Raw genomic sequence first — 52,190 nt, forward strand, 5'->3', positions numbered from 1 at the left:
CTACCTACCTACCTACCTACCTACCTACCTACCTACCTACCTACCTACCTACCTACCTACCTACCTACCTACCTACCTACCTACTACCTACCTACCTACCTACCTACCTACCTACCTACCTACCTACCTACCTACCTACCTACCTACCTACCTACCTACCTACCTACCTACCTACCTACCTACCTACCTACCTACCTACCTACCTACCTACTACCTACCTACCTACTACCTACCTACCTACCTACCTACCTACCTACCTACCTACCTACCTACCTACCTACCTACCTACCTACCTACCTACCTACCTACCTACCTACCTACCTACCTACCTACCTACCTACTACCTACCTACCTACCTACCTACCTACCTACCTACCTACCTACCTACCTACCCTACCTACCTACCTACCTACCTACCTACCTACCTACCTACCCTACCTACCTACCTACCTACCTACCTACCTACCTACCTACCTACCTACCTACCTACCTACCTACCTACCTACCTACCTACCTACCTACCTACCTACCTACCTACCTACCTACCTACCTACCTACCCTACCTACCTACCTACCTACCTACCTACCTACCTACCTACCTACCTACCTACCTACCTACCTACCTACCTACCTACCTACCTACCTACCTACCTACCTACCTACCTACTACCTACCTACCTACTACCTACCTACCTACCTACCTACCTACCTACTACCTACCTACCTACCTACCTACCTACCTACCTACCTACCTACCTACCTACCTACCTACCTACCTACCTACCTACCTACCTACCTACCTACCTACCTACCTACCTACCTACCTACCTACCTACCTACCTACCTACCTACCTACCTACCTACCTACCTACCTACCTACCTACCTACCTACCTACCTACCTACCTACCTACCTACCTACCTACCTACCTACCTACCTACCTACCTACCTACCTACCTACCTACCTACCTACCTACCTACCTACCTACCTACCTACCTACCTACCTACCTACCTACCTACCTACCTACCTACCTACCTACCTACCTACCTACCTACCTACCTACCTACCTACCTACCTACCTACCTACCTACCTACCTACCTACCTACCTACCTACCTACCTACCTACCTACCTACCTACCTACCTACCTACCTACCTACCTACCTACCTACCTACCTACCTACCTACCTACCTACCTACCTACCTACCTACCTACCTACCTACCTACCTACTACCTACCTACCTACCTACCTACCTACCTACCTACCTACCTACCTACCTACCTACCTACCTACCTACCTACCTACCTACCTACCTACCTACCTACCTACCTACCTACCTACCTACCTACCTACCTACCTACCTACCTACCTACCTACCTACACCTACCTACCTACCTACCTACCTACCTACCTACCTACCTACCTACCTACCTACCTACCTACCTACCTACCTACCTACCTACCTACCTACCTACCTACCTACCTACCTACCTACCTACCTACCTACCTACCTACCTACCTACCTACCTACCTACCTACCTACCTACCTACCTACCTACCTACCTACCTACCTACCTACCTACCTACCTACCTACCTACCTACCTACCTACCTACCTACCTACCTACCTACCTACCTACCTACCTACCTACCTACCTACCTACCTACCTACCTACCTACTACCTACCTACCTACCTACCTACCTACCTACCTACCTACCTACCTACCTACCTACCTACCTACCTACCTACCTACCTACCTACCTACCTACCTACCTACCTACCTACCTACCTACTACCTACCTACCTACCTACCTACCTACCTACCTACCTACCTACCTACCTACCTACCTACCTACCTACCTACCTACCTACCTACCTACCTACTACCTACCTACCTACCTACCTACCTACCTACCTACCTACCTACCTACCTACCTACCTACCTACCTACCTACCTACCTACCTACCTACCTACCTACCTACCTACCTACCTACCTACCTACCTACCTACCTACCTACCTACCTACCTACCTACCTACCTACCTACCTACCTACCTACCTACCTACCTACCTACCTACCTACCTACCTACCTACCTACCTACCTACCTACCTACCTACCTACCTACCTACCTACCTACCTACCTACCTACCTACCTACCTACCTACCTACCTACCTACCTACCTACCTACCTACCTACCTACCTACCTACCTACCTACCTACCTACCTACCTACCTACCTACCTACCTACCTACCTACCTACCTACCTACCTACCTACCTACCTACCTACCTACCTACCTACCTACCTACCTACCTACCTACCTACCTACCTACCTACCTACCTACCTACCTACCTACCTACCTACCTACCTACCTACCTACCTACCTACCTACCTACCTACCTACCTACCTACCTACCTACCTACCTACCTACCTACCTACCTACCTACCTACCTACCTACCTACCTACCTACCTACCTACCTACCTACCTACCTACCTACCTACCTACCTACCTACCTACCTACCTACCTACCTACCTACCTACTACCTACCTACCTACCTACCTACCTACCTACCTACCTACCTACCTACCTACCTACCTACCTACCTACCTACCTACTACCTACCTACCTACCTACCTACCTACCTACCTACCTACCTACCTACCTACCTACCTACCTACCTACCTACCTACCTACCTACCTACCTACCTACCTACCTACCTACCTACCTACCTACTACCTACCTACCTACCTACCTACCTACCTACCTACCTACCTACCTACCTACCTACCTACCTACCTACCTACCTACCTACCTACCTACCTACCTACCTACCTACCTACCTACCTACCTACCTACCTACCTACCTACCTACCTACCTACCTACCTACCTACCTACCTACCTACCTACCTACCTACCTACCTACCTACCTACCTACCTACCTACCTACCTACTACTACCTACCTACCTACCTACCTACCTACCTACCTACCTACCTACCTACCTACCTACCTACCTACCTACCTACCTACCTACCTACCTACCTACCTACCTACCTACCTACCTACCTACCTACCTACCTACCTACCTACCTACCTACCTACCTACCTACCTACCTACCTACCTACCTACCTACCTACCTACCTACCTACCTACCTACCTACCTACCTACCTACCTACCTACCTACCTACCTACCTACCTACCTACCTACCTACCTACCTACCTACCTACCTACCTACCTACCTACCTACCTACCTACCTACCTACCTACCTACCTACCTACCTACCTACCTACCTACCTACCTACCTACCTACCTACCTACCTACCTACCTACCTACCTACCTACCTACCTACCTACCTACCTACCTACCTACCTACCTACCTACCTACCTACCTACCTACCTACCTACCTACCTACCTACCTACCTACCTACCTACCTACCTACCTACCTACTACCTACCTACCTACCTACCTACCTACCTACCTACCTACCTACCTACCTACCTACCTACCTACCTACCTACCTACCTACCTACCTACCTACCTACCTACCTACCTACCTACCTACCTACCTACCTACCTACCTACCTACCTACCTACCTACCTACCTACCTACCTACCTACCTACCTACCTACCTACCTACCTACCTACCTACCTACCTACCTACCTACCTACCTACCTACCTACCTACCTACCTACCTACCTACCTACCTACCTACCTACCTACCTACTACCTACCTACCTACCTACCTACCTACCTACCTACCTACCTACCTACCTACCTACCTACCTACCTACCTACCTACCTACCTACCTACCTACCTACCTACCTACCTACCTACCTACCTACCTACCTACCTACCTACCTACCTACCTACCTACCTACCTACCTACCTACCTACCTACCTACCTACCTACCTACCTACCTACCTACCTACCTACCTACCTACCTACCTACCTACCTACCTACCTACCTACCTACCTACCTACCTACCTACCTACCTACCTACCTACCTACCTACCTACCTACCTACCTACCTACCTACCTACCTACCTACCTACCTACCTACCTACCTACCTACCTACCTACCTACCTACCTACCTACCTACCTACCTACCTACCTACCTACCTACCTACCTACCTACCTACCTACCTACCTACCTACCTACCTACCTACCTACCTACCTACCTACCTACCTACCTACCTACCTACCTACCTACCTACCTACCTACCTACCTACCTACCTACCTACCTACCTACCTACCTACCTACCTACCTACCTACCTACTACCTACCTACCTACCTACCTACCTACCTACCTAAAAATACAAGCCATACAAATAATAACTGGTGGAGGAAGCCATATTTATCTGAAGACTGTTTCAATTCCCTTCGCAAAGCATACGATTAAGCGGCAAAAGATTAAGTTAGGCTGGGTCAATTGTAGAATAAGAGCTACTTTACGGTCTATAAAATGCTTTAGATGCTGGCACTATGGTCACGTTGCAAACAAATGCAGCATCAAAAATAACAGATCGAAGAGCTGCATCATATGTAAAGAAATAGGCCACAAAGCCAAAGAGTGCGGTAAGGAAGCCCGATATGTCCTCTGTGTTTACATTGGGAATACTAAAGACTGCTCACATTGCAGGCTGTGGTTATTGCCCTGTATTTAAAAAAGCACTTCTGATGTTAAGACAGCCTCAAAATGATCAAGGTACTACAAATTCATCTTAATCATTGTGGGGTTGCCCAAGACCTACTCATGCAGACTGTACAAGAGCTAAAATTAGACATAGTACTGATTTCGGAACCCTATAAGCACATTAGTAGCCTAAACTGGATCACCGATAAGGAAGGAAAAGCTGTCATCTGGGCATGTGGCACTTAACCTCTTCAGGGTAACCAAAATAATGGTTCTGGGTTTGTAAGAGCCATATTTAATGGAATATATTCTACAGTTGCTATGCACCGCCTAGCCTAACACACGAAAAGTTTGCTGAGTTGAATTAGAAGAGGATTCCACTAATTTGGCCAGAATGCTTTAGCTCGAATGTGCTCCCCTGTAGCAATAGCTGGAGATTTTAACGCTTGGGCAGTGGACTGGGGTAGTAAAGCTACTAACACTGAAGGTTGCCAGCTTCTGGAAACGATGTTACTGTTGGACGTCGCCTTACTTAACACAGGCGATAAACCCACGTTCACAAGAGGTAAGGCGAGCTCAATTGTGGATCTCACTTTCGTCAGCAGTACACTAGCAAGAGGAAATAGCAGTTGAGAGATCTCGGACACTTACACCGCTAGCGACCACTGTGCCATATACTGGGAAGTATCATGTAAGCCAAATACAAATAGAGTACCACACACAAGAACTGGTTCAATGGGTTGGAGGACTAGCATGTATGATCCCGGCCTGTTCAAGATAGCACTGGAGGATCGACCACTGCTTTACAAAAGTGCCAGTGAAAGGCGGTTGAAATCATAAGGAGGCTGACTGAAGCATTGCCAAGGCGTCGCAACTACAACCGAACCTCTCCGGTGTACTGGTGGAATGATAACATAGTTGAGCTTAGGAAAATATGTGTTAAGGCGCGTGATATGTGTTAAACAACTGATACATGATATTACAACGCCCACTTGTCCTATTCTACTAGAAAGAATTGTAAGTGCTCTGTTCCCCACGAAACCAAAATCCTTCTTTCAACTAGGGATTGTTGATCCGAATGAGATCCCCCCTATTACCGAGAAGGAGATATTGGTAGTATGCGGTAGGGTTGGAAACAACAAAGCTCCGGGACCAGATGGGATCCCCAACGTAGCTCATAAGCAAGCTATAGTAGCAACACAAGGAGTCTTCTTGGAGGACTACAATAGCTGCTTACTGGAAGGCACTTTTCCTAGCGCGTGGAATCAACAGAGACTGGTTCTTCTTCCTAAAGGTAAGAAGCCACCAGACGAGCCATCGTCATACCGGCCCCTCTGTATGCTGGATGCTGCTATAATATAATATATAATCACCCTGTGGATGAAGTCAGTCAGACTAGAACTGGCTGAGCAGAAGACGGAAGCAGTGCACATTACCGGCAGGAGAGTTGCGGAGACCATCACACTAAATGTCGGCAGCTGTGAAATCGTAACTCAGCCAGCTATTCGGTACCTTGGAGTAATGATCGACCAAAGGCTAAACTTCTAAGATCAGACTGAGAGAGCAGCAACGAAAGCGTCTCTGGTGACAGATAAACTCTGCAGACTCATGCCTAATATCGGAGGTCCCAAGCAAAACAGAAGAAAGTTATTAGCGTCGGTGACTACGTCAGTGCTTATGTACGGGGTGCCCATATGGTCTGACGCACTGAGCAAACTGGAGTCCCATCGGAAAATCGTTTCTGTTTACAGAGTCAGCAATCTTCGGGTAGCTAGCGCCTTTCGTACAGTATCGGAAGATGCGGCATGCGTGATAGTGGGTATGGTTACTGTTGCGCTTCTTGAAGACGAAATGACGAAACTGTACCGAAGCAAAGTAGCAATCGTCCTGGGATAAGTCGACGAAAGGAAAGTGGACGCGTAAGCTAATACCAGACCTAGAGCCATTGGTAAACCGGGATCATGGAACTACTACCTAACACAGATGATATCCAGCCACGGCTGTTACCGAACGTACCTCCATAGGTTCAAATACGAAAACTCCCCTAACTGTCCTAATGGTGTGAAAAACTCGTAAAAAATGTTTATTTGGAGTTAAAGCCAAATGTCGAATAGGCGCCCATAGAGCGCTCGCGTTTTATAATTGCCGCCCATGCACTGGTTAGCCGCATCTATACGTTCAACTCGACAAATGAGGTATATTTCGAGTTGAAACGAAATGTTAAAAAACGCGTCAATATGGCGTGAGCGTTTTATAACTGCCGCCACTGTGCTTTCTGGCCGCATCTAAACCTAAAGTACGTAAATAGTGTAATTCGAGATGAAACAAAATGTTCGCAAAAGAAGCCACCCATGGGCCGCTCGCGATTAATAACTGTCGCCACTGTGCTGTCTGGCCGCATCTAAACCTCAAGTACGTAAATAGTGTAATTCGAGATGAAACAAAATGTTCGCAAAAGATGCCGCCCATGGGCCGCTTGCGTTTAATAACTGCCGCCCCTGCACTGGCTGGCCGCTTCTAGACCTTAAATGTGTGAATTAGGTTTATTCGAGATTAAACAAAACGTTCCTGAAAAAAGTTGTCCATAGGACAATTTTTTCAGGAACATGCATTTGCTTAATAAGCTTGTTATTGTTTTGTAAAACGCTGTTATTATCACATTGATTAAAACAAAATGTTGTAATTGATAGCGTTTTCGTTTTACTAAATAATTATTTATTTATTTTATTTCAGGAACAAGCAGTCGTTCAACTATAGTTTTTCTATGAGAAGCTTCATTACAGAGTTTTAGTTCCCTTAAATATAAATTTAAACCTTAACAATATAACAAAATAACTGCTACACGATGTAATACGCTCGCATCATCATAAGCAGTGTATTATAAGTGCAGTTCAAATTCGTAAAACATGATCTATAATAATAATTACGATCAAAACTTATCATTTTGACTTTTTATTTACTTTACAATTCCTAGATATTCCTCATACGATGGTATATTGAATGTTATATTGAACAGTAGATTTGATGATTTGAATTTACTGTTTTACTGTTTTTATAAATTTACACAGACGATAGTCACAGAACTTGAGTCTTATTTTTGGATGATAATCTACTTTGGCTCTAAAGTATGCCCACCGAGTTTTTGGTGATGTTTTTTAGATATTGTGAACCAAAAAGATTTGTGTCGTTGAGTTTTACCAGCAAGCGGGGTCGGTTCGCACGGGTTTTTTATAACATTTTTTCATCAGCTCGGATGTACACAAATCGTAGTTTATAAGAGAAATGTTATGTAAGAAAAAGGAGATTTTTCACACTATTTTGAATGTGAATTTATTATTTTCTTTTGTCTCAATGGACTCTGGCAAGTGTATAGGCTTTTGGGAGATGAGCAGGTGCACGCGTGCTGCTGAGCACCCCGCACACAGAGCAACCTAAATTAAGTTAATAAAAATAAGGTATAGGAATAAAGAAAAAACATAGAAAACAATTAAAATGTAAATAAATATGAAAATATAAATTTAAGGATAGTGGCGAAAAATGAGAGATGACGAAAGAAATGAATAAGCTGAATGAGAAAGAGTGATAGAATTTGTAACGTACTTTCTACTACTTCCTAGAGGGAGCGAAAGATCATGCGAAAAATTAAAGAAAAAATATATGGAGCAAAGCTGAAAAACTCGGGGCGTACGAGAGGCCGGAGAAGGGAGCCAAAAAAACTCTACCTAACGATCGCAAGTCTCACTCCTGCTCGGCAAGGCTGTCACTGCTCACTGATCTTGTGCGTCGTTTGCTCTGTGTACATAAGAAATGTAGTTTCGAATTGGTCTGGAGCTTTTAGGTACCTATCTTGTTCATCTGTGTTAAACTGACTGGTCGCTTGTGGGTTAATAATATTTTGTAAAATATAATGTAATATACGTTTTTTTATATACGCTATAAGTGGACTATATTTTCGGGGCGCTTGTGCAAATTACGCGGTATAAAATATTATGTAGTCTTCAGTTTGTTACAACAGGAAAGAGAATAGTAAGATAGGAAAACAAGGGCCAAGGTACTCACCATATCAGCATTAATTCTTTATTCTCAGTGTCCTGAGACCGGCGCAGAACACGATTCTCGTTCTAGCACTAAATGTCTGTTTTACAGTAAAAAACACACGCGGCGTGGATGCGGTTAGTATTAAGGTTTGCGAAACAATAATGGTGGGCGGAAGAAAGTTTTGTCACGGTGTTTTACCTATGCGTCAATGTTGCCACTTCACAGCACAGCGTGTTCCCTCGGCGTATTGACGCGTGAGTGGGAAATGGATGGTAACATAGGAAATGACAAACTGACAGCTACATAATTATTTAATAAATTTCGAGTGTGAAATATGAACGCGAAAAAGTAAATGTATTGATAATTAGAATAATTGTACATATAATACATATCACGGAGTAAACACTGACTTTATATATTAGGCGCAGGATTGTTGCTGTCTTGAATGGATGTTTCATTTGCTCTCCTCTGTACGAATTTATATATTTTCTTTTATTTTACATTAATGTTGCCTAGAGACCTCTAAAAAATATTTGCCGGACTCAATTTCGATTTCCGCATTGCGTTAATTATATTACAGAAAATTCACTAGACGGTGCTTACTACGAAATTGGATAGAACTGCATACAGTTGCGAGCGACACATCTGGATGGCGTTATCCTCAACACGCGTTGTGCGGAAGAGACAACGATATTTCTCTGTCTTTGATTGGCTGCAATTTTGTGTTATTTTTTGGTTAAATATTGTATTCATAGTAAATCCCACAAAGTAGTATCGATATTGAACAAAATCGGACACATCGATGCCGGATGTATAATGGTGTTCTCCGTGATTAAAACATAAGAGTACGTTTAATCTTTTCTATTTCCCTACCGGTCGTGTGGAAGCGCACCGACTGACGACTCGACTGGAGTTTTAGTTCCAGTAAGTAAAATAACAAGTAACATAAGAAACAAGTCAGTTAATAGCAAGCAATCCGGAACCAAGAGAGTCATAAAGAAACGAAACAAAGGAAGAAATTGCACAAATAAGTTCCTTGAAGAATAGAAAAAGTCCCACGGGCTGCGTTGTTTCATTTGACACCTGTTAGGACCACCCGTACTCATACTGCGCGGCGTGCACAGTCGTTATTGTTGTTATTTATAGCGTACTCGTTAGGAGCTAAAAATAAATACAAGATATTTACACTATTTGTTCCTTACACGTACACACATAAACTTCAACAGTAATATGAACACAAACACCAAAAATGAATAAGGACTCCCGCGCGGCGAGGTAGCCTCGTTGCACCCGCGGCACTTGCTCGCGCGACTTCAACTTTGTTGTTGTTCTTCTTTTCAGCCGATGGGACGCCCACTGCAGGGCCTAGGCCGCCCCCAAAGACCGCCGCGTTCATCGGTCCTGCGCTGCTCGCATCGACTACCCGCGCCCTTAACTTTGTCGTCGCTCCGCCTAGCGGAGGCGGCCGCGCTGCGTCCGCCGGCTCGTGGTCGCCACTTGAGAATCTTTCGACCCACATGGCCGTCGGTTTTTCTTTACGTATAACATAGTTACGATTTCGTCCCGTATGTTTAACCTTTCAGTGCTCACCACATGTATACGGAACCGTTGCATAGTAGCAGTGCCTACCACTCGGACCCGAGCAGGCGTCCCGTTCATTATGTATTAGTAAAAAAATCCAGCATTTGTTGCGAGTGAGCATTGTTTTAACTACTCTGATAATATGGTTGACTTTTGAAAAATAGTGTTGGATTTATTCTTAAAATGTAATAAAGATTTGCATCCACCTTTAAAGCTTCGTTGTGTCACTACGGAGGCGACAGAGTTCCACCGTGAGGCTTTCCACTTTCGCCGGAAAGCTGGAAAGCTGCGAACGCAATTCTGCGTTCTCTTGCTCCAGCCTCTCGACGGTGGAGTCGCCAGCCGTCCTGGGCGACATCTCCTCCAATAGCTTCCTTGTCGTTCCGCGCCGCAAGCCTCAGGCGACGCACGTATGTGCCCTTGAGTTTGCTGTACCGGTCCGTCACCTTCTCAATCGTCAGGAGGATGGCCTCTGCGTGTTGCCGGGGATCGGCACACGCTCGCATTACGCGAGCCAACTGCTCCTGACTCGGGAGCCCTTTCTTCGACCTCGAGGGATGAGTAATTTTGTTGATGAGATTGCGGTCCGAGACGAAAAGGAACAACGTACACGTCGTACGTTGTTCCTTTGGGTAGTCGGCGTAGACTTCGATGACTAATTCATTGAAAAACTCTTCGTAGGTTCAAGTCCAGCTCGAATAACTTGTTCCCTTATGCTGATAATTTGATGTTGTGAACCGCATATAAGTTGAACGATAACGGGCGCACATCCTTCTTTTTTCTTCGGTACCACGATGATATTTGCGCCCGTGTCGACTAAAAAAAATAGGCGGTGTGTAGCTTCATGAACGTCGGATCCCGCCGTCTGTTTTAGTTTTCTGAATTATATTCTTCTTTATTGAATATACACGGCTGATTGCAGCGTCTTTCATTTTACCCAAGTCGTTGGAGATCGTAACACGTGGTAGAGCATGGCGACACGTGATGAGCGGTGACATTTCGATTTGAGGTCGGTTCAAAATGTACTTTTGTAATTTCTTCCAGATACTATTTTTGACGACAACGGCGCTGTGGTAGATGACCATTTAACACGAACGGCTATTACTGCGACTTCTCGTGTGTGCTTGTCGGCGATAGGAGCGAGTTTGTCTAGTGCGGCAGTCTTGGAAATAGTATCGCTGAAGGCTATGATGGCTCGAACTTGCGGTATTATGATGTTTAACCACATCATGCTGCAGGTATATATAACAGTACATGTTAATACGTACGCTCCCAATTCTGCAGCGTGCAGTAATCTATGCAGCCAGTTGATGTCGCCATAAATCGAATAATGTCATAACAAGATCTAAAAGAAATATTTTTGTAAGTAATAATAAAATTATTAGATGCCTGTTGGAAAAAAAGTCTTTCCAAAAGTAAGGACTATTTTTGTCCTACAGCCTCTTTTATAATGGTCGAATGGCAAAAAGTATTCTTTCATTGCCGATACCGTAATGTCAAAGTCAAATTGTCAATTTGCGTCGAATGAAATGACTGTCAATGCACCGTACACCAACTTAAATTATCACTGTTAATGTTTTTATTAGTTACGTAAATACGAAAAGTAGTAATTGATTCGCTCGATACGATAACTAATTAATTCGCTTCTTACTATCTTATAAAAGAAATCGCTTACGAATCATTGGTAAGTAACAACATCAACGAGTACCGACACCGCGCACTTTATAGTTGACTCGCAAATCTTGTAATGTTAGTTTATGTTGTATGTATGAGACATATCATCTCATTAATTTCCATAAACGCGCTTTTTTAAATTATAACAATAAAGTATTTCTTCCTTACTACTAATTACTATGAAAGGTCACTACACTAGTGGTACCCATTCACTGACATTCATAAAAGATAAAACAATCATCATTGAGACCGATGATTGAATACGTTATTTTTATGTTATCACCCTCTGTAAATAATGTGTCATAAGGACACAGAGCAAAAGTTTTGCAAAGCAAGCGCTACAGTAATTTTAATTTACTTCGTCATCACCACATGATTTTATTTATGCTATTTTATTAATTTTCTAGATAGTAGCTAGTGCGATGGCAACAGAGGGCACAGAAGAGACGGAGTGCGCGGAGGCACTGAGCGCGGCGCAGCGCGCTCGCATCGAGCGTAACCGGCTGCGGGCGCGCACGCTTAAGGAGGCGCGCCTAGTCACACGCCGCCCGTACATATTCACTTTACATAATCAGCTTTGTTTCTAAGCCTATATAGGGTAACAAAATTACTGGTACACCACTGTTGTTGGTGATAGACACATGTTCCGTAAAATATGAGACTAAACTACTCAGTGAAACTGCACATATAATAATGCTCACTTGTATTTTCACATTCTTATTCTGTGCTGAAAGTCATTGAACAGAAGTCTTTCAGAATTAACTCATCAGAAGAAGTAAGAGAGATCTCTGTTGGTAAAATGCGTGCTCTGGATACGGGTGGAGGCTTTTTGGTCGAAGAAGAAACAGCAGCAGTGGTACCGACGCCATTAACTGCCCGCCCTGCACCGCTTGTGCACCCTACACAGCAGCCCCAATGCCTGGAATGCGAACGCCTCTTCCCCCAATCGTACCTGTTTGATACCTTCGACTACAGTGTGTGTGATGATTGCAGGTAGGTTTATTACTTATTATTCCACTCCCATACAATGTTTATGGTAAGTAATGAAACAGCAGATTTATTGCAGCAACAACAGCAGATAATTTGGTGACATCCCATGACTAGTGAAGTGGCTGCTAAACACTTGCATTTTATTCTCTCACAACTATAGCCAGAGTTTGCAATGTTTGAAACAAATTTGCTTTTGTTTAGAATGTGGTATACTCACTATAGGATACATGAAAAAAGGTGCGAAAAATCAGGCAATAAATGTCCAACTATAAAATGTGATGTCTTTTCAGCCCATAGACACCCACTGCAAGAATGGTCTTCACCAAAAGATATGATATGGGGTTATACCACCATGCTTGCAGGCTAATATGTGCAAAAGTTCAGGGATGTCCAAGATGTATCTTTGAACAAAACCACCAAAAAAGAAATGTTTGCAGGGATGACAACGAAGCTCATTCGCTCGTGACCCGCACGGAAGCCAAAAGCGAGTTCTTACTCAAGGATTGCGACCTGGACTCGCGGCCGCCGCCACTGCGCTGCGTCCGGCGACGTAACCCTCACAAGGCGCGCTTTGCCGAAATGCGTCTGTACCTGCGTGCGCAGGTCGAGGAGCGCGCGCGCCTTGTGTGGGGCTCCGAGCAACGACTGCTGGAGGAGCGAGCGGCGCGAGAGGAACGCCGCGAGCGGGCGCTAGCCACTGCGTCTCGGCGGCGCCTCACCGCGCTTCGCATGGCCGTTCGCTCCAGCCTCTATGATGGCACTCACGTACAACACGAGCACACATTTGGAGAAGAGATCTACAATGCAGACAACGATGAGTACTCGCGGACTTGCACTGAATGTGGACACATGCAGACCTATGAGAAGATGTAGCAGGTCCTTTGGTTCTGGACACTTCTCATAGCTGTAAAGACATGTGAAGTGGACATACTTAAAGGAACCAAAAACAATAACATACTTCTTCTGTACCACAAAACAGTATTAATAGATAACACGCTTGGTCAACATAGTAATAGGTTGCATGTGTAAATACAAGAATAGACAGGTTTTTATAAGACGTGGCAAGATCTTTAAGAACAAAAAAATTTTATCTACACTTTTTTAGGCTCGTGTTACTGAATAATGTTATAAAGATGGAAAATCATAGAAAGTGTGTTTATTAATAAACTTGTGCTGTGGAATTCTTACTTGAGGTACATAGAGAATTTTTACTTTTTGTGCAATTTTGATGAGATACCACTGTTATTTCAAGCAATTAAAAGCAAGTATTTATACAAACATTGTTTATATTCAAATGTAATCTCAGTGCAAGAGTGTGCGCCTGCGCCGTGGTCAACTGCAGTTTGTTCCTTTTTGCAAGTGACAAGATGTTAGCACTGAATACACTGTTTTAATGAGAAATACATGTTAAACAAATGCAAGATGTGGTCATTTTTACAATCCTTGAATTAAATAAGAGAATAAAACTAAATAAATTTTAACAATGTTAGATGGATTTCAAATCTTCCGGTAGATCATTCTTGGGATGTTTATTTTCAAAATGCTGCTTGTAGGTCTTAGGATCTGGCATCTGCGCCTGAAAAACAAATGAATATTTCTCTCAGTATAGTACTAACAATATTTATACTTGTAAGTACAATGCTCTTCTTCAAATTTTTTGTTGTCTTGAATGTTCATCAACACAGGAATGGTCAATGCTCAATGTTGGTCTCCCTGTAGTGAACATGGCTGTTATGTGTAAGGCCACCGCTTGAAACATTACTGGGCTGGTATATGTTAGCCCAGTAATGTTTCCAGCTGATCGGCAGACTTGGTTTCAATCAAAACACAACATAATGAAATCTTGTACAGCAATAGACTGCCATAGCGACATTTTGTGCTTTATGAAAATGGGCATTCTTTCATTATCTGAATACTTTCACATGAATCCCTGCATCTAGATATAAATATTAAAAATAAAATGTGTACTTCAATATTAAATATGTAGGTAATAAGTAAACAAGTAATAACTGGAGCTAATACTAGACACATACCTTGCAGATGACACACACATGCACCAGAGCTTTTTGTGCAGCTTTCTTCTGATCAGTGGCACTGTGCCCTTGTTGTTTTTTCATCTTGGACTGCTTCTCAGCAGCCTTCGCTTGAGACTGGATTTTTTGCTGTCCCCGAGCCATTCTGTGAACAATAATATGACAATATACACCACTGTTTATATAGTAATTTTAATTAAACTCAGAGATTGTAATAAGTGGGAATAACTATTGACAAATGTAGATTTAATTTGTTTACTAGGCAATACCGATAAAGGACCCAGTACTAAATTAAATCACGGATAAGAAATGTTTCATTAATGACAATTGGTTGATTGTTATCTTTTAAAAAATGTTATCGTAGTTTTATATCAATTCCATTATTAATACACAGTATTTATACCTGTATCCCCGTTTCTGTTAATTGAAAAATGTGTTTTCACTTAAATCTAAATTCTTTGTGAAAAAGTCCAGGCGCTATAAAAACACTTGCGAAGCCGACGCAAACGGTGACAATATTTTCTTTCTGTTATCGGAGTCGGCGGAAAATAAAGAAAACGTGAACAAATGAATCAAATCACATCCCTGTGTTGTCGCCTAAACTTTCTAATCTGTGGTGACAGCGAATCACTAGTTCAGAAACCTATGAAAAAGATTAAAAAAATAGGTTATTTTTGTTGTTGTTATAAAACAACAAATACTTGTAATTTTTAATCATTAATGTAAGTATTCCGTTTATGTTTACGTATTGAAGTAACTTTTACATACATTGAGTAATACGTTAATATTGATATGAAATTTAGGTTTACCAGAGCTAATAGCTAATTTTGCTAACAATCTCTATCAAATCTAGGGCATGCTTATCACTATCGCATATTGATTTTTAAATCTGCGATGGTAATTATGATTGACTTACACAATATTATTAAACGTATAATAACTATCTTTTAATAATAATATTTTCTGTTTATTTTCTCAAAGTATGATTTACGTTTTCTTCGGATTTTATATCTATTCAGTTTTGGTTCTCTTCTTAGAAGGAAAGCTAATTGAAGATAAACATTCTACTAGATGTTTTTAAATACCTTACGTATAAAAATATTGAAGTTGACATGTATAGAATGTATGCAGGGTACTAAGTCATTACATAAATTGTAAAAAGAGTGAATAAATAGATATTAAAATCTGAATAAATAGTAAATTTGAAATAGAAGTTAAACGCTCTAAACAATTTTTACGGTTATGGTATTTTTGTAATAAAAATTTAAAATTATGTGTGGTGAAATTTCCACGGAACTTCCTAATATCTTTCTGGCTAATTTCATTTTACGTAATATTATCTGTTCGGATCTTTAGCATTATCTGTAAAAGAATATATTGTTTCGAACAACCTCCTGAAGGGTTTTACAACGTTTTGTTATTACCGTGAAACGCTTTTCGTTATAATAAAAATATAATTTATTGCACTATTAAACTAGAATATTTATTACAGTTATGACTGTGCTTTGAAATTCATAAGTTGTGGACTCGATGAAGTCATTGTTATTTGGTGCGTTTACTCGGACACTTGTAGCAAAAGCTTGCAGGTGCCGGGCTCTGTCTAGTTGCAATGGAACGAGTCCTTTGAAGAGGCTCGTGGAAGAGGCCAGCTCGTTCGGCGACGCGGAAGAGTCGGAGCCGGAGTTGCGATGGGCGACGCAGCCGTACGCAAGAGCCGCCTCGCAGCGTACGTCCCCCGTCGTAGACCCGCGGGAGACAGCCGTGCTGCTGTTCCCAGGGCAGGGCGCCCAGTACGTCGGCATGGGCAAGAAATTACTGGAGCTTCCCTCCGCCCGGGACCTCTATGAACTAGCTTCCAGTATTGTTGGGTAAACTATCTTTGTATGGTTTGTAGTGATTACACAAAGCTTGTTTAAAATATTGATTACCAGTTAATACCAGTTTCTTCCTTGCTTAGAGACTTGTTGGTGGTTCAAAGTTCTGAACTCATTACAGGAAAAATATTCTGTGTGATTTGTTTAGTTTTTCCATGTGATGGTATTTTTTCTGCAAATCTTCTATCTTAAATCCATGTGCGAATGTGTTTTTCAATTTCTCCAAAAATGGATATTTTGACTATTACAGTTGATTCATAAAATAAGTTCTTGTTCAGAAAGTGCCAGTTTTTTGTAATTATTTTGTTGTTTAGGTATTTTATTAGCAAGACTCCAGCAAAACTGATGTAATATAATATCTCTTATAGAACAACTGTAAAAAGGAACACTATAAATATAAAATTGTGTGTATTCCATAAGCAGTTTTCCCTTTCTTTGTATGATTTTTTTCTATTTTATTTTCAAATATAACAGGTTGGTGAAATTAATTCTCTAGATTAAAGGAAAAATTAAAAAAAACCTAGCATAAATATCAGTATGATTTCTGTCAAAAATGATATGCTGGATACTTACATTATGCATTGTCATATATTTTGCTTGGTCTTCATAAAAATAACTTAATGACAATTTAAAAAAAAAAATTATTATTCTTATTCAAGCACAAATTAACTCCCAAGATTTAGTACACAAAATTGTGGAATAGCACACATTCGGGAAATTTGCACGGAAGTGACCCACCTACATTTAGCCAATAATCTTTTCATAGGTTTTTTGGAGGTGGTGGAGCTGGAGAACCTTTCCTTTATTTTGATTGTAATTCTTCTTCTAGATAAGACACCCTCTTAGTCACTAATGCCACTAAGACACCCTATTTTAGCTTCTTTAGTGGTGGCTCCTTTGTTGCATTGCACCGAGGCCAATTCATTTCTGAATTGACCCATTGTAAGCAGACTCTTTTTAGGTTCACCCCTTTCTTAAGCATTTTATTTGTAAACACATGTGCATGGGTTTTGAATACCTTTTTTATTTTACTCAATATTATGATTGAAGTTCCTGTCATAATGCAAAGTTAGAGTTTGCAGTTTTCGCCCTGTCACAGAAAATCAGATTGGTTGTCAGCATTTGGCGTGATGTATTGTGTTATTGCAGGTGGGACGTGGCGCGCGTGTGCACGGAAGGCCCGGAGGAGGAGCTGCAGCGGCGCTGTCAGGTGTGCGTGCTGGTGACGTCACTGGCGGCACTCGAGCTCGCGCGCGACGAGCGTGCGGGCGCCGTGCAGCGAGTGCGCGCGGCGGCCGGCTTCTCGCTGGGCGAGATCGGCGCGCTCGTGTTTGCGGAGGCACTGTCCTTTGAGCACGCGCTACGCCTGACGGAGCTTCGCGCGGCCGCCATGGAGGCGGCGGCGGCGGAGCGCGAGGGCGGCATGCTAACTCTGTGGCTGGCGCCCGACGCGCGGTTGGGCGAGGCGATGTGGCGCGCGCGCGAGCACGCGGCGGCACGCGGCGTGGCGCAGCCAGTCTGCGCCGTGGCCAACTACCTGCACCCGGGCTGCAAGGTAGTGGCTGGCGACGCGGCGGCGCTACGCTGGCTAGAGACGGAAGGGCGCGCGTGGGGCGTGCGGCGTTCGGCGCGTGTACGCGTGGCGGGCGCGTTCCACACGGTGCTGATGGCGCGCGCGGCGGAGGCGGTGCGCGCGGGACTACAGCACGTGGCTGTGGCTGAGCCCCGCGTGCGCGTGGTGTCGTGCGTGACGGCGCGCACGTGTTCGGGCGCGGCGGGCGTGCGGCGCGCGCTGGAGCGGCTGACGTGTTCGCCGGTGCGCTGGGAGCAGACGCTGCAGGCGCTGTACGCGCGGCCCCGCGCCGCTCCGCAGCCCTTGACGCTGACGCTGGGGCCGGGGGGCGCGCTGCGCAGCTCGCTGCGCCTCGTCAACGCGCGCGCCTGGGACGCCTCATTGCAGATTCCCGCCTGACCACATATCGTCGTTGCTACATGTTAATGTTTTAAATAGTTTAAGTACATAGCGGTAGATGTATTTTTCCGATAATTTTAGAATGTAATTTTTGAACAGTTTTTTATATTCCTGACATCCAAAGCCATATATATATAAATAGATCGAAATACCTATGCTTTGTGGAAGCAGTCAACGTCAAAAGTCTTGTTGCACTCGCGCACATTGACTGTGCACTGTCTCGTTGCGTTCACAGAGCTTGTATGTAATGTAGATATAAAGGATAATTAGCAGATGTGACCACAAATCGAGGAAACTGCAATATTGGTGGCTCCCACCTGGCAGTGCATGTTGCTTTGACAAAATTGAGAACGAAATCAATATGGTCAATTTCCTTTGTGAAATTAAAATGTTACTACATATTATGTTATTTCATTTGATTTAAATTTGTAAGCAAATTGTTTTCACGTCAAGCAGGTTTATAACTTGGTTTACCATATGTATGTCTCTATTGTTTCTGAAGATGTTAATGCTGTTAGCCCTAAGTCTTTTACAGCTTTATCGGTACTGAGTTCATGGAGCGGAAGGGTCCGTGAACTAGATTTAAAACTAGAAACTAAAAGATGGTTATGATGGTGGCCTACAAGTTGCACGGGGACGCTCGCACGTTGTTATGGCTCTTTGCGGTAGAACTTTGACGGGTGTATGTCCAATTCAGTATTGCAGTATATTAAAATTAAGTAACTGGTGTCAACCTAAACAAAAAATGTTTTGTTTGTCCACACACTGAGCATCTTTTTCGTCTCTGTCAGCGTGATGATGTATGTGTGTGTGTGTGTGATGTGTCTGATGGATTAGGACAGTTATGTTAGGCGGCAAAAAAACCACTTCGACTGGAATGTGTGTTGTTAATTATGAATTGGTTGTCTGGCTTGGAGCAATGTCAATTAGTAGCAATGATCTTTGTTCGAGTCTTTTAAGTTTAAACAGGCGGGCACAAAAATTCTTTGAAGCAATCTCGAAATTTTCAGTTATCCATGGTTTTTATTAGACTCCAAAATCATAAGCAACATTGGTAGGTCTTGGTAGTATTTGACCTTTCAACATATTGTTCGCGATTAAATCCTAATGCTTTCTAGTAAACGTAAAAACAGGCCATTATAAAACGTAAAGATCGAATTTTTTATTATGGTGCAGATTTGTCCAGTTATAAGATAAAAAGCCCAAATACGCGGCGACGATGTTTTCTAGATAACGAATAATGAGCGTTGCGGAATATGAGTAATGCGGCTCACTATGACAACCGCATCGTCCGGAAGGAACAGGGATAAAAAATAAAAAACGGACAATGTATTAAAGCTGTTTAATAAAAATAAATAATCTGTGTTGAAATAACTAGAGATAAGTGTAATTATGCTACGGGAAGGAGTCAGTACCGGGCTGTGGGCGTGCACATGGGCGCGGTCACAAGTTGAGCGGCGAGCGCGTCAGGCCGGCGGGCGCGTCGCTGAGCGCGCGGCCCAGAGCGGTGAGGCGCGTGGCGTGTCGCAGCGTGCGCGCGCTCAGCGCCTCGGGCAGCGTCGCCATACGCTGCGTCGCCTCCTCGCCCCACGCCTCCGCCAGCGCCACCTGCACGATCACCACTACATAAACAGAACGGTTCGTGGACCTCACAAGATCAAACTTAATCCAAAGCGTTCAGGCAACAGTCCTGCTATCGAAAAAAATGGAACCGCCGTCGCAACTGTCGCCGAGTGCCACACGGGACGAAGACGCTACGCGACCGGGGAGGGTGACCTGTATGATAATCAATATGGTATATGGAGACAAAAAGACTAAGAGTGACCTCGTGTGCGGCGCCGGGCAGGGCGAGGCGGTGCGCGCGCGAGGCCCGCGAGAGCACGGCTGCGGTGGTGTAGGCGTCGATCGCGGCGGCCGCGAGTCGGTTAAGCAGCAGCTGCTCGTCAACGATGGAGCGGCCGTACTTGCGAAGCGCGAGCTCGACTGCGGCGCCCATGTGCACCGCGGCGCGGGACAGCTCGCGGGCCAGCGGGGCCAGCGCGGGCGCCACGTGCGGCTCCAGCGCCGGACCCGCGAGCCCCGTCAGCCCCACCGCGCGCCCGGCGCGCCGCCCCGCCTCACTAAATATGAGGCCCAGATTGGCCGCGGGGTTCTTGAAAGCGCGCTGCAGCTCCTGCAAGTGCGATCCCGCGAACTGGATCCCTGCGAGTGAAGGATCGGGTTAAACAAACACCAAATACGGTAATTCATAAAAGTGTTCGGAACGAGCTGTTTCGCAGAGCGACGGACGCACCGGTCAGTGCGACGAACAAACGCAGGATGTCGTTGGTGCCCTCGAAGATGCGGAAGATGCGCAGGTCGCGTAGCACGCGCTCCAACCCGGCCGACTTCATGAAGCCCATGCCACCCAACACCTGGATGGCCTCGTCCACCACCGCCCACGCCGAGTCCGATGCGAAAACCTGCGCGCACACGATGCGGTTATACAGCGAGCTCCGCGCTCTGAATCGACAACTGAATCAGGACTTTGATGACAATGAGTTACCTTAGAAATGGCCGCTTCCAGATGATAGTCCTGTGCACCGGAGTCCATGTTGCCGCTGACCATGTAGGCGAGCGACTCGGTGACGTACTGCAGCATCGCCATGCGCGCCAGCTTCTCCTGCGAACAGCGGGCGCGGTTAATGATGAATGCCTTATACCAACAAACACATGTATATTGAATGGGCCAGAGCGCACCTGTATGGAGCCGAACTCCTTGAGGTGGCGGCCGAACTGCACGCGAGTGGCGGCGTGCTCGGCAGCCACACGTAAAGCGGCGCGCTGCGTGCCGGCCAGCGCGGCCGCCATGCCGAAGCGCCCATTGTTGAGGATGTTCATCGCCACCTGCGCCGACAAATCAACTGGCTTTCCATTATTTTCACAAACAAAGAAATTGCAATGTCCAGTCTCCGAGTATGGCGAAGTTGCAGGTATACGTGTCAGTACAGTTCGACGGATTGACTCGACGGTCCGAGGGCAGAGTAGCTATACAGTTGGAGGCTGACCTTGAATCCGTTGCCGAGGCCGCCGAGCACGTTGCGCACGGGCACGCGCACGTCCTCGTAGTACACCTCGGTGGTGTTGGAGCAGCGGATACCCATCTTGTTTTCGGGCGGACCCGACGACACGCCACCGAATGAGCGCTCCACGATGAACGCGGTCACCTGCCACACGCAGAGTGGTGTCATTACGTTACAGATCTCGTCACTGCACACACTGCTCGCGGTCAGCCCGCTAGCGCCTTCACCTTGTCCACAGTTTTGCCGTCCTTTTCGACCGGCGTTTGCGCGAACACAGTCATGATCTCCGCGATGCCGCCATTGCTGATCCAGATCTTTGAGCCGTTAAGGATATAGTGTTGTCCGTCTGGAGACAGTACCGCTCGCGTCCTGCAATATTCATAGAGTGTTTATTTTAAATGATAAATTAGAGAGTTGCAGTCGCAGCTGCCATATGAGTGATTCGCTGCTACCCTGCTTTTGGTATCGTGGATAGGTTGTGCGGGCAGTACGCACTTGATAGAGCCGGCGTCCGAGCCGGAGGAGGGCTCGGTGAGGCAGAAGGCGGCATACTCGCCACCAGTCACGCGCGGCAGGTAGTGCGCCTTTTGCTCGGGCGTGCCGAACAACAGGATTCCCTTGAAGCCGATGGACTGGTGCGCGCCGAGAGTGATGCCAACGCCTAGGTCGTGCGCGCCTACTACCTCCACCAGCCGCGCGTACTGCGTGTTGTTGAGGCCCAGCCCGCCCAGCTCGCAAGGCACCTGCAGCCCAAACGCGCCCAGCTCCCACAGTCCCGCCAAGGTGCCTTCCTCGATTTGCGCTTCAGCGTCATTCTTGGCCGGGTCGTTCACCTGTGCACCACCTTGTGTATAATGTGTTGTCGAAGTAAACATTTTAAGAAAAATATTGGTTAACTACTAGGCACCAACAAAAGCCACTTACATCAATTAATTACATCACATCCCTGCTTAAACTTTAACAATGCATGCAGGCACTATACAGCAGGGGTGAGCAACCTTTTTTGGTCGGAGGGCCGCAGTTTCAAAAACAGTGGGCCATGAAAAAAAAAAAGTATATATTCAAGTATCAAACCATGTTCTAAATGTAATTTATGTTCGTAATCAACCGATTTACAACTAATTAGACACTTTTATTATCTTTAAAGCCTTGATTTTAGCAATTTAAAAAAAAAATTAAAATTTACTTGCCTCAAGGGCCGCGGGTTGCTCATCCCTGCTATACAGCATTGTTACAGTACTCACCTGTACTTCTCAATATTTTTTGGAGCAGTTGTTGTGTGTTGTATATGTACAGGTTATTTTATCACAACGAGAACATAGGAGTTACCTTCAAGATAGTTCTAAAGTAATTTAACCTTCAACGGACAACAACTTTTTCCACCAGGTGAGGTAGCAAGACAAAGTGATTTTTGTGTGACTCACACAATTTAATAAACTGATATTACAAATAAATTATCTCATAAAAATGTTATTTTTCAATTATTATTATTTATATATTTACACCTTTGAAACTTTATTTTAAAAAAATCATTAGCACATATGCAACTAGTATAATATTGGTCAGAAAACATGTGGTGCCCTTGAGTACTTGGAATTTTATTTAGCATCATTGTATGTAAGTGAAAGGGAATTCTTGTTGAAACTGGAAGGTCTGGTCTTAGCAATTTTACTATCATAATGCTGTCACAATAAGGTATAATAATAGTGAGACCCCTTTGTTTGGAAATAACAAAATCTAACAACTCCTCTCACTCGCCACACGTCCTGCCGCGCGGAACACCGAGGCGACTGACAGGCGCCTCTCGTCGTTAAGGGCTATATTATTATTAGATAAACAATGGTAACTAACCTCTTCAAAAAATTTTTCAACAGGTGGCACAAGCTCGGAGAGTGTTTGTCTTTGCTCTTCTGTAAGTGGTTCAGGGAAGGGGAACACCTGAGCCGTTTCTATCTGTCCTCTGAACAAGTTCAGAGTGAATGAAGCACTCTGCCTTGCTCCTTTAGGTTCTGGCTTTGGAGCTTCACTTGCCAACCCTCTGCGCCGCACGCTGTTCACATAGATATGTTACAAGCATATTTCACCAACATGTTTTTATGTGTGGTAACCATAACACCATTGTTTTTTTTTGAAATTTAACCTTGAAAAATGCTGTGATTATATTTTTTATTATGTGTGTGGTATTGAAATATTTTTAACAATTACATTTCCATTATTTACCATTAGTGCATGCTCTATTAACTATATAAGTTAAATTCATGAAAAGTATTCCGAAATTTCTCAAGTTGGTGGTTGGTCTGCATGGATATGCCCTTGAGTGCACAGGGTTAAAGCAAATTTTACTTTTTTTTATTATGAAAGTGAGCTTTTGTAATTATTGATGTTGTATTAACCCCTTCCACTCGAGAGGTGAGTCTCGCTCACCATGCGGCTCGATGCCGCAACTCAAGAGGTGACTGTTGCTCACCACTTCATTGTTTACATTTTGTTCTTTCGATGCGGGTTCCTATACTCTGTTTGTACAATCTTACAAAGTTTAAAATGATTTCTTTTCAAATGCAGATGCAACTTTCATATAAAAGTTACTATGCAGTAATGAAGCAGATGTGTTTTCGGTCTCAGTATGAATTTGACAGCAAAAATGAAGAGTCTAGAAATTTAAAACGGTGATATAAACTATTTTTTGGGATTTAGAAATTTCGAGAAGTTCCACTTATATGTAAAGATACATATCATTCTAATAGGAGGAGGAAAGATTGCAACATTTACTCTCAACGAAATCAACATTCCAGAAGACATCAAACAATATATTACCGTATTGCTTGGCCCCTAAAACCCGGACATACACCCTAGCAATTGTTTTATAAAATCTCATACGAAACAAAATTACAAAGACTATTGTTTAATAAATTAGGTTTGTAAAGATGTCAAGACACTAAAATATAAAAATTTTGTGTACATAACTATTTTAACTTGGAAGTATTAATATTGCAAAAGCTTCTTCAAATATAAATGTCTTGCCTTTTTGGAGCCCTATGCCATATTGTGACTGATTGAAGTAATTATTGACTATATTTGTATTATTCGTGTATGATGTACAGCCATAATTCCATAGGGAAAGAGAGTAAGGTAGTTAGCAATTATTTATTAAAGCAATTGTAAATGTGTAATAATATTTAATAAAAATTATAATGGAGGTCAATTAAAACTAATTTATGTACAATAGTTAATTTTAATGATAAATTACTGTACGTTAAGAAATCGCATTATATAAATATTTGGCCTTAATTAATGTTGAAATCACCAGCGGAATGATTGGGATCAAAGTGCGTATATATGTGACACTGGGGTAACGGTGCGAAGTCCAAGGTGAATGTACAAAGTTGAATTAGGTCAAAGTTGAATTGGTACTGTGAGTATGTCGCCCGGGGCCCGTGCTCACCTTTGCGGCAACTGTAATTTCCGGCGGAGACATCGACTGGCACAAAATACTAAGTTTTTACCTTGCATCTTTAATTATTAGTAAGATGAAAAAGCACGTCTAATGATTACAATATCATTATATTTACAAATTTATAAGTAGACAATGGTGTTTATAGGATTTGTATTAAACCTGTGTTTATTTAACAACTGTATACGAATTGCAAAGTGCGAATGTGATTTAAAAGGGAGTAATTAACTTTGACAACGCTATACTTTCACCAACACAGTCACAATTCGCTTCCCAGTGGCTGTCACTGTCATAGTCGGTCAGGGCTGCCAGTCACTGCAGCAAAATCCTGCTAGCCGAGTGACAGTTTTACACGGGCAAGTCCTGCTTTAATTATAATCAAGTGTTATAGAGGTAATCCATTTTTGTTGCATGCTCTTAATTTTTTAAAAAAAATATAGATTTAAGACAACTGTTAACAAACTATTGTAACAGAAATTAGACCTAAAATTAGAGAATTGAAAGATCCACTTATTCGAAAAGTAAGTTGCGAGTAGAGTTACCACTGTGGCTAAAGCTCGGTTGCACAACCTGCGACCAATGTAAAGAATGTCTATGGCGTCCATGGTCTATGAAGCTGGAAGTGAATAAGATGTCTTAAGTGCCGCTTTGTTAAAAAAATAGAAGCTGCGATTGCGTTCATAATATTTATGGTTTTGTGCATCACATAATGAATACTTGAATGAAAATTACGAAACTGACCTAGCATAGATTCCTAAATAATGCGCGGACGTCAAGTCAAACAAGGCAAAGACCTTAAAGCGGTATTAGGGGCTAATAGATATAACTTGCCTTTCGTTTAACAAAAAGATCTCAGCTTGATTATACTTTAGGAGTACATATGTAGTTGCTGCTGAAGTTCCATATGTTATCGTCCTGTTCCTAACTCACAAATTCTGATCAACGCAAAACTTTAACGAAACGAGGGACAATAATCGTCTTATTGATAGACGACAAACTTCAAGTAACGCCTAAAATGCACTGCGTTAATAAACGTCGCCACAACGAGCCACTCACACACCGTGCGACTGTAGTACAGGTGTAACCATATAACTTTGTCATTACAAGCATCCCGTAATAGCGTTCCGAATGGAACCATTTATCAGTTAACTTCTTTTTACTTCTAGACATATTTAATCTTATGATTTCTAGACCGTTTACAAAATTGTAAATGTATTAGAAAATAAGAGATTCGGAGGGTCGGAGACGTTTTCTATCTTATATCCTTGTTCACTGTGTCTACGGATAAAAATACCGACATTTGTCATTGATCTATTCGAATACTGCTATCGTTATAGAATACAAATATAATATAGTTATAGAATCTCTGAATAGCGAGCAAAGTGGAAGGAGAACAGGCGATTTCGCACATTCAAATATACTTATCACTGATAGTTCAAGCCGGTCATGAACAAACTTTTATTTAAATCACTATTAATAATTAAACCTATAGGTTCCTCTAATTTGAAGCTTTTGTTATAACATCTACGATGAGATATTATTTCAACGATATGTCGACGATTCACAATTTTTTCGAAAAATCTAAGTTGTTTCCAAACGTTTTAACTTCTGAATTTAGATGTGACATAACTGTTGCGAATTCAGTGACATGATGTCCATGACAACAGGATGACATTCCTAGAAATGACGTGAAAGTGTAAACATCTTTGTACAGATTTTTTTGTTAAAAATGTTGATTTTATTTTATAACTGTTAATTGTATATATATTTAAGCAAAAAGGTAGAAATGTTTACATATTTCTGGGAGGTAAAGAAGGAGGTGCTGGTGTGCGCGTCGCTGTCGGTATTATACTTGACATATTATCTCGTGGAGGCAGTCAAGGTACAATGCATTATCCGTCGATTTGCGATATGACGGTGGCGCGGCCACTTCCGGCGCATTCGGTGACTAAACAGTGTGTTCTGGACGTTCTAGAAACCTATATTAATTTGCCGCAAGGGCGAGTTCCGGCAGCTACTGGAGGAGCGCGTACCCATCTTAAGCGAGTATTACTGGCCCACGCCGTGGTGCGTGGAGTCGCGGCTGCAGACCGTGCTGGGCTCCGTACTGCGCTCGCTGCTGCTGCCGCCGCTGCGCTTCCGACGGTAGGCCTGCTCAAGCACGTACCATCTCGCAAATCGCCGCCCCCGCGACCCTTATGTCTGATGGGGTTTCAGGCATGCTTTGTTTATAGGACATTTATGTAGTATTTTTGAGCAAGTGAGTCAAAAACTATTTTCTAGATAAAAGGATAATTAATTACTCATTTCGTTAAATAATAATCATAGTTAAAATTCTCCATATAAAACATTTATATAAGTCAAAACTTATGTTAAATTAAAAAAATGCTAAAATCTAACTTCTCCCTATTAATAGCTTGTATATTTTTTTAACATTAGGTTGTTGTAAGACATGTAAAATTATGTAATAGCACAGTATTTTGTTCCTTTTTGTGTTTTGTTTGCTATAATCTTGCCAAAATAAAATTTCTAGCTCGCCTTATAGCTGCTGTATGTATTAAAATTGTAATTGTTATGTTGTCGGTGAGCAACAGGATCTTCACTCCTTGGCATAAGACAATAGGTTGTGTTGTGTATACATACTCTGCTAGAAACATTTTTGTGTGGATTATTACATTCAAGAATTTCTGGGATTGGGACCCTTAGATAGTACTAATGTAAATATATTTAACTAACAATTTTATTTTAAAGTTTATCTGGTTTAGTTAGTTACATTAACATATCATAACTTGTTGTCTAAGGCTTCATGCATTCTTATGCACTAGTCACACTATAGTACTCATGCAATAATGTTGGAGAAGTGTTGCTGGAGGTGTGCAAACACTGGTTCTGGTGGCTGCTACTGTGACCATGTTATCAGTTCTCGAGTGTTTACTAAGCAATTTCTGTGTGAGTTGTGTGATGTGAATAGTAAATAATGAACAGGGAAGTGCTGCAGCTGTCGGACGGCGGGCAGGTGGCGCTGGACTGGCTAGAGCGGGAGGGCGAGGGAGAGGCGCGTGCCGTGCTGCTCGTGCTGCCCGGGCTGAACGGCGACGCCAGCGCGGAGTACGTGCGGTGTCTGGCGGGCGCCGCGCGCCGGCTGCGGGCCGCGCTGGTGGTATTCAACAACCGCGGGCAGGGCGGGTTGCCGCTGAGCACGCCGCGCCTGTACTCGGCCGTGAGCCACGAGGACGTGGCGGAGGTAGTGGCGGCAGTGGCGGCGCGCGGCGCGCCCGTTGTGGCGGCGGGCGTGTCACTGGGCGGGCTGTTGCTGGGCCGCTATCTGGCGGAGTGTGGCGAGCGCGCGCAGCTGGTGGCGGCGCTTGTAGTGTCGTCGCCACTGGACGTGGAGAAGGGGTCGCAGTGCATGGAGCGCTGGGGGCTGAACGCAGCTTTGTCGTGGCACATGGCGCGGCGGCTGCGCGGCACGGTGCGCGCGCGTCTCCCTGCCTGCGAGGCGCGCGTGCGTGGCTGCCGCTCGCTGCGCGCCTTTGACGCCGCCTTCACCGCGCCGCATTTCGGGTTCGCCTCGCCCGACGCTTACTACCGCGCCGCTTCGCTGCGCGCGCGCCTGCTGGCCGTGCGCCGCCCACTATTGTGCCTCTGCGCCGCCGACGACCCCTTCCAGCCGCTCGACGGTCAGTCCGCGCGCACCCCAGCATTATCACTCACACCCCAAACTTGACCTCATGTAACTTTTCGGGTGTTAGGTACGTTGCATAAACAATCGGAGAGATATGCCCCGGAAACCCTGCCGTCCAATTCAACTCAACAACAGTTGTCGAGTGGATGATAACAGCGGACCGTGCGCATGCACCGCCGGGTAGCTTGTGTCAGCACATTGTGACAGCTGATGCACTTTTGCAATTTAATATTTTCACTCAGGTTGTCTTAGACGTAAAACTTTGTTCCGACCTCGCCCTCTGGTCAAACACTGCCGCTTCGTAGATTAGAAATGTCTGTACGACGGCCGCCTGGGACCGGGCATTTATCAAACTGACTTATCTTCGGAGAGCAAACCAAGTGCATCCAGTGACATCAAAGTGAGACATACCGCCCAGCAGAATCGGAACCGAATCGTATTATAATGTTAAAGTATCTCGATACAGCAAAAGTAACTGTCTATTTCCATTTCCATTCTATTACAAATATTCTTGTCTTGTATTTAATCCAATTATCGAGGAGCGCGTCTTCGTTGACGTGTCCTCCGCGGTCTGTCCTGCTCGTACATCCTGATTATTCAAATCGCTCATTAACTATTATTTGACATGTTCATCTGCTTACATTGCTGCAATTTTATAGTACCGCTATGTTGTAGGTAATCATCAGCGTAATTTATTGTGCGTGTGTCCGCAGCGCTGCCGCTGCGCGAGGCGGCCTGCTGCGAGCGCGTCGCGCTGTGTGTGACGGCGCGAGGCGGCCACATCGGCTTCCTGGAGGGCTGGTGGCCCGCGCGCGCCGCGCACCAGCAGTACGTGGCGCGCCTCGCGCACCAGTACTTCGCGGCGCTGCTGCCGCCCGACGAGGCGCCGGCCGCCGACCCCGACGCCTGCCCCGTCTCCCCCGCAGCGCCCGCCACCGCCTCCTCCTAGCGCCCCCCACACTAACACTCGTTGCAGCTTATTGAACATTAACCAACATGATGGCGACGTCATTCCGCTACTTGCGCACTCGAGGTGAGGAGGTGTCGCCGCGGGTGCGCGCGCACAGTGCGCTCACTAACACACATTCACGCACACACACACACGCACAGGCGCGTTGTCCACTACTGAGTAATTATAGTTTGCGGTGCTACGAATTAACCATAAAGTTGTGTGATCGGTAGTTATTAAATTTATATGTAATGATGATAATGATATTAAAAGGGCGGGCGGGCGGGCGCCGGTGTCCTGCTGGACGCTACCTGCAGTATTATGTTACGGAGTCTGTGATGTGCGTTATTCGTTAAATATTTTAAAAGTTGTTTTCGCCGCCGCGCGGAGTCCTGTTGTTTTGTTGCGCGGGCGCGTTGCGTTCGCTTCGTTACGTTGAAATATCGGTAATATTATGTTTGTTAGAGCAATTCATGTGTGGAGAGCATACATTGTATTTACATGTTGTCGTCCAAAGAGATAATAATGTTAGTCTGTGCCGCGCCGGCCGCACATCCGACACTTTGTATCTTTGTATACCGACCAATAAACTCATCGAACTGACTGCGCGCGTTTCATTTCCTCGGCCGGGGCTCCGGCCGCGGACGCCACAAGTTGAAGCACAACGACTCGTGCAAGTTACAATGCGATGCAAGGGAGATTGGTTTATCAGTCATATAATATAAATATATCTTTCCCTGCTCACAGTCGTGACGGCGATGCTGGACAGGTTATTGGCGTGTAGTGGTCGACTTCTGTGAGACCGTCGTGGTTCAAACAGAGGCTTACAAACAGAACAGGGGACAGAACCCGCCGGCAAACGACGCCATCATTACTAACGGTGTGTCCCTACCACAAGCGTAACTTCAAAAAAGTCATAACGGTAAAACAGTTGTTTATTTTGAGTAATAATGCTGTAACGAGTCAACGTATGAGCCGTGTCGTGCCGGTGTTATCTAAAAGCGAGTGCGACGGCGTGGGCAGGTGCGCTCAGGCGCGGCGTGCGCGCGCGTCCCGCTCCAGCGTGCGGCAGAAGGCGGCCACGAGCTGTTCGGCGCGCGCACGGCGCAGGTCGTCGTGCGGCTCGGCGCGCAGCTCGCCTGCCAGCGCGGCCAGTACGCCCAGCGCTTCTGCGAACGCTTCCGCGCGTTCCACCGCGCGCTCCTCCTCGCCCTCCTCGTCCTGATCCACGCCTTCGCCCTCCGACGAGTCCTCGTCGTCTGAAGAAAGCAAGAGCGCGCTTAGCACGATGAGCTGACTGTTTGAGCCTTAAACACCCCGTGGCACTCCGCGACACGTACCGAGCGGGCAGGCGCCGGCGCCGCTGCGTCGCAAGCCGGGCCAAACATGCGCGTGCAGCGCGGCACGCGCGCGCTCCAGCCCTGCCTCGCCCGGCTCCGCAGCCTCGTGCAGCGCCACCACCTCGTAGCGAGCGCGCAGCCCCCACGTCAGCATGGCCTCTGCACGAGCATGTTACTGTGATGTCGCGGTTCAAAACCAATCTACGGAATTGTGCGGGTTTCTTTTTAAATGTCGTCTACCACATGACGACTCAAATAAAATCCACGTAAATGTGAACGAGACAAGTGGTGGCCACGTAACAAATATTGGAAGCTCGGTAACCGTGCGCTGGTCACGCTGCTCTTTTCTCCTCCAAGATAGCGAGGCCGAGTGAGCGGCAGTCTCTGCAGATGTGTGATGAGTAAAATTGTTATAATGATGAGTCTGACAGGCTCAGTGTAGGGTTTTAATAAAACAATCCGACATAGTGTAAACAGATTTCAGGCCTCCCAACAGTCTCACTTAGGATAGGATTCCATTCACACATGCCTAAGGAGAGACTTCATTTGGAGGCCTTGATATGTGGTATGGGATAATTTTTTGTCTATTGGCAAAAAATTAAAAAATAATTGCACAAGTTAAGGCGCTTATGGGTGTGGGTGCCGCACTCACCAGTGGGTTGCGTGGCATCTAGCAATGCCAGGCGCACGGCGCCGCGCCGCAGTGAGCCCGCGGCACGCTCTACACGTGCCCCCGCCGTGCGCTCGCCCTCCACACCGACAACACAGACTTTGATTAATAAATAAAAATAATGATTGATAATTAATAATATACAAGCACATTTTTAAGCAGTTACCTTGTTTAATCTAGACTACAATACTATTGCTCCATTTATAATCAGGGGGCCATGCATACTTCTCAGTTCTTTCTGTTAGAAGTATACTGTATACTTATGTCCGATTTGGCTTGCCATTTAAGATAAGAACTGATCTGGTACAGTATTGACAGGGTTATTACTGATGTCCTAACAGTTCAATGCTAGCCAAATCTCAAAAATTATCAAGCCTTATTTATAATAATTTATTAATCTCTCAATATATTTATAATAAACATAGTTTGCATGATATTTAAAATTTTGTATAAATTAAAAAACATTGTTTTACAATGGCGTAAATTACGCGTGTCAAACTTATGGACTGCTGGCCCTTGTTGAACATTTTTGCAGCTCAATCAATATTACCGTTGGGTGTTGGGTCAATTTTGAAAGAAGTCTGGGTCAATAAAATTCTTTTCAAAATGGGAAAGACAGACAAGAGATGTCAAGTATCAGGATGTAAACAATTTAAGTTTATTTATATGAACATATACTTTTAATCATTTCTGTGGGGGCTCAAAACATTGTTTAACATTCTGCTATTGCACTGAACTGTTATATTGAATGATTGTATATATCTATTCTCACTTCGCTTTCTGTGAGATAAATGACATGTGCGTCGGCGGTTACGGCCGGGAGCGCGTCGGCGGGCCCATCGGGGCACGGCAGCAGGCGCACGTCGGCCTCGTAGTACTTGTTCTGCAGCCGCCATACGCGCTCGCTCCCAGCCTCCTTTGAATTGTCGGCAACAGGATTATCTACGAGATCTGCAAGCGAGGCTCCTTTAGAACTATAATATAGTTTTATTTTTATTACCAAATTATTTACAAAAGATTTATTACGTGTACCTGATATAATCTTGTCAGCTGCAGCATTGTCAGCAGCGCTGACTATAATTACTGGCAAATTATTCGACGACATGTTGTTTGTTTCAGGGACATTTAATTCATCCACGAATATTGCTGTTTAGAGCTTAAATTTTATAATAAAATCCTAACAATAACAAACAAACATATCGATGGTCTTTGACAATGACATTAGTTTATTTGACGTCTGTATCGGCACTTGCCAGGTCATTATGAACAGATTTATTTTAGTAGCGACTGTGCCAAGAAATTAAAAATATTAGTCAAAATACAATGTCTCCAGCACAACATGACAAGCCATGTGCCGTCGCTGCCGCCGCGCTAGCCTTACGCAGGGATAATATAAACGTAACGCAATCTGTGAAATTAAATTGTCTGTCAGTGTCAATGTCACATTATTTTAGAAGATGAACTCTGCGCTGAGAAAAATATTTTGATTAAACAGTTTTCGCCAAAAGTAATCTGTGGAAACCAGCCCTGTTTGTTTTGGAATAGAAAAGCGTTATGGTATTTTAATACCGGGCACAGTTAGCGAGCGCGCTACGAAGCACGAAGATGAACAAGATAATGTCGTGGAGCGCTGAGGACGAGGCCATCATCGCCACCAACACGGACGCGACGGAGTGCAAGCGCTGCGCGGTGGAGCTCGGCTACTGGAAGGACGACTACATCGCGCACTTCGCGAAGCGCGCCGACAGGAAAGCGCCAGAGATCAACCGCGGCTACTACGCGCGCGTTAAGGCCATGGAGATGTTCATCCACCAATTTCTAGAGGTGTGTTCACATTCTCACCCGTGCACTGAACAGCGAACATTCCATCTCGTTTTATTTATTTATATTGTCTAATATTATTTACTTTCACTTTTTCATTGGTAAGCCGGGGTCTATCATTAGAGATGTTAAAACCTGCTAAAACACTTTGATTACATTCGGCAGGGGCGCGCTGTATTAAACGAGTAGCCCTCTCTCTATCTTTACTGATTTGTACTGGGATATTTCTAATTGCAAGGACTGCACTCAAAATACTTCTTTGTTGTATACTACGGATTTCAAGTTAAAAGTGCTGGTTGCTAGCAAATCGAGTGGGCCAAAAAAGAATTCAGTTTAAAGTGAAAAGTACAGAATTTGTAATGTAAATATTTTTAGAATATAATTTCTTCCACATCAGGTTTAGATACTCAGTAGCTGAATCATTACATAATTGTTTTGGCCTGCAGCGCTGTGGCACTAAGTGCCAGATCATCAACTTGGGCTGTGGGTTTGACACACTGTATTGGAGGTTGAAAGATACAACACAGGCTGTTGGAAACTTTATTGAACTAGACTTCCCGTCGGTAACAGCAAAGAAATCTCACATAATCAAAAGAAACAAGCAGCTGCTTGAGAAGATCTGTAATGAAGGTAAGAACAATATAATATGATAATTTTTTGAGGAGTATCCTCATGTACAGCCTTCATCCCAAATGTTTATATTCCATATTCCCTCTTTTTTTAAATGTAACTTAAATAAATAAAATACATATTTAAAGACATATTTAAAAAAACAAATGTAACATTTTATTAAGGGGGGGTATATGAACATTGTGTTGAGGTTGTCTTGAGGCTTCGATCAGCACAACACTTAATTTCCACAGAGACCTCTCACTCTGTTATGTTCCTTTTGTTGAGAATCAAGTGATATTTGTCACCTGAGTAGGCATAGAAAACTCTGACTTGCTATCTTGTCAACGCACACCAGGAACAGGGAATGTGAAAACAGGAAACTAATAATACGACCTTAAAAAATTCAATTGGCTTTTATTTAAAGTTTTTATTGGTCTCTACATTATAATGCACAACTGACACTAAAATTACATAGACTCGCCTTCTGGGTAAATGGCGTGGGCATACTTCAGGCAGTAGTTTAATAATGTTTATTGGCATTGTATTGGCAGATGGGGAGGTGATGATTCGGTCAGGCGATTTGCACTCGGATGGATACCATCTGTTGGGTTGCGACTTGCGCTGCTTGAACGAGGTGCGGCGGAAGTTGGAGGCGGGCGGCGCAACGCGCGAGGCGCCCGCGCTCTTGCTGGCCGAGTGCGTGCTGGTGTACCTGCGGCCCGACGCGGCGCGCGCGCTCCTGGAGCACCTGGCACAGGCTTTCCCGCGATGCGTACTGCTACTGTACGAACAGTGCAACCTGGCCGACAAGTTCGGTGAGGTGATGCTGCGCAACTTGAGCGCGCGGGGCTGCGAGCTGGCCGGCGAGCGCCACTGCCGCTCACCGGCCGCGCAGGAGCAGCGCCTGCGCGAAGCGGGCTTCGACAACGTGCGCTCGTGGGACATGGACACCGTGTGGCGCGCACTGCCCGACGAGGACCGCGCGCGTGTCGAGGCGCTCGAGATGCTGGACGAGCGCGAGCTCCTGTACCAGCTTAACTCGCACTACGCGCTCACCGTGGCCACGCGTGGCGACCTCTTCGCCGACCTCGACCTCAATGCCTAGGCGCCCGGCCGCCCCACGCACAATTACGTAAGCTCGCCCCCGTCGGTCCGCGCTGCCCTTCTATACGCGAGTGCGTGGCAACTTAGTGCGTGGCCGCACCGCGCTCGGGTTGAATTTTGTTGTAAAATTTGTGGTCTCTACTGTCCGCGTAATGTTCTGGAGCTAGACGAGCGTCCGCGCGCCCGGTCCCTGTACTTAGCTCTTTTATCATTACTTCTTAAGTGTTAAATATTTATTTATGATATAAATGCTGTATTAACTCTAATTCCGTCGTTTTATTGTTCAAACCCTACCTTCCCCCGTCGGTCCGCCGAACTCTTCTACTACGGGTCGCGGCGAGGAACGTGCGCCGTGGCGACAGTTTGCAGGTGTGAATGAAACGACGCTAGTGGTGTTGGCGAGGGTTTATTTAGGAGTGGGCATGCGGGTGCACTAGACGTGCGGCGTGCAGGCGGTGATCGCGCGGCGCAGCGCCTGGCGCACGTCGGCACGACCCTCGCAGAAGACATGAGTTGCGTGACGCTCGACGTGCAGCAGCGTGTCGTGGCGCGGCAGGTGCACGATGCAGCCGTCCGCGCCCGCCTCCACGCGCGCTTCGCCCAGTCCCTCGCGCGCCAGCTCGCGCAGCAGCGCCGCAACGTCGGGCGCACCCAGCGCCACGCCCGCCGGCGCCACGCGCGCGTCCGGCGCCACCAGCTCCAGGCGCGCGTCCCGCAGCGTGAGCGCTGCGGCCAGCGGAGCGCCTCGCAGCCCGCCGCGTAGTTCGCGTGGCGCCGCGCTGGCCGCCAAGGCGCCGCACACCAGCCCGCGCGCACACCTTCGCTTCACGGCTAGCTGGCGCGCCGCTCCGCGCCGTATTACCGCCACGGGCACGTCGGCGATCACGTGCGGCCGCGTGCCCGCCGTCGACCCCGCCCCAGCAGCCGCCCCCGCACCTGCAGCGCCGCCCGTGGGTGCCGCGTACTGCTCGGGCAGCGCCAGCTCGCGCGGCCTCAGCTCGCGCACCAGCTTGTTGGCTTGCGCGTAGTTAAGCGACGTGTCGATCGGACAGTGGAACGCCTTCATGCTCAGCGGCTGAAATGGCGCTAGGGCTTCCAGATACGGGAAGTCTGGCTCTGTGAATAGATATACCACGATGTAGCATTGACGCCCAAAATATCTCAAAGAGTAATGGAGACAACTATCAATTTATTAAGAAACACCAGGCTGTGCACATAAGTTAAAAATATATTAAAATTAGCCAGATCATTAATGCTTCTGTTACGTGTTCCTTTGTAGGTGAATAAACATTTACATGAAATGTTTACAACAAGCTACAAAGAAAAAAAAAAGATCAAATATGAAGAGAAAAATGAGCGCACGTGAGAGGAAACATTTACAACTTTAAACACGAGAGTACTTAATGTGAAAATGTTTCTTCCGGCGCACAAGAAATAAATTCATTAGAAATCTGTCATCATCAATTAATCTGTCATGGGTATATTGAATTAATAAGACGGTTTCTGAAAGCTATACGTGAGAAACATTTTTCGATATGCATTGCAAACAATGTCGAAAAGAAAAGTTCTGTGGCTGTGGTGTCGTTTGGGCGGTGTGAACGTTTGATAGCACGGGGAGCACTTGCCGGTGAAGATGACGGCGTGCGCGGGGTTGTTGGCCCACAGCTCAACAAGGTGCACGGCGGCGCCGAAGCGTAGGCTGGGGTGTCCGCAGAAGACGACGCATGGCTGTCGGAAGTCGGCGCTGAAGGCGTCGTCGTGCAGGGAGCGCGCGTGGCGCAGCCGGCCAGCGCGGGCCAACGCTGCGTGCGGGAATGGCTCGTCGGGCACGTAGACGCGCGCCTGCTTGCCGGCCGACACCCACTCCGCCAGGATGTTACTGTACGCTAGCGAGGAGTCGGCCACCGGCGACACCACGTACAGCGGCACGTGCGCCAGCCCCGCGCCCTCCAGGTGCGCCGAAAGGCACTCTAGCAGGTCGTACAGCACGCCCGACGGGTACACGGGTAACAGCACGGAGCCGCCGCCGCGCAGCGTGACAGCCGCGTGCACGCACAGGTCTCCCAGCATGTGGTCAGGGTTGTGCGCCGGGGTCTGCGTGAGCGCGGCCAGCAGTAGCACGTCGGCGCCGCGCAACGCCGCCTGGTTGATAGGGCGCGGGTGCGTGGTGAGCGTGCTGGAGCCGCTGACGTAGGCAAACTTTTCGTGCGGCGTGCGTAGCACCCAGTTGGCGGAGCCCAGGCAGAAGCCGGAGCTGACGGGAGTAGCGTCTAGCGCCCCGTACAACGGCACGCGCTCGTCGTAGCCTACGACGCGCACGCGTGCCAGCGCCCGGGCTAGAGCTGCAGGCCCGTAGAGGCGGCGCCAAGCGCGCGGGCGCGCCGCATGTGCCAAAGGCGCGGGTAGCACGTGCAACAGCTCCTTCCAGCGCCGCGCCGCTGCGCCGGTGCCACCGGCCGCGGCCAGCCACGCGCTGAGCTCCTCCAGGTAGAACCTGCACCGCACAAGCACCAAGTGCTCTGTACAAACTGCTTGCCACTGATATGTGTTGCCCCCAATTCCATAATACTTACCTTCCGATTTGCAGGGTAGGCTCCGTGGCATACACCTGCCCCTTGAAGCCTGTGTCTTCGGTGATAAAAGGCAGTGCCATCATACAGGTATAATTGGAGATGAGAATTACATCTAGCTGAGAGAAATCCACTACTTTGTCCAGTGGTGGACAGAACTCTGGAATGCTGTCCACAAATACTCGCCCGCAGCATTCTTTTAGTTCCTATTAATGCCAAAAAATCTTAAGTGTCAGGTTGATGATATATGCAAAAGCATGGCATCATTTATGAATCCATACTGCAAGTACTAATCATAAAATTTACTAGCATTGTTATTTCTTTATTGAAATTTCTTACTGTTAGGTTTGTTTGAACCTATGTAAAACCCAAAACTAGGTGTTTTTTAAATGTAACAAGTTTATGAACTTAGAATAAAGAGAAAGCAACATAATCTTAAATTATTACACTTAAATTTTAATGTAGGTAGGGGCTTTCTTACCCCTTCCAGAAGAGGATCGTTAACATGTGGTGGGGTGTAGTTGGGCAGGGAGGCGAGGCGGGTGCTGGGCACCGGCGGCAATGGTAAGAAACTCAGTATGGAGTGTGCAGATAACCCACAGTCCAGCATTATCATCAGCTCCTTGAATGACAGCACAAAGCAAGGCTTTGCTGCGTCACTGCTCAAACAATACTGTAACAAACGCACAGCGCGTTTACCTATAGCACCAACCTTCTCATAAACAATATAAGCCGTTGAAGATGCACTAAGACAAAGTAATGGAAATTTGGCCAATAATTCAATAACATTTCATTTTACTAGGAACTAAGAGATAGTTGAGCTGTAAGAAATTAAATAATAAACTCACCAATTTCATTTTGAATTTTCCTTAATACAAGAAACCTAAAAACTCCTTTTATAGTGCACCAACAACGCGTTTGAGATTCTTTTGCATGATATATGGCCAATAAAATGAACCTCTTCTTAAAACTTCTGAAATAAATAATGATGCAACTCGATCTAAATATTTATCTATGAAATAAACTTAATATTATACATATAATTGCTTATTTAGAGCGGTAAAAAAACCATTATTATTGTGCGAAGTTACCGTTTGTTGTGGCCGCTCAGCTGTCAATGTCACTAACGCTGCCGCACTGACAGTTCGGTTTTACTTGCGATCGTTCTTTAGTCTATAGTTTTCAAAGGTGTACACCATTTGGATATTATGAAATAAATCAATATAATTGTAATCAAATCTGTATGTGTATTTTTTCGGTTAAATCCAAGAAGTTTTGGCAATTTAAATATTTAAAAAACAAAACTTAAAAACGATGGAAATTATTTTAAAACAATAACCTCAACATTAATTTAAAAGTACTGAATTGTATATTTTTCACCGTAGTCGTTTTTTAAAACCTATTTAAATATTTTGCTTACAGCTATATCTTCCTATTTTAATGATTTCCATCTTAATCGTTTTAAAGTCCAATAGACAATGAATAGTCTTGCGAGCTTGCTGGCTCTGTTTTGCTGAAATAACCAAACACCTAGCAAGTTTTTAAAAATATTTTTAAACGCTAAAAATATAGTTTTTATACAAAATACGCGAAAGTCGTATACTTTATTTTACAGAACAACTCCAAAGCTGGGCAAAAAGGCTGGCCATTCAACGCTGTAGAATTAAGATTTACAGCGTCTACCGAAGAATGGCCATACGGATTGTACGCGGAGGCGGCGACAATCCTGGAAGATTCCCCCTCCCGAAACCAAAAAAAGGCATATTATTACACTAAAGTATTAATACTTTTGAAATAAACTGTTGACCAGTAAACAAAGTATACATATCCATACGTGTTTTATGCTTAACTTCAATCAGAACAAAATTAGCTTTACGATGTTAGTCAGGGGATAATTGTGAGTGCGTTTCGTGCGACGGGAATATTTTAGCTTTACGTAACGCGCGCGTAATATCTGTTGGCGCTGCCCGCGCGGTGGCGCGCGGCGGCCGGTGCGCGGGCACACTTGCAATATTGATGGGAGGACCCGCAGCGACTTGGTTGGCCGTTCATAGATCTCTTGAGAATTTGCAGCTGCGCACCACAAACTTATTGTCGCTCGACTTACTGTGGCGAAACGCCCGCACACACTCGTGCCGGACGCTCCGATCGCAAGCGTAAATTACCCCAAAACAAGCACGAAGACTATCGAGAAATATAAGCTTCGCTCGCCTCGATTGCGCCGAACCTTTCCAAGTAGAATTGGATTGAATGCATTTTTTGTGCAGTTAGGCGGCAGGAGGTAGAAGCGCCGGGAGATATCGTTTCAATCGAGCGCTCGGCGCCCGATGCTATTTACTTGTAAGTTCCGAAAAAGAGCGGGCCTCCGACCCGCACATCAGCGTATTTATAAAAACCGTACAGTAAATTTCATGTTACGCAGGACGGGAGGCCAGGACTTGTTCAGTTCCGAATTGAAAGGACACGAATTAAAACGAAAACCGGTATCTTACAGTATAGTTTTTATTTAATTTTATTTTTGTCCAAAATATGTAACTAATACCTATATACACACAACGGTGACAGAAGTCCAGTTAAAAGTTTTCACTTAAGCAGTACACACTACACTTTAAATACAACAGATAAGCGAACAAAACAAAACAAATTGTTTATACTCTGTATACGATTTATAATAACAATGAATAAGTGGAAATATTTTGGCCAAGGTAGATCAAACGAAGCACATATCGCTTGTAATCTATTTCAGGTGTCGGAATACTGGTGCTACAAGTGACCAATGGCACTCGTTATGTCGTAAAACTTATTGATCTTTTGAAAAATGTTAAGCGAGCACGCGAAACCCGAAATAATCGTCTCGTTGACAGACGACGGACTCCCAGCTGCCGAGGAGCATAACGCCCCCGCCCCGCCCCCGCCCCGCGACTGTGCTCGCAGACGCGCGGCTTGCTTCACATCAAAGTCTTTTATTTCACTTAGGGTTAAAGATCCTTCTTCACTCCTAACGTTCTCTACTCTGAATAGTCAACAGGCGCTATTTCTTACGGCGACAAGTAAATTAGGCCGGCTTGTGTCGTGAACATTCCTTTCTTTATCGTTTATAGGCGAAGCCTATACATAGACTACTGTCTCACCAGACGTTAAGCGACGCCGAGGACTAAGATGCTACATGCTTGCCTAGAAGGTACCTATTCATTTTTGTTATTGCACTCGTTGGCTGCTCGCACCATGAAAGTAGTAGCGAAACGCTTAATTTGGAAGCGATTTCTGCCCTGTATGGATGTCGTGTATCCGCGCGACTTGTTGTCAGAAAGGAGACGGAGTAGTATTTGGTGTAGTTCCGCTGCGCACTCACGCACAGTATAGTACCGATAAACCGGCAACTTTTCGCCGATGCTCCAAGAGTTTTGCTTCTTTGCGTGGAACACAGAGCGGAGCGTGTCGGAAATGAGTTTTTCAAGCTCTCTTAGAATATCTGCAGTCCCGTGCGCCCGGCGAGCGGCGCCCTGCATTAAAGCGAGAGCTTCGCTAAAAGCACCCAAACCTTCCGCATGCGACGAGCGTAGCGTCTGCAACACGCTACACACTGGTGCTGCCTTAAAGTTTTTAGGTAGTTGTATATAAATTCACGTGGCGAAACATAATGCTCGAAGCCAGTAAATAGTTTCAGGATCGAGTATTGGAGACGGTAACTGCCACCGAAGTTACCTTTCTGGTGCCAACGAACCAAGATCAACGGCCAACCTTCATTGCGGATTCAATGCAAGTATACATGCGCGGGCGCATCTCCGGTTCGAGCGGCAAGTGCCAGTGCGCCTGTCTCTGTCGCGCAGCTATTCAGCAGCTTGATGCCGGACCTGAGCTTCCACGGGGTTGAGCGATGTGGTGCATGTTGCTCAAAGTAAACGATTCTAAGAGTGTTAGTTCGGATGTATAAAATGTAGAAGAGAATATGTATTAACGGTTTATATGAGTTGCGGTAGTATGAAGTAATAGATTGCGCGATCGTGAGCAAGTTTGGTGGCGCCCTTTAAATACTTCGTACCAGCCTTTGGCAGCGCGAGTGCACTGCCGCACGTGCACAGGCGGCGAAGCGGCTACAAAATGTGTACGGACACTAACACTCGGCGCGAAATCAAAAGAGTTGTTACACTGGTCCAAGTCCTCTCTATATTTAACGATCGGTGGACTGTGTGTCGAAACTGCTTGTAGCCGACGACAAAGTGCATTTATTTTTCATGTATTGCTGGAGTCGTGTTACCTGTGACCTGGACTTGTATTTAAGTTTTAAGCTAACTATTACTATAAAAAGATTTACTATTACTATACTATACATTTCATGTGAAAACTTCGTAACAATTTCGTCATCCAGGCTTCCTCTAAGCAACGGTAAACGCGGCTTGAAATGGAGTCGGTGGAGTAGTACAAAACATCTTTGATGGAGGCTGTGCTGTAGAAACTCCTTACACTTGGGATCCTTGCTAATTTTACACTTTGCCTAGTAGTAAATGAAAAGTAATCTGAAAACAAGAGGAACGCAGATGCCAAAGTATGGAAAAAAATATGCTGGCGGCTGAACTTGCGCACATGTGATGTCGGCCAATACAATGGTTGCTATTGCCTGGTGAGTTTCCAGAGATGCCGCGGGTCTTCTGAATTACGTTTTGGGTAGCAAACCTTGAGGCTATCTCAGGAGCTTCGGCTCGGGTGGATGTTCTGAGTAGTGATCTGGCATAAGGGCCTCCGTGGAGGGGACCTCAGCTCGGACTGCTACTCGATATCCGTTTAGCAAACTGATTTTGGTCTAAGATAGCTACAATATTAAAAACAGCAATTACGGTACAAGTTGCCGCGATAGATGGCGCTTTGCCTCAATTAAATTTTTATTGCAGTCGGTCTAATGCGTTGGCGACGCTGAAGTTTAGCACTTTCTACATATTTATAATTATAGCTCTTCACTAATCTTGTTACGAACATATCGTCATCCCTTAATGGAGTTAGCAGCAACTTGGCATATCGATTACTTTTATTGTATAATTGTTGTACGATTTTAAAAGATTTGCGTTGCGAAGATCGCATAAAACGACGATACACCACCTCGTGATATTATTTTCAGCTCCTTTAATCAGTTCGAACGTGATCGTGCTGACCCCTGCGAAGGCGCGCGCGGGGGACGTCCTGCAGCAGCAAATGCTGTAAGTCCAAGTTCATCGAAGTTGTTCAGCGCACGACAGAGTGTTATTAAAAAGTTACTGCAAACTTGAGCTGGCGCGGGCATTGATTGATATGCATCAAACTCAACATGTTTTGCGCGGCGATGTCTGTGTTAGGATGCTTTGTGCTGGACGGATACCTCGTATTTCGACCGGGGCTCTCAAACGTCGTCTCTTTAACTGGTATCTTAAAATACGACCGCGGCGCCTCAAACGCTGTATGTGACATTGTCGCGAGCACCGACACTTAGATCTATTATTATGATCCTAAAACCTAGCGACAATCTTCTCGACGGGTGTCTCTAAAAGGGAATGCCTCGAAGAATAAGAGAGGAAGAGATGTAAGGAAAATGTCGATTGCCTATTTTTTCGATCGTATAGGTTATGAATTTTTTTTTTGCCGAACACAAGATAACATTAATAATAGAGTAGTGCACTAGCATTTGTTCGATTGTTATTTTAAGTAATTCCTCTTCAACCGCACAGCGCGGCGACACCGTCGGCCGAACGAATGACCGAGAACCTTCCCTGCAGTGACGGCTGACGATTATTCTCTCTTCGCTTGAAGTGTGTCGTCGCTCGGGACTCGCGGGCTAGCGATTGGATGACAGCGTGTACATTTAGGTACAAGTGTTGCAGCCACAAGGTGGTGTCTGCGTTCGAAAACCAACTTGGAAAAGAAGTGCTGTGCCAACTGCTCTTGACAATGTTTTTATGGAGTACAGCCGTGCATTGTTAAGAAGACTGTAATAAAAACAATAAATCATTAATAATTTTGACAATTCTGAAAACTGAGTGAATTCTTTGGTATTCTGGTGAGTTTCCATTTTACAATTCGCAAGCACCTCTTCTTGAATACGGTCGGACATTTTGATGATAAAGCAGTTTATTTTATGTGAATCAGCGCCTGCGCACCGACGCGATAAGTAAATCCGCGAACTCATCGTTGGTGTTGTATTTTGCTACCGATTGCAACGACGGCTGCCTCGTCGTCGTGACTTTTGCTTTCCGTCCTATGCGCTTGTGTGCGTGCGATAGCGCGTGCGCCGATGTTTGTGCGAGCTGACCGAAATAAAGGGTACATGATCGCGTACCTGACTATTCGGGGCTTTAAACACGTGCACCATGATGTGCATGTCTAATATATTACCGATACCCTTCAGCATAGATTTGGTTTTGCGGCCACTGAGCTCGGGGAGAGGACCCGGTATCATCAGCAAGTGGTATTTTATAACATATTTCCGATGCAGGTTATTTACTGTTGTTAATGCGCGCAAGTGATGCGAAAATAGATCGTCACAAAGGCGCGCGCGTGTTGCCAAGGTTGCCCATGCTTCGCGCTCGATTGGACCTCTAGCCGTGGGCACACACAGGTGGCACCGGTGGCTCGCGTTCTTCCGTAAACAAAGCTACGTGAACTCCCTGCTAAGCTAAATTGCTCGTGCCAAACCTAATACATTCCGCCCCCCCTCCCCCGCTACATGCGATTTTATCAACGATCATAGAGTGTTCACGCGGGTGCAGGCCGCGCGGACGAGCAGAGTTCACTCGCGCCATGTCGCGCCGCACGCCCGTAACCGTTCTCTGTGACTTCATTTTTTGTTTGTCTCGGACGGCAACGCGTTGCTTACGACGTCGATTGGAGGTCAGCTCGAGTTGATTGTTTGGAGGCATGTACGCGTACCCTTTTTTACGGTGCGCAGCCCACACGCTCCACACGTGCGCCCGTGCGTGCGGTCGCGCACGGCCGGAGCATGGCTGCATATTGCGCAATCACGACGGCGACGAGTGCGGCCGCCTGCAGAATGTTCTGGAAGCGGCGGGCGGTCAGTTCGCTATCGCGGCGATAAGGCGCTCGTGCGCAGCGCACTCGGTCGGCCCGAGGAACCTCTTGGCCGACCGAGGCTCCCTGTATTGCCGAGCGAACACACGAAATTCCTGCGGCCACGAATACAACAACTCCTTGCGTTGCCGAGCACGGGCACTTATCTAATATTTATATAATTTGTGTGATTTGTCATTAAACACTATCGGAGTTTATTTGCAGCTGATACTAGATACAAAGTAAACGATTGATAAGTTAATTACCGAATGTTTGCCGCCGACTGTCCGCGGTGTCGATATCCAACGTATGTGTTTAGGACACGGCAGAGTTGTGTGCAGATAAAGTAGAGGACGTTAAATAAACTCACAGTAATTGTCTTTACCTTGTGAATATTTATTTTTAAGTTGAAGGTCACGCTCTGATTATAAAGCGCGTGCGCAATTAACAACAACTTAAAAACGAATGCGACTCTCACACCGTGACCTTATTATTTATCTTCCCACCGATCAGTACGCAGACAAAGCGATCTTATGTTTATAATTTGTCAGCGATGTTTAGAACGTTCCTCGCGCGCAAGTCTGCGCGGGGCGCAAGTTTGTTCCCGGCTGCGGCTGACTTTGTACGTGGTGAATGTCTCCTCGGTGACAGCCATCGATAAATTTATTTTTAGTAGAGAACAAGCGAGCATTTCTGCGTATAAAGGGCTCCGCCTAATGCTTAATGATTGCTTTGTAACAAGCACATATATTCAATCAAAAGTTGGCGGAAGAGAAGAAATGTGCTCGGATAACACTCAGCAACACGGTCGGCTATCACTTGCCTAGAGTTTGTCAACACGACAGAATTAATTTGCACCGCATCCCTCGGAGGCGGGTCGAAATGCCCATACGAAATATTATGAAATTCAAAATGTAATACTCGTATATTATTTGTCTGTTGTTTAAACAATCCGATCAATCGATCGTTTTCACCTCTGCGGATTAGGAGACTTCAAATCACAAGACATTAAAATGATTTGAACAACAAGCCACTGGCGAGACGTCTAATTTTTCGTCAAACACCGCCAACGAAACCGTATGCTCGGAGCTATTGACAAAAACATTAAAAAAAACGACAAGTTGAACGAATAACTCAAAGAGTAACAGTTTTGTGCCAAGATTCGCCCGCACAGTGCGCATTTTACTTTCATGGGGTTGTCAATAAGAATCAAGAAGACAGAAGAATGTACAAAGTTCCGTTGACAAGGTCTATGTCATAGACATGAGAAAACGAAGAATTCGGACAACGGCTCGGGCACTTCGGTGACCATTTAGACTCCCGATCGCCGGGAGTCTGCTGAACTAGTGCTGTTGGAAGCTGTCAGCGACACCGGCTCCCCCGCTCCCCGACCGGCTCTGTTGTCGGAAACGTGAAGTGGTTAGAGAAGGTCGGTGAAGTGGATGCGGGTAAAAATGTTCGAGAACAATTTACTTCTAGTAAGATAAATAATTTTCACATAGAGTGCGCCTCGGTTGTGAGCTCGTCGTCCGCCGTTTAACTTGCTCTCAAGCGGGCTCGGCTGTGAGCTACGATTTCTTTCAGTACTCAATGGAAATCTCTCGTAGCCATAGTCACTTATAGTTTATTGTTAATATTATACTTGATTTTAATTTCGTAATAAAACAAGACTTATTTAAAGTTCGATCCGAAATAGAGGGGTCCACTTACGATGATTATTGACAAATGCATGTGTTCATTTCGGCTTCAAAAATGTATTAATAGTCAGTAAAAAGAACTGTTTAAATTCAATAAAAATTGATATTGTCTAACGGAAGAGAAACAAATCGAAATCGGTGGATCTAGGCTTAATTTTGCTGCTTTAACAACATTCCAGAAGTGCGACCGCCCGCCCGGCTTCCAAGTCAGAGCTTTCAAGCCGCCCCTGCTCGTTTCTCGCTCGCTCTGTGTGTTACAAAATTAAAAACGCCGTCGATGTCTTCGGAGTTTCCTACGCAAAGTTAGAACAAATTTTTTTTAATACATCTTACGTAAATTTATTATCATTAAATTTAGCATAAAATAGCATACATTTGTGAGCGAGGTGCGTTCCCACCGAGCAGAATGTTTACTTTGTTTTTGTACCACTTGTACCTTAAACTCAACATGGCGGCATATTTAAGAGATACAACCGGTTTTGTGAACATGAACCAAAGAAATATGTTTGAATTAAATATTGCGTGCGCGGCGGCGGGCGCCGCTGCACCGGACATCGTCCCAATTATTCCAATTAGACGACGACGGCACAGGAGCGGCGCTCGTGTCGGCCGACGCGCAAAATATTATTTGGCTTAAACATCGGTAAGTTGTTAATACGTTTTTATCTCTAGCGCGGCGACGCGGGCCTGTCTCTACGCGCCTCAAAACGATAAGTGGCCAGACGTCGCGATTTCAACCTGTCTCAACAATGTACTAAACTTAACTTTATTGCGAGAGCAATAGGATTAAATATTATTTGACTAGTTTTTACAGGTAAAATGTTTACGGCCAGCGCGGCAGTTAGCTTTAGGTAAAGGTGCAGCGCTTGAACATTGACGTCTGCTGATGTTTGCAAGTCGGGGCCGGGGGGCGGGGGGCGCACGCTGCGCCGGCAACAGGTGCGATGCTCTCGGGGCTGATGGCCGGCGGCACTCGCGAAAATTCGAACCCATTCGGAAGGAGGCTACTGGCTGCGGCGGTGTCCGCCAGCTTTTTCGCGGAAGAGATCCTCCGCAAGAGACAGAAGAAATTCATCACAATTGCACCACAACTGTTTTGTTTTACAAAATATATGTTACAATGTTTTATAATATAAAACTGTTCGAAACGTATCGAAGAATCGCTGTTTCAAAACGAGAGGATCTAAATCTTTGTTTCCTGTATTTGATATGTATGCATTCAAATGAAACGACAATTGATTAGCGCAGAAACATAACCGAATTAATATCGAAATGACTGGAACAAATCGCGCACAGGGCGCATTCACATCACAATGGAAGCTAGAGATGATGCGCCAACGGCACGAAGACACCGCGCCTAGAATTTTGATTGCGCCGGGGACAATCAAGTAAAAATATTAACGATGTAAATATTGAGCGCACGAAGAGAATGGCGACAAGGTCCCGCCGCGGAGCGCGTTGGCTCGCGTCGACTCGCGTCGGGTTGCACTTAAGTAAATGAGCAAAGTGAAGAGTCCGACGGCGGGCGCGGCGCCGCCAGCGAATGATCTACGCAGATAACGTAACAAGTGCCTTTATTATTACACAACATATTAACAAACTTATACCTAACAACGTAATCAGCCAACGCGCGGCGGCTACCCGAACAGGTAGGTGTAGAGCACGGTCATGAGCAGCCCCAGCACCACGGGGAACTTCCACGAGCTCATGAAGGAGCCGGCGGGCGCGGCGGGGGCCTGCTCGCCGGTGTTCCAGTCGACGCCGCGCCGGCTCGTGGCAGTTTTTTCCTCGTCCACCAGCTCCCCGATGTGGAATTGCTTCATCATATCCCGCGCGTCGAGGCTGTGCCCCACGTCCACGAATTCCTCGGTGGCGTCCTTGCCCGCCGCGTTGATGAGCACCTCGTGGCCGCCCGGGTGGTCGTCCAGGAACTTGGTGACGTCGTACACGAGGTTGTCTACGATGAACACCGCGTCCGCCCTGCTGTTGCGCTCGGCGATCTCCTTCCGCGTGAACTTCTTGGTGGCCATGACGCGACGCGAGCTTATCTCTCGGCGACGGAACGACGACTGGTGGCGCGGCTCCGCGACCGCTCTTACCCAACGGCCCCTGCCGTGCCCCCGCCGCCCCGCCGCCGCGCCGCCCCGCCGCCCGGTGACGCAAGCGAGCGTGCGCTGCGCCCGCGACGCCGCTAACCAGAGCCTGTGCGTCTAAGCGGGCTGGCGGCCGGCTCTTTCAAACATACGACCGCAATTCATTGCACCGCAGCAAACAAAATCCGCGGGTGCGATGCGCTGCTAGACGCTCCTCTTAAAACAAACTTAATTTTTGTTGTCCACACATGTCAACGTTGTATGGTAATAAAGGTTGCGAGATCGCGCGATCAGTGCCGGCGCGGGCTGCGCCGTCCCTCGCAGCCGCGCCAGACTGATGCGCCGAGCGGCTCACCGCGTTGCACGCCAACGGCTCGCCGCACGCGCCGCGCAGCGCCACCTGTCCGCGCGCTCGCGCACCGCGCCGACAAACTGGAGCGCGGCGCACTTGTGCAGGCGACAAACTCAAGCTGCGCTGACGTGTGACACAGCGGATGCTGTTGAAGCAACTTATCGTGCAAATAGTTTATCGATTGTTCAATTACCTCCAAACTAGAATAGATGGCAGCATGTGTATCGTAAGTGCAGTAAAAAATCTTGATAGACAGTCTATCATTATTATAATAAGAGACCACGTAGGACTTTGAAACAAAAAAAAATACGCGGCCACCAAGTCAACTCATTAATATTAAGCTATCATCGTAAATAAAGTAAGTGATATGGAATAAAAAAATTAAATTAAGAGTCCCTGCCGAGTGACGGCAGGGGATTTTCAGATGTGACAACAAAGCTTCCAGCCGCGCGGCCTGTCGGGGCTGCGTACGAGATAAACGCGACGTTCAACTAGTTCGCGTGGTTGCGATCACCGGCAGCCTTCATTAATTTAGTGAAATGTTGGCCGCACGTGGAGCGCGGTGCTATAGGTGAGTACCACTCGTCGAGTGACTGCAACTTAAATCAATAAAAAGTACCGCTTCAACAGCATTAACTTTGGATATTTTCAATAAAGGAATTGAAGAAAAGAACTGGCAGAATAATATTAATGTTCGTCATTTACTTCGGTTCGCATTTCACTTATTTGTAAAATGTCCTTGAACGCACGAGTATCTCCTCAAATTTCTATATCGCGAAACCAGAATATATCACCAGATCAAGAGAAAAAGTCCAAACCGAAAATAAAAAGTACAGACTCGTATATGCGTTTCAGTGCACGCGGCAATAGCGATATGTCCTAGTTCCTTTCGCCCTTTTTGTTGGATCTTCGCTATCAGGTACTTTAGTTTATACAGAATATAGTAATTTCACAGAACTGGTAATATGATCTTACTACTATCGATTTTACTTACTATGAGATACCTACGTCCAGCTGCAGATGTCCTACGGCATTATTATATGAAATTATGATGATAATCAAATGACAGAAAATATACTCAGGCGTTTATTTCCTAACGTTCAAAACAGACAGGCGGCAGCAATCATAAACTACGTGTGAACTGCTGGCCGGGCCTCCCGCACCCGCAGCGCTCGCCGCGAGGTCCGCTTTTATTTGTGATCTGCATAAACGACGTTGCCTTGTGTATCGATTCATCTTATTCACTGTGTTTAGCAAATGGCACAATTTTTTACCACCAAATCATTTCCTGAACACATAACAGCACCCCTGGCTAACTGGACTCGCGCTGAGGATTGTTGTCATAACAACGAACTAGCTCTCAATCCCTTCAAATTCTGCAAGCAACCTGAGTGATATCCACACATTGAATCACTTGCTAAAAGGGATTCTGTATCACTTGGTTTGATATTAGGGAATGCGCAGTCATTTCAGTCATTTCGGGCAGTCCTTTCCGACGTTACATACGGAACTCGCGCTGTTATATAAACAAAAACCTAATCGAACAAAACAATTTATTAGACCTTTGCTTTCACCGAAAAATCCATAGAAAATTATGCCTGAAATTTATTTTTTTTGACGTAATTCGGTGAAATAGCCGATATTTTATTATAAATAATATATATAAAATATAATATATATATAAGAAATATTTCACTAAGAGGTCGACTTTGTATATTTAAAATCAAGTTTAACATGCCTTGTGCGGACCTTCGACCTGATCCACCCGTACGTGTGTTCCTAATACATCAACTTACTGAAGGCGGAACAGTTGTATTGTGCGCGCGGACAGTGATCTCATCGTTGTCTGCAAGCAGCAGGTCCACCGGTCCTGCGAGGAGTCCCGGTGTGTCTATGATTTTATTAGGCGACGTTTATAAATTGGAATTGTGAATATTTGTAACCTAGAACAATGTATGCAATGAATGCCATATAAGCGCGGACTCGTACCAGCTTCTCGATTTAATTATTCTTGTTTTGTATAATTACCTGCAGTAGTTAGCCTTCCATACAACTAAGTAAGTAACATTTTTGTACTGCCTTCGCCATAAGTTTCATCATCATCATTTGAGTCATTGAACATCCACGGTCGGACATTATTATTAGGATTAGTAGTTGAATTTATTTAGTTCCCCAGTGGCCGGCGTGGACAAGGCACAATCCTCTCAATTTGTTATTGTTAGTGCAACGGTTACAGTTCATTCTGAACGCCGTGATCAAATAACGAACTGTGTGCGTTATATGCGCGGGCGCAGTGCGCGGAGGGTCAAGAGTTAAGTTCACTTGAGCGGCGCGCAGCCGGTGGCCGTGGCCGCGGCCTCCCCCCCACCGCCCCGCCCGCCCCGCCGCACTGCCTCTAAACGCTTAAAACACGTTTCGCCAACAAAACACAAGACGCTGGTTAGCGAGGTGATAAATAAAAAGCGCCTCTCACATCCGACACAAGTTTATTTCAGAGACACCCGCAAAACCGGTCGCGGCGCGCGGCGCACGGCGAGTGGCGCGTGCAGAAGATCTGGTATGTACGAGATTGTTCATGTCTCCCCTGTTCACGGACTCCAGCAAATTCAAAGTGCAGGGCGAGCTCGAGCTGAACGCGCAGCGTCCCGGAGCGCTCCGCTCCCCGCCCCCCGCGCTGCGCTGCGGCGGTGTCGTCGGGCGCCGCGCGGTACTGTACACGGCTACCTACGCTTTACTATTAACACATAATCACTCATTAATCACTGGAATATTCCGCGCCTCACTCGTCGTCACGAACGATTTATCTATTGCGTCTACTTTAATGTAATTCAAACGTTGTAATTAGGGCTAGGCCTGTCAAAGGTTACAAAACATTTATTGGATGTATATTTATCGTTAAACTACCTGCATGAGTAGAATTATTTTATATT

At 45.7% G+C, this 52,190-nt stretch overlaps 11 protein-coding genes across 11 annotated transcripts in view; 5 read left to right on the forward strand and 6 right to left on the reverse strand.

Moving 5' to 3' along the window:
- The first annotated feature begins 5,068 nt into the window (after positions 1 to 5,068).
- LOC137926610 (uncharacterized) lies at positions 5,069 to 6,556 on the forward strand. Its single transcript, XM_068770276.1, has 2 exons — positions 5,069 to 5,225; positions 6,210 to 6,556. The coding sequence occupies exons 1-2, from the start codon at positions 5,069 to 5,071 to the stop codon at positions 6,554 to 6,556; spliced, it is 504 nt and encodes a 167-aa protein (XP_068626377.1).
- Positions 6,557 to 11,822: 5,266 nt separating this feature from the next.
- Positions 11,823 to 14,355, forward strand: Xpac (DNA repair protein complementing XP-A cells homolog Xpac). Its single transcript, XM_068770136.1, has 4 exons — positions 11,823 to 11,963; positions 12,361 to 12,503; positions 12,710 to 12,946; positions 13,381 to 14,355. Exons 2-4 carry the CDS (start codon positions 12,376 to 12,378, stop codon positions 13,814 to 13,816), a joined length of 801 nt encoding a protein of 266 aa, XP_068626237.1. The 5' UTR covers positions 11,823 to 11,963; positions 12,361 to 12,375; the 3' UTR covers positions 13,817 to 14,355.
- On the reverse strand, positions 14,085 to 15,600 carry LOC137926518 (zinc finger protein 706-like). The gene is made up of 3 exons (XM_068770137.1): positions 15,380 to 15,600; positions 14,977 to 15,121; positions 14,085 to 14,519 (listed from the first exon to the last, which is right to left on the reverse strand). The coding sequence occupies exons 2-3, from the start codon at positions 15,118 to 15,120 to the stop codon at positions 14,430 to 14,432; spliced, it is 234 nt and encodes a 77-aa protein (XP_068626238.1). The 5' UTR covers position 15,121; positions 15,380 to 15,600; the 3' UTR covers positions 14,085 to 14,429.
- A 661-nt stretch (positions 15,601 to 16,261) lies between these two features.
- Positions 16,262 to 20,814, forward strand: beg (malonyl-CoA-acyl carrier protein transacylase beg). Its single transcript, XM_068770280.1, has 2 exons — positions 16,262 to 16,844; positions 18,000 to 20,814. The coding sequence occupies exons 1-2, from the start codon at positions 16,507 to 16,509 to the stop codon at positions 18,820 to 18,822; spliced, it is 1,161 nt and encodes a 386-aa protein (XP_068626381.1). The 5' UTR covers positions 16,262 to 16,506; the 3' UTR covers positions 18,823 to 20,814.
- On the reverse strand, positions 20,150 to 25,630 carry Acadvl (Acyl-CoA dehydrogenase very long chain). Its single transcript, XM_068770278.1, has 10 exons — positions 25,327 to 25,630; positions 23,736 to 23,934; positions 22,380 to 22,717; positions 22,112 to 22,253; positions 21,870 to 22,028; positions 21,562 to 21,708; positions 21,368 to 21,484; positions 21,116 to 21,284; positions 20,648 to 21,024; positions 20,150 to 20,430 (listed from the first exon to the last, which is right to left on the reverse strand). The coding sequence occupies exons 1-10, from the start codon at positions 25,392 to 25,394 to the stop codon at positions 20,266 to 20,268; spliced, it is 1,881 nt and encodes a 626-aa protein (XP_068626379.1). The 5' UTR covers positions 25,395 to 25,630; the 3' UTR covers positions 20,150 to 20,265.
- Positions 25,631 to 26,998: 1,368 nt separating this feature from the next.
- Positions 26,999 to 30,572, forward strand: Hydr1 (phospholipase Hydr1). Its single transcript, XM_068770279.1, has 4 exons — positions 26,999 to 27,217; positions 27,311 to 27,480; positions 28,321 to 29,015; positions 29,734 to 30,572. Exons 1-4 carry the CDS (start codon positions 27,122 to 27,124, stop codon positions 29,967 to 29,969), a joined length of 1,197 nt encoding a protein of 398 aa, XP_068626380.1. The 5' UTR covers positions 26,999 to 27,121; the 3' UTR covers positions 29,970 to 30,572.
- A 314-nt stretch (positions 30,573 to 30,886) lies between these two features.
- On the reverse strand, positions 30,887 to 33,205 carry LOC137926616 (uncharacterized). The gene is made up of 5 exons (XM_068770282.1): positions 33,012 to 33,205; positions 32,752 to 32,930; positions 31,962 to 32,058; positions 31,310 to 31,468; positions 30,887 to 31,228 (listed from the first exon to the last, which is right to left on the reverse strand). Exons 1-5 carry the CDS (start codon positions 33,082 to 33,084, stop codon positions 30,999 to 31,001), a joined length of 738 nt encoding a protein of 245 aa, XP_068626383.1. The 5' UTR covers positions 33,085 to 33,205; the 3' UTR covers positions 30,887 to 30,998.
- On the forward strand, positions 33,170 to 35,771 carry LOC137926615 (leucine carboxyl methyltransferase 1). The gene is made up of 3 exons (XM_068770281.1): positions 33,170 to 33,803; positions 34,247 to 34,430; positions 34,964 to 35,771. The coding sequence occupies exons 1-3, from the start codon at positions 33,585 to 33,587 to the stop codon at positions 35,515 to 35,517; spliced, it is 957 nt and encodes a 318-aa protein (XP_068626382.1). The 5' UTR covers positions 33,170 to 33,584; the 3' UTR covers positions 35,518 to 35,771.
- Positions 34,828 to 39,218, reverse strand: IntS9 (integrator complex subunit 9). The gene is made up of 6 exons (XM_068770277.1): positions 39,178 to 39,218; positions 38,935 to 39,059; positions 38,568 to 38,759; positions 38,090 to 38,292; positions 37,142 to 38,010; positions 34,828 to 36,632 (listed from the first exon to the last, which is right to left on the reverse strand). The coding sequence occupies exons 2-6, from the start codon at positions 38,941 to 38,943 to the stop codon at positions 35,950 to 35,952; spliced, it is 1,956 nt and encodes a 651-aa protein (XP_068626378.1). The 5' UTR covers positions 38,944 to 39,059; positions 39,178 to 39,218; the 3' UTR covers positions 34,828 to 35,949.
- Positions 39,219 to 48,372: 9,154 nt separating this feature from the next.
- LOC137926543 (cytochrome b5-like) lies at positions 48,373 to 49,211 on the reverse strand. The gene has a single exon (XM_068770177.1). The coding sequence runs from the start codon at positions 48,843 to 48,845 to the stop codon at positions 48,453 to 48,455; it is 393 nt and encodes a 130-aa protein (XP_068626278.1). The 5' UTR covers positions 48,846 to 49,211; the 3' UTR covers positions 48,373 to 48,452.
- Positions 49,212 to 51,729: 2,518 nt separating this feature from the next.
- LOC137926798 (cytochrome b5-like) overlaps positions 51,730 to 52,190 on the reverse strand; it is a 1,008-nt gene continuing 547 nt past the window's right edge. The window contains exons 1-2 of the mRNA XM_068770499.1: positions 52,165 to 52,190; positions 51,730 to 51,994 (exon numbers count right to left, since the gene is read on the reverse strand). The exon at positions 52,165 to 52,190 is cut by the window's right edge and continues 547 nt beyond it. The gene's annotated coding sequence lies outside the window, so the exon portion shown is untranslated. The remainder of the gene's footprint in view (positions 51,995 to 52,164) is intronic.

Source organism: Battus philenor, unplaced genomic scaffold (genome assembly GCF_028537555.1).
Source record: "Battus philenor isolate CCGP_79_NKW_IND1 unplaced genomic scaffold, ilBatPhil1.0.hap1 SCAF_3, whole genome shotgun sequence".
Taxonomy (NCBI): Eukaryota; Metazoa; Arthropoda; class Insecta; order Lepidoptera; family Papilionidae; genus Battus; species Battus philenor.

Excerpts from the sequence above, each read along its gene's own strand:
- Hydr1 (XM_068770279.1), top strand. The coding sequence starts at position 27,122 with ATGTTTACATATTTCTGGGAGGTAAAGAAGGAGGTGCTGGTGTGCGCG. Across the intron at positions 27,218-27,310 it reads ATCTCGTGGAGGCAGTCAAG|AAACCTATATTAATTTGCCG; the intron begins GTACAATGCATT and ends TGGACGTTCTAG. Across the intron at positions 27,481-28,320 it reads CCGCCGCTGCGCTTCCGACG|GGAAGTGCTGCAGCTGTCGG; the intron begins GTAGGCCTGCTC and ends AATAATGAACAG.
- LOC137926518 (XM_068770137.1), bottom strand. The coding sequence starts at position 15,120 with ATGGCTCGGGGACAGCAAAAAATCCAGTCTCAAGCGAAGGCTGCTGAG. Across the intron at positions 14,520-14,976 it reads ATGTGTGTGTCATCTGCAAG|GCGCAGATGCCAGATCCTAA; the intron begins GTATGTGTCTAG and ends TTTGTTTTTCAG.
- Xpac (XM_068770136.1), top strand. The coding sequence starts at position 12,376 with ATGGCAACAGAGGGCACAGAAGAGACGGAGTGCGCGGAGGCACTGAGC. Across the intron at positions 12,504-12,709 it reads CGCCTAGTCACACGCCGCCC|AATTAACTCATCAGAAGAAG; the intron begins GTACATATTCAC and ends GAAGTCTTTCAG. Across the intron at positions 12,947-13,380 it reads AGTGTGTGTGATGATTGCAG|GGATGACAACGAAGCTCATT; the intron begins GTAGGTTTATTA and ends AAATGTTTGCAG.
- Acadvl (XM_068770278.1), bottom strand. The coding sequence starts at position 25,394 with ATGCAAGGTAAAAACTTAGTATTTTGTGCCAGTCGATGTCTCCGCCGG. Across the intron at positions 21,709-21,869 it reads GCCTCGGCAACGGATTCAAG|GTGGCGATGAACATCCTCAA; the intron begins GTCAGCCTCCAA and ends TTGTCGGCGCAG. Across the intron at positions 21,025-21,115 it reads TTTGTTCGTCGCACTGACCG|GGATCCAGTTCGCGGGATCG; the intron begins GTGCGTCCGTCG and ends CTTCACTCGCAG.
- IntS9 (XM_068770277.1), bottom strand. Across the intron at positions 38,293-38,567 it reads ACGATCCTCTTCTGGAAGGG|GAACTAAAAGAATGCTGCGG; the intron begins GTAAGAAAGCCC and ends TGGCATTAATAG. Across the intron at positions 38,011-38,089 it reads CCTACCCTGCAAATCGGAAG|GTTCTACCTGGAGGAGCTCA; the intron begins GTAAGTATTATG and ends TGTGCGGTGCAG.
- beg (XM_068770280.1), top strand. The coding sequence starts at position 16,507 with ATGAAGTCATTGTTATTTGGTGCGTTTACTCGGACACTTGTAGCAAAA. Across the intron at positions 16,845-17,999 it reads CTAGCTTCCAGTATTGTTGG|GTGGGACGTGGCGCGCGTGT; the intron begins GTAAACTATCTT and ends GTGTTATTGCAG.
- LOC137926610 (XM_068770276.1), top strand. The coding sequence starts at position 5,069 with ATGTGCTCCCCTGTAGCAATAGCTGGAGATTTTAACGCTTGGGCAGTG. Across the intron at positions 5,226-6,209 it reads TAAACCCACGTTCACAAGAG|ATCAGACTGAGAGAGCAGCA; the intron begins GTAAGGCGAGCT and ends TAAACTTCTAAG.
- LOC137926616 (XM_068770282.1), bottom strand. The coding sequence starts at position 33,084 with ATGTCGTCGAATAATTTGCCAGTAATTATAGTCAGCGCTGCTGACAAT. Across the intron at positions 32,931-33,011 it reads AGCTGACAAGATTATATCAG|ATCTCGTAGATAATCCTGTT; the intron begins GTACACGTAATA and ends CCTCGCTTGCAG. Across the intron at positions 32,059-32,751 it reads TTTATCTCACAGAAAGCGAA|GGCGAGCGCACGGCGGGGGC; the intron begins GTGAGAATAGAT and ends GTCGGTGTGGAG.
- LOC137926543 (XM_068770177.1), bottom strand. The coding sequence starts at position 48,845 with ATGGCCACCAAGAAGTTCACGCGGAAGGAGATCGCCGAGCGCAACAGC.
- LOC137926615 (XM_068770281.1), top strand. The coding sequence starts at position 33,585 with ATGAACAAGATAATGTCGTGGAGCGCTGAGGACGAGGCCATCATCGCC. Across the intron at positions 33,804-34,246 it reads TCATCCACCAATTTCTAGAG|CGCTGTGGCACTAAGTGCCA; the intron begins GTGTGTTCACAT and ends TTTGGCCTGCAG. Across the intron at positions 34,431-34,963 it reads TGAGAAGATCTGTAATGAAG|ATGGGGAGGTGATGATTCGG; the intron begins GTAAGAACAATA and ends TTGTATTGGCAG.